The sequence below is a fragment of the Phoenix dactylifera genome, chromosome 2 (genome assembly GCF_051530095.1).
Source record: "Phoenix dactylifera cultivar Ajwa chromosome 2, Ajwa_hap1_PhDact_Kaust_v1.1, whole genome shotgun sequence".
Lineage (NCBI taxonomy): Eukaryota > Viridiplantae > Streptophyta > Magnoliopsida > Arecales > Arecaceae > Phoenix > Phoenix dactylifera.
The window spans coordinates 10,103,823-10,164,770 of NC_143191.1; the positions used below are offsets into that span (position 1 = coordinate 10,103,823).

General features: G+C 39.2%; 3 protein-coding genes across 9 annotated transcripts; all 3 read right to left on the bottom strand.

Annotated features, from left to right (window-relative positions):
* Positions 1-14,615: 14,615 nt before the first annotated feature.
* LOC120104818 (putative long-chain-alcohol O-fatty-acyltransferase 5) lies at positions 14,616-19,583 on the bottom strand. The gene is made up of 5 exons (XM_089929333.1): positions 19,578-19,583; positions 17,496-18,825; positions 16,063-16,124; positions 15,699-15,784; positions 14,616-15,587 (listed from the first exon to the last, which is right to left on the bottom strand). The coding sequence occupies exons 1-2, from the start codon at positions 19,581-19,583 to the stop codon at positions 17,713-17,715; spliced, it is 1,119 nt and encodes a 372-aa protein (XP_089785459.1). The 3' UTR covers positions 14,616-15,587; positions 15,699-15,784; positions 16,063-16,124; positions 17,496-17,712.
* On the bottom strand, positions 14,719-15,495 carry LOC149768200 (UPF0481 protein At3g47200-like). The gene has a single exon (XM_089929332.1). The coding sequence runs from the start codon at positions 15,493-15,495 to the stop codon at positions 14,719-14,721; it is 777 nt and encodes a 258-aa protein (XP_089785458.1).
* A 7,797-nt stretch (positions 19,584-27,380) lies between the features above and the next one.
* LOC103713279 (uncharacterized) lies at positions 27,381-57,820 on the bottom strand. 7 transcript variants are annotated; one of them, XM_089928723.1, is made up of 10 exons: positions 57,556-57,784; positions 54,050-54,092; positions 53,722-53,877; positions 50,656-50,839; positions 39,932-40,111; positions 37,575-37,655; positions 37,323-37,486; positions 33,649-33,785; positions 28,038-28,153; positions 27,381-27,941 (listed from the first exon to the last, which is right to left on the bottom strand). In XM_089928723.1, exons 1-10 carry the CDS (start codon positions 57,566-57,568, stop codon positions 27,693-27,695), a joined length of 1,323 nt encoding a protein of 440 aa, XP_089784849.1. In that variant the 5' UTR covers positions 57,569-57,784; the 3' UTR covers positions 27,381-27,692. The 7 variants fall into 7 exon arrangements, with proteins under 7 accessions (XP_089784849.1, XP_008798372.2, XP_038975292.1 ...); XM_008800150.5 differs by lacking the exon at positions 54,050-54,092 and having other exon boundaries at positions 53,722-54,049; positions 57,686-57,820; XM_039119364.3 differs by lacking the exon at positions 54,050-54,092.
* Between the last annotated feature and the right edge of the window lie 3,128 nt (positions 57,821-60,948).

Consider the following 60,948-nt stretch of genomic DNA (forward strand, 5'->3'; position numbering starts at 1 on the left):
ACTCCAACAAACTGTGAGTTGACCTCAAAACAGTCTCAGAGGATAGGCAGAAAGCCAAAGATTTCATCACATCAACGAGTCGACCCATAAAGAACTCGAGCCAACTCTAAGTTAGCACTAGTCGACCCTAGATAAAAATGATTCGACCCTTGAATGGCTATAGAAAAAATATGGAGAGCCAAAAAAATCACTATATTGCCGAGTCAACCTAAGAAACTTAAGGGCCGACTCAAGTAAAACTAGAGTCGACCCTAGAAATAGTTAAATCAACCTCAGAATAGCCACAGCAGAAAGATAGAAAACAGAAAAAGATAGTCCATGAAGAGTCAACCTCTAAAATCAACTAGTCGACTTCTAGAAATCTCGAGTCGACCCCTGAATTGAGAGAGTCGACTCTAGAATCGCCAAAAATGAAAGACAGAGCATAGCAAAAATAAAAGTAAGCTCGAGTCAACCCTAGAAAATTGCGAGTCTACTCCTCTGTGCCTGACAACTGTAATGGCTGGTCTAAATGACTGTTTTCTCCTCTTAACAACTCTATTAATTGTCTAACGGCTAGAAAAGTGTTTCAACCTTTTCTAAAGAGTATAAATACGTAGGAACAACAAAGAAAAGAGCTGAGCTCAAGCACCACAAAAAAAAATCCTTTAAGAGCCAGAGAAAGAGAGCAAAAAGAGAGAGCTTCAAAACAAACATCATTTAAGAGCTTTCATTGCAAGCTGAAAGATCACATCCACAACTTTAGAGTGTTGGTGAAGTACCTTCAAGAGTATTCGAGTCAACCAACAGAATGTTTTGCATATTTATTTTAGAACAATACTTATTGTGCTTTAATTCTTTCTATTTTTTATTATAATAAATTTCAAGTTTTAAACTTGAGAAAAAGGTCCATCCAAACTTGTAATTGGATTGTATAGAGCCCAGGATTGTCTCAGGGTAGGTTTTTATTGATTGGCCTAAAAAATCAACTAGGTTGATTACGAACTCGAAAAACAATCGGTAAAGATTTTGGCTGATTGACCTGAAAAAATCAACTGAGTTTGGTTGTAAATTTAGAAAACAATTGGATTGTAATCTAAAATATAGATTATAGTAAAATAATTTAGAGGTCTCGGAGAGTGGATGTAGGTGCAAGGTTGGCACCGAACTGCTATAAACTTCATGTGTCTGCCTTGCTTATTTTTCTTGCTTTAGTTTGTTGAATGTTTACTTATTGTTTAGTTGTTGAAATCATCATTCATTTGCAAAGGATTCAATTATGCTGCAATATTTAAAGCTTTTCAAAAAATCCAATTCACCCCTCCTCTTGGGCTGTATAACTGAACAACAAGTGGTATTAGAGCCTAGTACTCAGACCACTAATTAACCTAACTGTTAAGAGTTAAAATTCTATGGTAGCCTTTATTGGTATCTCTCCTCGAGGGTCAGTCTATGAATAAACCTTCACTGGTTAATGGTACCAACTATATTTATTGGAAAGCATGCATTCACATTTTTATTCAAGCACTTGACTATAATATGTGGAATGCCATTGTAAATGGTCCTCACACACCCACAAAGATTATTGATGGTGTGTCTCTTCCTAAATCCAAAAAAAAATGGGATGAATTAGAAAAAAAGATGGCTCAGTTGAATGCTAAAGCCATGAATGTTTTATATTTCTCTTTAGATGTTAATGAATTTAATCGCATTTCTACTTGCTTATCTACTAAAGAAATTTGAGATAGATTGGAAAAAACTCATGAAGGCACTAACTAGGTTAAAGAGACCAAAATTAATATGCTTATTCATAATTATGAATTGTTTAAAATGGAGTCTAGTAAATCAATTTTGATATGTTTACTCAATGTATAAATATTATAAATGGCCATAAAAGTCTTGGTAAATTTTATACGATCAGTGATTTAGTGAGAAAGATTCTCAAGTCTCTACCAAGAACATAGGAAGCAAAAGTCACAACTATCCAAGAAGCAATGGATATCGATATCTTTTCTCTAGAAGATCTACTGGGATCACTAATAACTCACGAACTACCCATGGAGCAGAACCAGGAAGAGGATAAATCAAAGAAAAGAAGGACCATCACTCTCAAATCAACCGTTCAACAAAAAGAAGAGGGCAAAGAATCTGATGACACTGAGGGTGATGAAGAAATGGCTCTCATTGCAAGAAGATTCAGAAGATTCATGAGAAGAAGGCAAGGATTAAGAAGAAAATTTTTGGCAAAGGAGGAACAAGGCAAGAAAAAAGAAAAAGATCAGCCGCTAACATGCTTTGAATGTAAGATACCTGATCACTGTGACCAGACTGCCCTCTTAAGAAGCCAAGAAAGAAGGCAATGATCGCTACATGGAGTAATAGCAATGAATCCAATTTAGAGGAAGAAAATCAAGAAATAGCTAATCTATGCCTTATGACTCCTGAGGATGAGTTAAATTCTGAGCCTTCGAATGATTTCACTTCTAATGAACTTCAAGATGCTTTTTGTGATTTATTAGATAAACTTAAAAAGCTTAGTCAAAAGAATAAAGAGCTAAAACTGAAAAATCAAACCATGATAAATAAAAATGAATATATTTTTAATGCAGCAAGAAAATAAGAACTTAAGTAAAGAGGTAAAAAAAGTTAAAATATTTTATTGATAAATTTACCTTGAGCTTTAAAAAATTCAACATGATAAAGCAGGACTTGGCTACAATCCTCTATTAAAGTAGAAATCTTTAAAGAAAATGTTTATCAAATCATCAAATAATTAATCATGAAAAACAACTTTCTATAACTATAGTAAAACTAGCCACAAATTCTTTACCTACAATTACAAAGCAAATAACTTAAATGGAAAAGTTGCTTGAAAAATAATATGGGTTACAAAAAATACCATAATTGCTAATCTGCAAGGATCGAAGAGAGCTTAGGTACCTAAAATAAAAACTTAATTTTTGTGAATGCAGGTGTGTCTAACAACCCATGGAGTAAACAGAAAATGATCTTGGTCAGCCGGTGTTGTAGATGCATAATAGGAGATGAATCTTAATTCATCTCTCTTGAAAGAAAAGAAGGAGAGATAGTTACCTTTGGCGTCAACAGAAAAGGAAAGATCATTGTAGTTAGTAGAATTTATATCACTCCATCCTTGAAAATGTTCCGATTGATGGTTTAAAACATAATTTGTTAAGTATTGGGCAACCTTGTGATAAAGGCCTTAAAGTAATCTTTGAACCATTTATATGCTTTGTGTCTTATCCCAATGATGATAGCATCAAGTTCACAGGGCATAGGTATGGTAATATTTACCTAGTCAATTTTGACTATATATTCATGAAGAACATGTAATGCTTGGTAGCCATGAATAATAGATGTTCCTTGAGCAAATAAATAAAAAACATCGCTTGAAGATAAAGGCAATGATGTTCAAGAGGATCAGCCACAACGACAATCTCAAGGTAGATATAACTTACCTAGAGAATGGAAGTATGTTCATAGTCATCCTAAAGAATTAATCATTGGTGATCCTTTGCATGGGGTAAGAACTAGATCATCCATTAAAGATACAAGCAATTATCTAGCTTTTATTTCACTAATAGAACCTAATCAATTAAAGAAGCTGGATAAACTCATAATTGGTTTAAATGCTAAAAGAGCTAATCTATTTTGAAAGAAATAATGCTTATATAAGAAGTTGCAAGTGACCCAAGAGCTATCCTATATTAGGAATTAAATAGGCTTATAGAAACAAGCCTAATGGAGAGGAAAATATAATATGGAACGAAACTAGTTTGGTTGTTAAAAGATTTAACCAAAAAAAAAGCATTATTTTTGATGAAAACTTTTGCACCTATTGTAAGAACAAAAAGATATCTGATTAATACTTGCATTTGCTTGCTACATGAGATTTAAAGTGTGCCTTTGATTAACAAAAATGCATGTATGAATATTGTGAAAATTGAAAATTATAAATCTCCTAATCATGTGCTAAACAAGACTTTGTATGATTTAATGGAAGCCCATAGAGCTTAATATGAAAGATTAAGCAAATTCTTGTTAATTAATAATCTCTCAAGAGGAAATACTAATGAAACTTTGCTCATGAGAAAAGAGGATCATTATCTATGCAAATCCATGTTGATAATATTAAATGATGTGCTGCTTATGAAGTTTTATATCAAAGATTCTACTAAGCTCATACAGGGAGACTTCGAGATGAGCATAATGGGGTACTTACATTCTTTCTCTAGTAAACAAGAGATGGAATCTTTATTAGCCAAAACTAGTACACAAGAGAAATCTTGATGAGTTTTGGCTTGGAGAATGCAAAATATATCGGTATTTTTATATACCCCTCCTATAAATTAGACGAGCATGATAAAAGCATTGACTAAAAACTTTATAATGGCATGATGGAATCTTTAACTGCTAATAAACTTAAGTTCATGATTCAACATGTGCTTTTGTGCTAAATATCAATCTAATCTTAAATAATCACCCTTAAACTGTAGTTAAAAGAATACTTGGATGTGTTAAGTAAGACACAAAACATTGACTCAAGATATTCAAAACTATCTCATAAAGTGTGAAGATTGTCACAAGAAATCTTATGCAAAATAATAACTATTGAATTTGTATGATCAATTAGCTGACATCTTTACAAAACTATTAACGAAGATAATTTTTGAGAGATCAGAAATAAATAGGAGTTTGTGATCCTTTCTGGTAATCTCCTTCTGTTAATCCTCTAATTATCATCTTAACACAGTTTCTTCTCATTGAAAATCTTAAATTTCCTTTTTGTGTGAGCCAAGTTTTAATCTGAGGAGTTGACTCGATGTCTTGAGGAGCCAACCTTTCAAAATAAGAGGAAGCCTTGAGTTGACTCAAAAGTTAACTCAAAGCTCTGTTGGGTGTTGAGGAGCCGACTTGCATTAAATGACGTGTTAATTTTGAGGCAGCAGTCAACCTCCTAGGTCGACACCTGAAAGCCCTGCTCTCCTTTATCAAAGTTGACCTTTCACTTTTCCTTCTTCATCACTTTGAAATCCCTCTTCTCTACAATTTACCCAGCAAATTTGCTCCATCTTCTCTCAAATCAATCCATTCTCCTCTCTTCACCTTCACATATTGCCCCTTATCTCTTTATGACCCCAAGAAAGATGTTTCCTCAAAGAAGAAAGAGATCAGAAATAGAAAAAGAAAAGAATGACAAGGGAAAATCTTGGATCAAGCAGTAGAATCATTCTTCCATTCTCCCTATATCAGGCTCCTCTACAAGGATTCCAAGCACATACCCCTCTCCACTCGAAAGATAATGTCTAAAAGGAATATCGACATCCAGTTTCTAGAGAATGAAGGCTTCACAATTGGAGAACTTATCAAAAACCAAGGTTGGGAGTTCTTCTAGAAACTCAAGGGACCTATCTACCTAGATCTTGTTCAAGAATTCTACCAAAATCTTATGTTTGGATTAGGAAGTGCCTTCTCTATCGTCAGAAATGTCCACATTAAGCTGCATGATAATATTGTCGGGCAAATCGTTCAGATGCCCAACCAAGGTGCTCTTATAGATGAGGTTGAAGATAGGCAAACAGACCTACAATGCATTCTGGATAAAAATGATGTAGATACGAATGCCAGAATTAAAGGAAGCTTGCTTAATATAGAAATGAGATTGCTACATCATATGATCAACAAGATATTTTATCCAAAATCTAGAAGTTTCCAGATCATATCAAAACAGGAGCTATGCATCATGTTCCACATCATCAAGAGAATCCCCATTAACCTTCCAGTCCTAATAATTCAGAGCATGCATGAAGCTATCTCAAGAACAAAAGCTCCACTGCCGTACAGTCTGATGCTCACTAAGATCTTCAAAAATTTAAGTATAAACTTGGTTGGTGAAACAACCAGTGAGCTATTCTTTTCTGACACTGTTGCCCAGATAGACACCCCAAGAGGGAGGGGTGAATTGGGTTTTAAAATAATTATTGCAATTAAATGGTTTGTGAATAACTAATTAATACTTTTTGCAAGTTGATTAATTAGATGCTATGTGCAGTGAATGAAATGAAAGTAAGAGACAACAAAGCAATCACAAACACAATGATTTTATAGTGGTTCGGAGCTAACCCTTGCTCCTACGTCCACTCCCCAAGCCTCACTTGGGAATTCACTATAACCCCTCGGATTACAGCCGGTTGTTTTACAAGCTCATAACCTAACTTATTGTTTTACGAGATCACAACGAACTCGGTCGGTTTTCCCAGGCTCACCGACTAGAACCATCCGATTGTTTTCTCGGGATCACAATCAAACCCTTACACGTTGGTTTCAACCTAGGCTCACCAACAAACCTTTACACCCTTGATTCAATCCCCTGATTGAATCAAGTAAGGACCAAATGGATTGAAAAACAAACAGAAAAATACAGCTTCTAAACAAGCAGATATTCAGTGATATAAATAAGAGAGAAGTTAAGAGCCCTCAAACAAATTTATGAAGATGTAGAGGAGGTCTTCTCGAACTCTGGGTCTCCTCTTGAATGTCTTTAAGACTTGAAGGCTGAAGGAGACTTCTTTAATGCTGGGAAGAGTTGGTTGAATGGAGTTAATGGCCCTCTTCCTTCTTTTCCTTTGAAATCCTTTGGTAGATGAAGATTTCTTGTTTTCTTTGAATGGAATGTCACTTCTCTACTTTGCTACAGTTCTCTGTGGCTATTTAAGCCATTCCCCACGGAAACTAGCCGTTAGACACAATCTTCTACCCGTTCTGCACATTCTACACATCCTGATAATATTTCCGTTGGAATCGGAGTCGACTCGCGCGATCTGGAGTCGACTCGGCTGCAGCAGGAGTCGACTCATGCTTTTCTGGAGTCGGCTTGGCAACTGTTCCGGATTTGAATTAAAGTGCTCTTCTCGACTGGGAGTCGACTCGACTTAACCCGGAGTCGACTCCCCAAAGTCTGGAGCTGACCTGGCACTTTTGGAGTCGACTCATTCCAAGGAATCCATAGATGTATTCTTCAACTTTGCTCACTCGAGTCGACTCAAAAATTCTGGGAGTCGACTCGGCGCTCAGAGTCCGAACTCCCGATCTTCTGTCTTTTGACTCGTGCCGTCCTGGAGTCGACTCGAACTGTTGCGGAGTCGACTCGGCTCTCAGTATCCGAAAAACAGTCTTCTGTCCTTTTGGGGTAGCGCTGCCTTGGAGTCGACTCGAACTGTCTTAGAGTCGACTCGCCTCTCAGAGACGAAAATACTGTCTTCTGTCTTTTTGGGGTCGCGCTGTCTTGGAGTCGACTCGGACTTTGCGGGAGTCGACTCGGCTCTCAGTGTCTGAAAGTTGCTCTCTGACTTTTGCCTTGTATCACACTGGGAGTCGACTCTCGCTTCCTTTGGAGTCGACCTGCCAACCATCGGAGTCGACTCGAGTTCCTCAGGAGTCGACTTGGCTCTCAGGGTCCAAAATAACTTCTCTGTCTTTCTGTCTGTAACTCCCTGGAGTCGACTCGTACTACCCTGGAGTCGACTCGGCAGTATCGGAGTCGACTCGCGCTCTTCAGGAGTCGACTCGTTGACAGGTTTTGAGTTGGATCTTTCTGTTCGTCTGTCTGTTCTCAGTCGGAGTCGACTCGTAATGTACAGGAGTCGACTCGAACCTGTGCCAGTGCTTCTGATACACTTGGAGTCGACTCGTAATCTCCCGGAGTCGACTCGAGTCTCAGACTTTGGTTCAAATTGACTTCTTAACTTATCCAAAATGTCTTGAACCAAATCTAGAGACACTTAACCATAAATTTACAAGAATTTCACTGAAACACTAGATTGAATTCATTAGTAAATATAAGATATACTCAAATGCTTTGAGCTCATCAAAATCAAATAGGGTTATAATCAATCACTCCACAATCTCTCCCTTTTTGATGATGACAAAACATTGAGTATATGTAAAGTGAATTGCTCAACAAACAAGGAGATTTATAGTAAAATTTTAAAATGAATTCAAGTGTCTAGTTATTTTAATTTATCCAAAACTGAAAGGTGTGAAACAGTAAATTTTGAAGTTAAAGCTCCCCCCTTTCATTTGGAATTATATAAGCCTTCATGTCATGCAATCAATTGTTTGGCTTATATATATTTAATGAGTTTGCTTTCTTAAAAATTCAGATTCTCCCCCTCAACACATGCATTCAACTTTGTTTTGATTCTCTGAATTTTCTTTTAGTGTATTGAAGCTTTTGAACTTAAATTTTTGGTTTTTAGAGGAAAAATCTGCCAATTTATTCTTGAGTATGATTCAACTAATCTCCGAATATCCCTTGAATAGATTCTGGAGATTACTCCGTTAGGAGCCCCAACAGAGAGATAATGAGCCTCGAGGTATCGAATCCACTAAGAACAAATTATTGTGTGTTTTAAAAGTTTTCTTTTTATTGATTTTCATTGATTTCCTTTACATGTCTATTCAATATATTTTCTCCCCCTTTTTGTCATCATAGCAAAAAGGAAGAAAGCACATCACACAAGCAATTAAATTTGCACAGTATTGAAGAAAATTGTCTACTCATTGTATTGATGTAGATGTAGGTACAAAGAGTAAAGCAATAAATACATGTCCAAATGAAAAAGCAGGCTAGGGTTTCTTCGAGGAGGATGTGACTCCCTTGCCCAGTCTTGATTGTTCCATAAGTAGACTGACCCCATCTATGACGTTCCCTAGCTACGTGATGATCGCCGAGGTGGCCCTACTGTGGATCGAGGAGAGCTCAGTCAGACTCGCCTGGAGTGTGTCCAACTTGGCGATCAACACATTCGCCAGACGCTCGGCCCCCTGACTCTGGCTGCCCATGTCGTGTCGGATGTCATCTCGCATCTTTCGTGTGTTGCTTATGACATCGCTCATGTTTGAGAATTGGGCTTGTATAAGGCTTCTGACATTGTAGATCTCCTCCCTCAGATGAGCCGTCATCTCGGTCACGGCTGATAATGAGGGAACTAATGCAGAAGATGGGGCAGTGGCTGGACCTCGGAGCTCCCTCAGTAGGTCGTCCCGAAGATCCCGTACGATCTCCTGCCGCAACTCCCGGAGCTGCTCAGGAGAGATCCGAACCTCTATCGGCTGAGTGGGTGGTGCTGAAGAGGAGGGTCCGACTGAGGTGGATGGTGCTGAGGTGGAGGGATAGGTGGGAAAGTCAGAATCATGATCAGGACTGGGGGAGTATCAAGTGGTAGGTGTGGAAGAGGATGATTTTCTGACCCAGACTCCCTCTACCTTATCAAATCCCATCCTGTGAAGGGTTCCTTCACCCATGCGATCTGTGTATCGCAGTGCGCGAGAGGGTTCCCCCTCAAGAATGGGGATCTCGGACTCCCTAAAAATCAGGGTATACATCATCCCATATGGAAGGGTGAGCCTAGGTTTGTCTAGTGGCTCACATAGGTATTTGTAGATCAGCTTAGGGAAGTTAATTGGGGTATCTTGGAGAATGTAATACATGAGGGCTAGGTCCCTCTCGGATACAAAGTCAAAGCGGCCGGTCTTAGGAAACAGGGTCCTAGAAATAATACTCAAGAGGAGCCGCATTTCAACTGATAGTGAACTAGCGGACACCTCATCTAGTGGGGACTGGGGTGGAGTCCCTAATATGGCCGTAAGGGCCTCAGTCCTATCGGCCGGGTGAGTAGGAAATACCCCTACTTGGGGAAGATGTAGGATTTGTGCTATAAAATCCTCTGAAATGAATAAAGGGACACCCGATACGGTTTCCTGTATTCCACCATTACCCCTAGACACTATCCCATAAAACTCCCTAACTAGCCCTGGGTAAGTGGGGAGATCTAGGGAGCAAAAGAACTCTAGTCCTTGGGCCTTCAACCTATGCCCTATAGTGAAGCCTTCCCGGGAGAGATAGTCGAAGTTGACATATCTCCCGGTGGAGACCGCCTTCCCGGCGCACGGACACGAGGGAACCGGCCTCGGCGGGGAAAGAACCGGAGGTTGTGGCCTCACGGGATCATTCCGAGCCTTGGACCGTCGCTCGGCGCCGCTCGCGGATTGGGGCCTCTTCCGGCTTGGGACAACCATCTTACGAGGCATGGTTGACCTAGAGATGGGGAAAAACCCTAATGGTCCGAAGAAGCTCGACGGAAAAACCCTAATGGAGATCAGAGACGAGGTCGGAGACGGCTCTAGGGTTTGTGAACAGTGGAGGCGGTGAATAGAAGTGTTGATTAAACGCTTCGATTAGGGTTAAAACATTGGATTCCCGACCGCGAGTCGACTCCAGTAAGTCGCGAGTCGACTCGACCTAGAGTCGACTCCAAAATATGTGCGAGTCGACTCCCCCTATGCTGCCATCGACCTCGAGTCGACTCCCGTCTATGTGCGAGTCGACTCCCCCTCATGAGCCGACTCTGAAACTTATCCGAGTCGACTCGACCTCTGGCATGCACCTAAAAATCATGTTATTGTCGTGCCAAACAAGGGATAATCACTAAGTTTATGATCTGATTTGATGATCATAGATGAGAGACTCTATATTTAACACAACCTAATCATCAAAATCAATGAACTAGAGGAGAACATCACTAGGATGGATCAATCACTCCTAATCCTCTCCTAAGCACACTAAATCGCTCTTCACTCAAGGGTTTTGTGAAGATGTTAGCTAGTTGATCATCAGTGCAAATAAATTGAAGTGTAACATCACCATTCAGTACATGATCTCTTATGAAGTGATGTCTTATTTCAATGTGTTTGGTTCTTGAGTGCTGAATTGGATTCTTAGTTAAGTTAATAGCACTTGTATTGTCACAATTAATGGGAATTTTATCTTGTTTAATTCCATAATCTTCCAGTTGTTGTTTGATCCACATGATTTGAGCACAACAACTCCCGGCAGCAACATATTCAACTTCAGCAGTAGATAATGCAACCGAGTTTTGTTTCTTGCTAAACCATGAGATTAAATTTTCTCCTAAGAATTGACATGACCCGCTGGTGCTTTTTCTATCAAGTTTACAACCAGCAAAGTCTGAATCTGTGTATCCTATTAAGTTCAGGCTAGATTCTTTAGAATACCATAAACCTATATTTTTTGTTCCTATTAGATATTTAAAGATTCTCTTGACTGCAATTAGATGAGATTCCTTAGGATTAGACTGATATCTAGCACACATGCATACACTAAACATGATATCAGGTCTGCTTGCAGTGAGATATAATAAAGATCCTATCATACCTCTATACATCTTTTGATCTATAGATTTACCTGATTCATCTTGGTCTAGTTTGCATGATGAGCTCATGGGTGTGCTAATTGACTTGTTTCCCTCCATATCAAACTTCTTAAGCATCTCCTTGATGTATTTAGCTTGATTGATGAAGATCCCTTCTTCAGATTGTTTGATTTGAAGCCCGAGGAAATAGTTCAGCTCTCCCATCATGCTCATTTCAAACTCACTCTGCATCAAGTCAGCAAATTCTTTGCAGAGGCGATTGTTAGTAGCACCGAAAATAATATCATCAACATAAATCTGCACTACTAACATATCTTTGTTTTTCTTCTTTAGAAACAGTGTTGTATCTACATTTCCCCTAGAGAACTCATGATCTAGTAGAAATTTGCTAAGTCTTTCATACCATGCTCTAGGTGCTTGTTTCAAACCATAAAGTGCTTTGTTCAATTTATACACATAATTAGGGTATTGATGATTTTCAAAACCAGGAGGTTGTTCTACATACACCTCCTCATTAATATACCCATTTAAAAATGCACTTTTTACATCCATTTGAAATAATTTGAAATCCTTAGAGCATGCAAATGCTAGTAACAGTCTAATTGCCTCAAGTCTAGCTACAGGAGCAAAGGTTTCATCAAAATCTATACATTCTTCTTGATTATACCCCTTTGCTACTAGTCTAGCCTTATTCCTAATTACAATTCCATTTTCATCAAGTTTATTTTTATATATCCATTTGGTACCTATAATTGAATATTCAGAGGGTCGTTCAACTAGGTTCCATACCTTATTTCTGGTAAATTGGTTTAGTTCTTCTTGCATTGCATTTATCCAATTTACATCTTTTTCAGCTTATTCTATGTGTTTGGGTTCAAAATGTGAGACAAAAGCTAGATGATTATTTAAGTTCCTGAGAGATGCTCTAGTCCTAACAGGTTGAGATGGATCATCTAAAATTAATTCCTTAGGATGCCCATGAGCATACCTCCAAGCCTTAGTCAGCCCATGATCCACAATAGCCTCTTGGCTTGATGATGCATTTTCAATTAATTTTTGTTCATCTTCTTGTAATGTCATCTCATCAATCTTTTCTTCAAGAATTTCAGCATCATCATCAAGATCAACTCTCTTGCTAGAAGAGATATCACTAGAATCATCAAAAACAACATGTATAGATTCTTCAATAACAAGGGTTCTTTTATTAAAAACTCTATAGGCTTTACTAGTTGTTGAATACCCCAAAAATATACCCTCATCAGATTTAGAGTCAAATTTACCTAGATTATCTTTCCCATTATTATGAACAAAACACCTACATCCAAAGACATGAAAATAGTTTACTTTTGGTTTTCTATTTTTCCAAAGTTCATAAGGTGTTTTCTTTATAATGGGTCTCAATAAAACTCTATTTAATATATGACATGAGGTATTAATGGCTTCTTTCCAAAAGTACTTAGAGAGGTTACTTTCACATAGCATGGTTCTAGCCATTTCCTCTAGGGTTCTATTTTTCCTTTCTACAACTCCATTTTGTTGTGGTGTTCTAGGTGCAGAAAAATTATGAGTTATTCCCTTTTTATTGCAAAATTCATCAAATAGATGATTTTCAAATTCCGTTCCATGATCACTTATAATAGCTATGACTGAAGTATCTCTAGCATTTGTTACTTCCTTATGAAATTTCTTAAATACTGAAAATGCTTGATCTTTATGGGCTAAGAACATGACCCAAGTATATCTAGAAAAATCATCTACAATAACTAGACCATATTTATTTCCACCTAGACTTGTGGTTCTAGTTGGTCCGAATAGATCCATGTGTAGTAGTTCTAGAGGTCTAGAGGTAGAGACACAATTTATGGATTTAAATGAGTTTCTTGATTGTTTGCCATATTGACAAGCTTCACATATTTTATTCTTCTCAAACTTTAGTTTTGGCAAACCTATCACGGAATCTCTTTTAACTAGTTTTGATATTGTGTCCATACTTGCATGACCCAACTTACGGTGCCATAACCAACTAGCATCATTATCCTTAGTTTCATTAACAACTAAACATGGGTTATGTTTGGCAAGATCCTCAAGGTCTACTACATACACATTCCCACGTCTTATCCTTTAAAAACTAAACTGTTGTCATTTGAGTTGGTTATGATGCATAAAGATGGTTTGAACAAAACATCAAAACCTCTATCACACAATTGACTAATGTTAAGTAGATTATGCTTAAGACCATCAACATATCTAACATTATCAATAAAGGTTGAAGGGGTGATTTGTACTTTACCTATACCAATGATGTGATCTTGGTTATTGTCTCCAAATGTCACAGCACCTCCCTTCTTAGGCTCAAGGGTGAAGAATTGGTCTTTGTCACCCGTCATGTGTCTTAAGCAGCCACTATCCAAGTACCAACAATTTTTGTTGACCTTGGCTGCAAGACACTCCTACACAAGCAAATCATACAATTTTAGGTACCCAAGTTTTCTTGGGTCCTTCATGGTTAGTAATGTTGGTTCCTTTTGGAACCCAAACCCTTTTAATTTTTCTCTTAGTTTTTTCTTTTCTATAATCACACACATTTGCTTTATGTCCTAATGTTCCACAGCAAAAACATGTTATTTTCTTAGTTTTGCTTTTCCCTGCTTTAACAAAGAAATTACTAAGGAGTTTTTGCTTATTTTTATGTTTATACCCTAAACCAACTCTATTGAACACAGCTCGTTGACTATTAAGTATCATTTCTAATTTTTCTGAGCTATATGTAAGTTTTTCTACAAAAAGCTTGTACTTTTCAAGTTCTAGTGCCAATTTTTGTTTTTCTGTTTTTAGTCCATTTAGATCTTTTGTGAGACTCTCTTTTAAGATTTGTTTATTGTTTTTAAGTTCTAATATTTCTTTGGTCAGCCTTTCGTTATCTTTAATTAAGGTACACTACAAGAAAATTGGGCATTAGCGACGCCTTGTTTGGCCATTAGCGACGCTTTTAAGCGTCGGTAAAAACCATCCTGACGCTATCCCAAGCGTCGGTAAAGCGTCGCCTATGCTACAGTGGATAAAACATTTTCCGACGCTTTCAAAAGCGTCGGTCATTAGCGACGCTTTTTAGCGTCGGTAAAGTCCAATTTAGCGATGCATAAAAGCGTCGCTAATTGCAATTTAGCGACGCTTTTTAGCGTCGGTAACTAGCGACGCTTTAAAGCATCGTTAAAGTCAAACCTACCGACGCTTTAAAGCGTCGGTAATAGTTAAAACACCAGGATTTTAACGACGCTTTAAAGCGTCGTTAGAGTATGATTTTTTTAAAAAAAATTTAATTTTTTTTTAAAACTCTGTTTACAAAATCAAAGACATTCACACTAAACGAGATTATACTCATAGCACAATCAAACATATTTATCAAAACATTCATATTGTCAAATTACATTCATATTGTCAAATTACATTCATACTGTCAATTTACATTTGCAATGTACTTCCACTATGCAATGTCCTGGTCATCTCCAATATGCGGTTGAATGATCCCTTCCCGGTGAAGCAACTCCACATCTCTTGAGGTGTTGATGATGGCATCCAGAAACTTGGTATATTCAGTGACATCCATCTCGTGTCTCCTGCAACTTTGCTCCAAAGCAATTAGGTTTGCAAAAAAGAAGTTCATTGACTCATCAACAAAAATGGCCGGGATTCCCAACACCCCCTGATCCTTACAGAACGTAATGTCTAGAAAGCCAGATGCTGACTTGCTCCCCTCGATTTTCACTCCAGCCTCTGCAAGTCTAGTAATGGGGGGGAGGGTTCTTGGGAATACCTCTGAACTCGAAGAATTGGTACGACGCGGCAACACCTTGGAGAGCCAATCCCCAGTCTTGTCGATTATTAGGGATAAAGCAGAATAAGTAGTCCTTGATCGTTTACTGTAGCTTGCTGTGTTGGTCACCTCTGATTTTGGGAATCGCCGGATCCATCGGTGGATCAAGTGGAGTAAATGATCCACATCGAAGCCTTCGGCGGGCAGCTCTGGCTGTGGACCTCTCCAGAACGATGGCAGAAAGTCATCGAACACATCGATGGCAGCATTCAGAAGGCGGGAGCTATCCCACTCTGGCATCCCCAGTGTTTCGAGGAGATGCTGGACAATGAAATACGGAAGTTGATTTTCTAGCAACATCAGGTCTACAAGAATATGACATTTGAGGCACACATTATCGTCGAAAAGCGATCTGAGCTCCTCCGCTTGCAGATCCTCATTAAACATTTGAAGGAGGAAACATCCATCAAGTAGAACAAACTTTGACAAGAAAACCGCATACTGTCATAACAGAACAAACTTTGACTGAAAAAAAGAAGCTGAAGGACAAGAAAAAAGAAATAAAGAAAATATGGTTATTATCTGATAAACAAAGTTAAATTTTTAATTATAAAGACGGTGATACATAATCACAAAAATTGAAAATATACCTAGGTGTTGATGAATCTTTGGGTCAAGAACTTGAGTGATGGATGCTAGAATTTGAATCAGAGAATAAGCGTGAAGAATCTTGGATCTATAAAAGAATAGTTAAAATAATTAGAGAAAGAAATTACAGGAAAATTTATTATGAGAATCACCCAATTAATTCTACCAACATGAATCACTCAACATTTCAGAAGCATTTCAAATAAGAATTGGAAGGGACCATATTCTCAAAGTTCTCACAGTGATGGATATAACTTCCTCTTAGGAATCTCATGAAGATGATAATATACAATTTACCCAACAGACTGAAGAACCTTCTCCAGTATTATTCACATATGTGGATTCAGAGGAGAGATGCCCATGTACCTTGTTCAAGCTCAGGCAAAGAAATGGAAGGCCATATATTTGGTCGACAGTATGATGGGTACCTAGATGATAGAGTCCAATTGAAGTGATCAATAAACATAAGAGAACACATGTAAACATATGATTATAGATAAAGTCATAGTACTAAGAAGCAATTTCCTTGAAAAAAAGAAGACAAGGAAAAGGCACAGTAGCATTGAATGTAATGAATCAGCTTGTAAAGCTGTTCTGCATGACAATCATGATTGCCATGTTGGAGATGATATGAAACTGATCTAGTTCTTAGATCACATGAAGAACATGTAAGCCACATTATTGGTGCAAACATAAGGATAAAAAGACACCATATGTGTAAAGCCCTGTCAACATACGAGTATGTGTTGGGCCAAAAATTTCCTACAAATCTCCATTCAATGTTCCATATCACCAGTGAGTTATCAAATCAGAGTTCAAAACATTCAGTAATGCTTTAAACAAGATAATAACGAGAGGCACAATTTCAGTGAAAAATAAGCAAAAAGAGCTCAGTCAGCTAAACAAAGAAGCAGAACAATAGATCGAGTAACACAAATGGTGGGAAGGAGGGAAATACAAGAGAACAATCTTGTTATCTATTAATCATGAGCTTGTAACGCAATTTTTCCCACCCAAAATAATTAAACCTCAAAAGCACACCAAAAGAGCAGAGGAAAGACCTTCAAGCAATAACAATACAATGGACCAATTTCGGTCAATAAAAAGCAACAAAAGAAAAGGTTAACTCCAAGAAAAAGAGAATTACATAGAATTAGATGTGAGACATCCAAGCCCATACTTTATCCTCGGATTCTAGTGATAACAGCAAGTAAATGAAGAAAATCCCAGGAATTAAGGAAGAATATAGCTATCCACCAAAAAGCATTAACACAAAATAGACAACGTACAGCTATAAATCCAAATTTTATAGATTATGAAAAAAAATTGTAATGATTTAGACGAAATATTCTGAAAGACTCTGGAGATGCAATGATAGAACAAAAACTAGTAAAAAAAAAAAGAGTCAGGTTTCACTTTCGCCCATAAAGAGTCAGGTTTCAAGACCACATGCACAGCCATCTTACATAAGAAAACATACCTCATTTGCGCCAATAAACACAAACTCAGACCACCATGGTCTTTTGGTATACAAACATTTGCTCAAGAAACTAGATGAAGACCCTTCCTATCAGAAGTATGTCCCCATAAAACAAAGCCCGAAAGCTCCTTGTCAAGTCTTGTATTGATAGATAAAGGCACACTGACACAGGATATACAACAGATAGGAATAGATGAAAGCACAAGTTGGAGTGAGGTTGTTCTACCAGCCAGAGATAAAGCCTTCCATTTCCAACTTGCAATCTCCGTTGCCACCTTATCCAATAGAAAATTAAAATTCAAAGAGGCCAGAGGCATACCTAATAGAGGAACCCCTACATATTTCCACACCCCCTGCTCTCCTGCATGGAAAAAACCTTGCATATATTAGACTTAATTGCTCTTGGGGTTCTTGGGCTGAAGATAAGATGGGATTTAGATGTATTAATAGCTTGGCCGGCTATAATTAACAAGCATCAACAAGGGATTTTAAGTAGAATTCTATCCTTTACTATCGCCCTTGCTACTTGCATGTCATCAGCAAAAAGTACATGGGATATTGGAGGGGGTTTGGAAAACTCCCATCACAGCAGAAAACTCCGCCAGCCCCACCGCGTCGGCCCCACCTCTCAGGAGGGGCGGGAAGAAGAGCCAGTACCCGGTGCCGACGATCAACCCGAGTGCAAGCGGCGCCGCCACGACGGGGTGCGGCCGCCACCAGCCGGCCTTTCGGGCCTTCCTCTCCACCACCGTGAGCAGCCCGTGGAGGACGAAGAACGCGGTAACCTCCCCGGTGGGAAGTGCCAAGGTGAGGTAGTAGAACATGAGCTCGTGCATGAGGCCGGAGACGAAGAAGGTGGCGAGGATGCCGGCGTCGAGCCCCCAACGGGCTTGAACGGGGTCGTAGACGGAGGGGCGGAGGATGGAAGAGACCATGAGGTTCCAGCGGCGGCCCCAGAAGTCCTGAAGGGAGGAGGCGCCTAAGGGGTTGTTGAACTGGGGCTCCAGCTCGAGGCCAAGGAGACCGGTGGCGATCTTGGCAATGGAGGCGAGACCGAGATCTAGGATCAGGTAGATGTGGCAGCAGTAGATGGCGAGGAGGAGGTACGGATGCATTCTATCACTATAGCGGTAGCTGGAGATGATGGTGGCCAAGAGGAGAACCCTGACGGCAGTGATGAGGCGGTGAAGGGTGGATAAAGATGAAGAGATGGGAGGTTTGGGCTTGGGTTTGGTTTGGATCTTGACAGGGAAGAAGGAGGTGAACAGGAAGGGGAGAAGGGGGAGGGAGGGGCAGAGGGGGCCGAGGCCGAAGGCGAGGAGGAGGAGCTTGAAGAGGGCGAGTAGCACGAGGATCGTGATCCAGGTGACCAACATGGCCGGCACCGCCACGGCCAGCGCCGCCCCCATGGAGAGCAGGCCGAAGACCCCTCCGTAGAGCACGGAGGCGTAGAGGGCCTTCCAGCCGGCGGCGGCGCGGGAGGAGGCGGAGGCGGCCGCCGAGTTGTACCAGGAGCGGATGGAGAGGAGGAGGTTCCAGGAGGAGGAGAGGAGGAGGGAGTAGACGACGAGGAAGAGGAAGACCCACGTCCGCCGCTTGCTCAACGCCTGCATCAGCAGCGACTCCCCCCATCGCGACGACGGAGAGCGCTCGGCGGAGGAGAATGGATGAGATCGATGAAAAGGGTTGAGAAGAGAGGGAGTCGGTCGGCGTGAGATGGGGATTTAGGGCTTTAAAGGGAGGGGGTCGATCGGGTTTTGGAGGAATGAAGTCCGACGACGCTTATAAGCGTCGTCGTGTTCTTCCGATATGCCGATGCTTATAAGCGTCGGGGATTAAATATTCCGTTCGGTAATGTACCCAGACGCCAATGCTTAAAGAAAGCTTTTTTACCGACGCTTCTCAGAAGCGTCGGCGGTTACTGTCCCCAAAAAAAAATCGCCGACGCTTTTAACTAGCGTCGGCAATACAAAGTCGGCAAAAACCTTTTCTGTTGTAGTGGTATTAGTCTTTTGAATTAAGATTTGGTTGCTTGTCTTAAGTTCTGAATTTTCTTTAATGATAACATCTTTATCCTTAACTAATGTTTCATACTTACGGAGGTGAGTTTGGTTAGTTAGTTTCAATTCTTTGTTTTTAAGGTTTATTGTCTTATACTCGTCCATTAATTCATTAAAAGCATCATATAATTCATCGAAAGTAAAGTCTAAATGTGTTCCGGATGTTACCTCATTGTCGTTAGCCATAAAACATAGGTTGGCCTTTTCTTCTTGTTCCTCATCCGATGATAATGATGATGTATCGGAGTCCGATAGGGTGGAGACGAGGACTTTCTTTTTCTTGTACTTGCTCCCCTTCTTCAGCAAAGGACACTCAGCTCTGAAATGCCCCAGCTTCTTACACTCATAACATCCGATCCCCTCATTTTCCCTTTTCTTACCTTTATCCTTGTGATAGAAACTTGAGGGGCCTCTCCTTTGATGTGAGGACTTCTTCCGGTTGATGAATCTACGGAATTTTCTTACAAGGAGAGCCTCATCATCATCTCCCTCATTGTCTTCCTCTTCACTGCTACTGCTGCAAGACAAATCTTTGTTAGTAGAAACAGATTTAAGTGCTAATACCTTTTTCTTGTGAGAGGACTCTTCTTCATTGTGTTGTTTCATCGTTAGCTCATGCGTCATGAGGGATCCAAGTAGCTCCTCTAGTGGCAGCTTGTTTAAATCCTTGGCTTCTTGGATTGCCGTCACCTTGGCTTTCCATGACCTTGGTAGACAACGAAGAATCTTTCTGACAAGCTCACTGTTAGTATAATTTTTGCCAAGGCTTTTTAGGCCATTGACAATGTCAGTAAATCTAGTGAACATGCAAGTGATTATTTCATAAGAATCCATCTTAAATAATTCATACTTATGAACTAATATATTTATTTTGGATTACTTGATTTGTGCCCTCGTGGGTCACTTCAAGTCTATCCCAAATCTCTTTTGCAGAAATGCAAGTAGAGACTCTATTGAATTCATTTCTATCTAATGCACAATAAAGCACATTCATTGCTTTGGCATTTAGTTGTGCCTTCCTTATGTCATTGTCATCCCAATTCTTTTCAAGCTTGGGTACAGTGACACCCTCTACATAAATGGATGGGATGTATGGTCCATTTAGAATGGTGGTCCACATCTCATAGTCTTGGGCTTGGATAAATATTCTCATCCTAGCCTTCCAATATGAGTAGTCGGATCCATTAAAGAATGGAGGTCTATGGGTGGACTGGCCCTCAATGTGAGAAGATCCAAATGGGGTTGTCATTTTGATCTTTTACTCTTTGGGTAATAGAGTTCCGGCTCTGATACCACTTGTTGCCCAGATAGACAACCCAAGAGGGGGGGTGAATTGGGTTTTAAAATAATTATTGTAATTAAATGGTTTATGAATAACTAATTAATACTTTTTGCAAGTTGATTAATTAGATGCTATGTGCAGTGAATGAAATGAAAGTAAGAGACAACAAAGCAATCACAAACACAATGATTTTATAGTGGTTCGGAGCTAACCCTTGCTCCTACGTCCACTCCCCAAGCCTCACTTGGGAATTCACTATAACCCCTCGGATTACAGCCGGTTGTTTTACAAGCTCACAACCTAACTTGTTGTTTTACGAGATCACAACGAACTCGGTCGGTTTTTCCAGGCTCACCGACTAGAACCACCCGATTGTTTTTCCGGGATCACAATCAAACCCTTAGACGTTGGTTTCAACCTAGGCTCACCAACAAACCTTTACACCCTTGATTCAATCCCCTGATTGAATCAAGTAAGGACCAAATGGATTGAAAAACAAACAGAAAAATACAGCTTCTAAAGCGGTAATTGTGGCCTATCGGGAGAATCGATGAAGTAGATATTCAGCGATATAAATAAGAGAGAATTTAAGAGCCCTCAAACAAATTTATGAAGATGTAGAGGAGGGCTTCTCGAACTCTGGGTCTCCTCTTGAATGTCTTTAAGACTTGAAGGCTGAAGGAGACTTCTTTAATGCTGGAAAGAGTTGGTTGAATGGAGTTAATAGCCCTCTTCCTTCTTTTCCTTTGAAATCTTTTGGTAGATGAAGATTTCTTGTTTTCTTTGAATGGAATGTTGCTTCTCTACTTTGCTACAGTTCTCTGTGGCTATTTAAGCCATTCCCCACGGAAACTAGCCGTTAGACACAATCTTCTAGCCGTTCTGCACATTCTGCACATCCTGACAATGTTTCTGTTGGGATCGGAGTCGACTCCCGCGATCTGGAGTCGACTCGGCTGCAGCAGGAGTCGACTCATGCTTTTCTGGAGTCGGCTCGGCAACTGTTCTGGATTTGAATTAAAGTGCTCTTCTCGACTGGGAGTCGACTCCCCAAAGTCTGGAGCTGACCTGGCACTTTTGGAGTCGACTCATTCCAAGGAATCCATAGATGTATTCTTCAACTTTGCTCACTCGAGTCGACTCGAAAATTCTGGGAGTCGACTCGGCGCTCAGAGTCCGAACTCCCGATCTTCTATCTTTTGACTCGTGCCGTCCTGGAGTCGACTCGAACTATTGCGGAGTCGACTCGGCTCTCAGTATCCGAAAAACAGTCTTCTGTCTTTTTGGGGTAGCGCTGCCTTGGAGTCGACTCGAACTGTCTTGGAGTCGACTCGCCTCTCAGAGACGAAAATACTGTCTTCTGTTTTTTTGGGGTTGCGCTGTCTTGGAGTCGACTCGGCTCTCAGTATCCGAAAGTTGCTCTCTGACTTTTGCCTTGTATCACACTGGGAGTCGACTCTCGCTTCCTTTGGAGTCGATCTGCCAACCATCGGAGTCGACTCGAGTTCCTCAGGAGTCGACTCGGCTCTCAGGGTCCAAAATAACTTCTCTGTCTTTCTGTCTGTAACTCCCTGGAGTCGACTCGTACTACCCTGAAGTCGACTCGGCAGTATCGGAGTCGACTCGCGCTCTTCAGGAGTCGACTCGTTGACAGGTTTTGAGTTGGATCTTTCTGTTCGTCTGTCTGTTCTCAGTCGGAGTCGACTCATAATGTACAGGAGTCGACTCGAGCCTGTGCCAGTGCTTCTGATACGCTTGGAGTCGACTCGTAATCTCCCGGAGTCGACTCGAGTCTCAGACTTTGGTTCAAATTGACTTCTTAACTTATCCAAAATGTCTTAAACCAAATCTAGAGACACTTAACCATAAATTTACAAGAATTTCACTGAAACACTAGATTGAATTCATTAGTAAACATAAGATATACTCAAATGCTTTGAGCTCATCAAAATCAAATAGGGTTATAATCAATCACTCCACAGACACCTACAACGAACACTTTCTACATCACATGGGATACAACAAGAAAGATGTTCGTTGAGTGATAACTAAAGAAGAAGCCAAACCTAAAAAAGAAGAAAATAGAGATGAAGCCATAGTTGAACCCTCCTCTGTCAGAGGAGAAGCTAAGAAGCAGCCTGCTAATGAAGAAAATGATTTTGATATTTCGTCAGCTAGCAGAAACCAATGTGTCAACATTCAGTTGTATGAAGACGAGCTGAAGATTATCTCTAATCAAGTAGCTGCAGTTCTTCTAGCAACTAGAATTTCTGAACGAGGAGATAGCTCAAGGGATCCTCAAGCCATAGCTACATCTAACTGACAGAGCAGAGTGCAAGACTGCCATTGATTCAGAACTCTGTTACCAACCTAAGTGAAAGGATGGCTTTGTTGGAAGAAAAGATTAATCATGGGAAAATGGGTCAAGATTCAAATAAAGATATTGTGCGGATTTCAAAGCTTGCTTTGGAAGCTGAAAAACTCAGAGGAAGAATTGAGTCTGGAATTCAACAATTGAGAGAAGAGATTAATGGGACTTCAACTGCTATTTCTTTCAAAGTAATGTCTCTTCTTCAGGGCAAAGGAAGACTAATTGGGCATCTTGGGAACTCATCTTCTATCCTTAGAGCCTCCACCTTTATCAGGCCTGCTGCACAATCCAATCGACCCTCCTCTTACATACCCTTTCATTTTAACACCAGTAGTGGACTCTCTAGTAGAACTAGGACTCGCCGGGCTGGTGCTTTCTCAAGCATGCCTGCCACTTCAATGACTCCTCCTCCTCAGATGAAATTTGCTGCTCAAGTGATTAAGGCCCTGTTTGGGGGAGCTGTTGGCAGTAGAGCTGTTGGAAGTAGAGCTGTTAGAAGTAGAGCTGTTGGAAGTAGAGCTTTTATAAAAAGCTGTTTGCTGTTTGGTAACTACATTTCTAAAGTGCTGTGGCACTTTAACATTTGTTTGGTAAACAAACTGAGAAAGTACTTTTGTATGACAAAATGACCATAAAGGACATTATTAGTATTATACAATAGTGCATAATAAAATATAATATATATTAATACATAAATATATGATATAGTATAATATTAATGTAATGTAACATAATATTATTATAATATAGTACTATAACATTGTATAATATAGGATAATAATTTAAAATAATATTAAATTATTTAACATAACATAATATTATATTATATTATATTTATAGTATAATACAATAATAAATGTATAAAATATTATAATTATTAGTATAAATTAATTTTTTACTCTTTTGATGACCATTTATTTCTCTAACAAATTTTCTAACTAGGTAAAAAAATTGGTTAAATAATTACTAATATTTTTATTTATTTATTTATTTATTATTTTATTTCATTGAAATATATTTATTTATTATTTTATTTATTTATTTATTCGTTCATTTATATACATATTTATTTATTTATTTATTTTTCTTTATTTTTCTTTTTTTTCCTTTTCTTTTTTTTCTTCTCTTTTTTTCTTTTCTTTTCTTCTTTTTTTTTCTTTTCTTTTTTCTTCTCTTCTTCTCCTTCCTTCCTCTCTTTCCTTCTTCTCCTTTCTTCTTCTCCCGCGAAGCCGGCGGCGCCGGAAGGGGGACCGGGCCGCGGGAGGGGGGCCGGGATGGCGGGCCGCGGCGGCCGCGGGAGGAGGGGGGCTCGGGACGGGGCCGGGACAGCGGGCCCCGACGGCCGCGGGGGGAGGGGGGCTCGGGAGGGGGCCGGGACGGCGGGCCCCGACGACCGCGGGGGGAGGGGGGCTCGGGAGGGGGCCGGGACGGCGTGCCGCGGCGACCGCGGGGGAGGGGGGGCTCGGGAGGGGGCCGGGACGGCGGGCCCCGACGACCGCGGGGGGAGGGGGCTCGGGAGAGGGCCGGGACGGCGTGCCGCGGCAACCGCGGGGGAGGAGGGGCTCGGAGGGGGCCGGGACGGCGTGCCGCGGCGACCGCGGGGGAGGGAGGGCCTCGGGAGGGGGCCGAGACGGCGGGCCGGCCGGGGAGGCAGCGGCCATGGCGGCCCCTTCCTCCCCTTCCTTTTTTTTTTCGGCTGTGTGGTGGGTCGCAGCGGTGGGGGGCTCGGGTGGGGGCTGGGGGGCGCGGCCACGGGTGGCCGGCGTGGTGGCTGCCTCCCAAAAAAAAAAAAAAAGAGGAGGGCCGACGGCATTGAGGAGAAGGAGATAGAGAGGGAGAGAGAGAGAGAGGGGGGGATGGTGAGAGAGAAAGAGGCGGTGGGATTGAGGAGGAAAAAGAAACTTTTAAATGGGGGTATTTTGGTCAAAAATACAGCTTCCCGACAAAGCTGAAAACAGCGTTTTCGGAAAGCTCCAAAATTGAGCTTCTGTCAAAAAGCTGTTTTCAGCTTCTCGCAAAAGCTGAAACAGCTTCTTGGAAATTTTACCAAACACACTTTTTTTCCTAAAAGTACTTTTGGAGGGCCAGAAAGTGCTTTTTGGCCCTCCAAAAGCTCCCCCAAATAGGGCCTAAGTTGTATTTGAACTATTTTGACTTAATGAAATTTTCTGTTAAAATGAAATCTGTTTACTATAGCATTCTTATTAATTAAAATGATCTTTGCTTATATATCTATGTGACATGCTACAAAGAAAATGTACAAGAATATCTTGAATAATACTTGTGAAGATTGAAATGATTTATTATCAGCAATAATTTTATAAATTTAATGAATATATGTTTTGTACTTCACAAGTCTGGATTTTCCAAAGCTTATCATAAGAAATACTTCCTTCTCTATGTACTCTGCTTATTTATGATGACAAAAAGGGGGGAAAGAAATAAAAGAAAGGTAAAGAAAAGGGGGAGAAAGAAAAATGAAAAGAAAGAACAATGCAAAAAGCAAAGTAAAAAGAGAATGATCAATTTAAACTTTTTGCAAATATTTTTACATTGTCCTATTATTACATCAAACAGGAGGAGAAAGAAAATGATCAATGATTGCTTAATAAGTGTAAACAAAGGGAGTAAAAGAAAATGGAGAATGAAAATCAAAAAGCAAAGCACAAAGTGAATGATTAATCTAAATTCTTTGCAATCAATTAGTCCTATTATTACACCAAAAAAGGGGAGCATTGCTATTATTATCGCCAACTTTGTGTGAAAAAGCAAATTTAAACAATCATAAAGAGTGAATGATATCGAACAGATATAAAATCTTTTTTCACTCTATTAATTTTGAAAAACTGAAATTCAAATGTTATTCATACTTATGTCTTGTATCTGAATTTTGCAAAAATATTCTGAAAAATGTTATCATTGTATACATAATTTTCTTTTGGAACTCAAGAGTTTTGCCATCATCAAAAAGAAGAAGATTGTTGAACCTAAAAGATTGATTTTGATGATGCAAAATAGTTGAGTTAAAGGTCGACTACTATATTTGCTTTAAGTTTAAATGATATATTTTAGAAAGTAAAGAAAAAAGCCTTCAGCCACTCTCAAGTAAAGATCATCCATCTGAAGCTCCACATGAAGAAGCTAAACCCCAAAAGACCATATAAATATTTCTTGGAAGCTCACAAACAAATATAGAAGATTTCATCCTAAGCTACCTCAAGAGTCGACTCCAGAACATTGTCGCTAACTCCTGAGTTCTTTATTTTTTATAGATATTGACGAAGAGGAGTTCTAGTAGATACAACTTGAACTTGACCCATATATATACATATATGCATGCATATATACATACATACATATGTACGCATACACACACACACATGCATGCATGCATGGAGAGAAGGTCCTATATTTATTATTAGCATGCAATCAATAAAATAATTTAATAATTAAAAATAGAAAATAGAAACCAATGACTACTGAATATGCTATCAATTATATTTGCATGTTGGCATCAATTGTTAGGAAGGGATGGCTGGTAGAACCCGCTCAGTACATGTTAAGAATTGGGAACAATGGGGTTACATGGTAGTTGAGAAAAGATGCCCCAGCCCTTTATTTTTCTATTTGTATAATTATAGTTTTACACTAAATATACTTGAAGACAACCTCTAATCAAGTAAGATTTTGAAAAAGAAAATGATACTGAAATAAACTATAGTGAGCGTTTAAGACTTGATTAAATCAAACGACTTGGATTGAGTTTCTAATAATTTTGTGAGTTAAGTTGAGTTAAGATTAATCCAAGACTAATCAAAGATTTAAGTTTTACATAAACCAGCTACCAAGTTAAGTCAAAAACTTGTCAAGTTGACATGGCCGAGTTCCAAGTTGATAACTTCCAATTACGATTTTGAAAGAAGGTTGTTTTGATATTTTCCACATCTAGTGCATAAATAAAAGGGCCCGATATGATTCAAGAAGAATGCCCACGCTGCAAACATAATTTAAGGAAGGCAAACTTAAAAGAAAGAAAAAAAAAACAAAAGAAAAGCTAGGAGGAATTTGAGGTTCATAAATATCAAAGAGAACAAAATATTTAAATCAGCTCCATCGAGCCGTGTTTGGACAAAGTGGTTAACCAAAGGATTTAATACAATTGGCTATTTACAACCACCTCTAATCAGCTAACCAATGATTAAAGTTACCTGACATTCCCGAGTTAGCAGGATATAACTATGAAAAAAAATTTCACAAGTGTAACTTTGTTCGACTCTCAGGCATGAAATAAAGTGACTTAGATTAAATGGCTTTTTTATTTATCTGGGACTAAATAACTTTATTCACCACTTTTTTTCTGGTATCTGGCTAGTTAAAATGATAACCTCCTCTTATACACTATTTTTACAGATATAGCCAAATCAACTTTAAACTGTTTATTGAGTTAGTATATTTCCAAATTAACGTTTCCTCTATGACGAAAAAGAGGTCTTTTCTGGAAAATAATGTGAATCTCTTGATCATTGAGATCTGATCATTCAGCTAAAAGTATAGTAAAAAATCAAAAAAATTATAACATGACTTGGAGCACCTGAGCTTCACCAACTGCAGCATGGTCTTTGGTTTGGTATGAGGATTGACAAGAACGACATTCTTTAGTTGAACCTATACTATACAAATCATATTACAAAGAGATGCCCTGCCACAGGAATGACGGCAAATTCTTTATTGAGAATTTACAAATATCAGCTTACCAACAGTCTTTTTAAATGGACAAATCTTTCTGCAGGAATTTATTTTGCCTCACATCTTGGAGGCATTGGCAGTAATTCTGGTCAGAGCAATTGCAGTCTTGGAGCCAGACTGACGCTGCAAATGCTTGCAGATGAAATCTCCAGCAGCCATAAGTTTGCCAAGATCAACATTCGTCTCAATACCTAGTCCATGGAGCATATAAACAACATCCTCAGTTGCAACATTTCCAGAAGCACCCTTTGCATAGGGGCACCCTCCCAAGCCGGCAATGGATGAGTCGACTATACTGATGCCCATCTGTGAAAAAAAAGGACCAAATTGTTCGGATTGAGAGTTAATTGAATTGATTTTTCCGGTTTTCCCTCTTTGTGGAGCTCTCAGAAACTAGCTTACTTGAAGTGATACGAGAATATTTGGAAGAGATTGGCCATATGTGTCATGAAAATGGACAGCAAGCTTCTGTACAGGAACAACAGACATAACAGCTTCAAGCATTGGAAGGACTGTGCCTGCGTCATAAATAAAAGAAGAATGCAAAGTATTAAACTTGAAAGACAATGTATATAAATAATTAATATAATTTAGCTAAAATTTACAGGCTACTGCAGTTGTCTATATAAGGGGCATTCATTCAGCACAACTGAAGAAGATAACGCAATTCTTTTGTTGGTGATATGTTTTGTAAATGGTAACTAGGATTTAAAATTGCAAAGAATTTTGACAAAAAAATTTCTTCACTGGTTTTCTTGATGGTAGCAAGTCTTGACCAATGCTTAAGGTCCTGAAATCAAGTAGCCATCTTCCGTCTACTCTCTTGGTTAAACTCTTAACAATTATAAGATCCTACGTTTGGGAAAAAAGTTGGAGCACCTCTCCTTTATCTCACATAGGCTAGTGCAAGGAAATATGGTTTTGACAGATGAAAGTGGCATGGCACAAATCCTGAGGGTCCGAAATATGAGCGAAGATAGTGTGCAAGCAGTTAAAAATAGGTCCCCAAGTTTGAAACACAGAAAAGTTAGGTTTCAATCGCCTTTGGGTAGAGAGTAGCCACGGTCAAGCTATACTGTTGAAATGGCAGCAGGATCTATGACGCATCTCTAACCTGGATAGGAATTTTGGGTTTACTAACAAAGCAAAAGAATAAGAGTGCCGTCTAGTGAAGTTGGTAAAATCTTTGGGGCTTACTACCAGGAACCTGGGTTTAAGTTCCAACCACTCTCAGTTCTCAGCTCAGATTTCTCCTGTCCTGGTTTTCAAAGAAAATAAAAAAAGAATAATAAAATAATAGTTTTCCGACTTGGATGCAACATAAGAAAACACCCATTCTAGGATAACCAATCATGATCTCAATGACTTAATGTCTTGAGCAATCAAACGCTCAAATCTTATGTCCTTAATCTCTCTAATGTCTCAAGCCACCCTCGGTCCTCCATAATCATCCAGTGCCCGTTAGGGCCTTACGATTTACAATATCTAATATGGGGTTTGAGGCCCTTCAGCATCAGACAACGACTACCACTTAGTCCCAAGCACAAGAAACAGTTGTCACCTCTATCATATTCATTTGGTTTTCTTTTTAATAAATATTGTTATTTCATGTTGTCACTGTACATGTTATATACTGGTTTATTTTGTTTTCTTCTTTATTCCTAAAGTAGTTGTTGAATAGACGTTTTGCTCAAAATCAATTTTTTTTAATTATTTCTGGATCGATCAACCAAGAATCTAACTAAAACAACTAATTCTTGAATTCTGGTGGTTCAATTTTGGTTCTAAAATTGCAAACACTAACCCTTTATCACTAATGCTTATGATGCCATGCTTTCTTCTAAGGTAAAAGAAGACAAATGTTTCGTCTTAAGATAATCTACTCCCACATTTTTGCATGGTGAAAAGGAGCCAAATTATTTAACCTAAGATAATCTAGTCCATGTTCCATATTAGATCCTGAATCAACTTGATTTTCAGAAATCAGCTCCTGATCCCACTATTCCAAATCCAGGAAAGGGCTGATGAACAAACCAATGTATTTCAGTGTCAAGTGAGCTCCTTCTCTATCTCCTATCCCACAATTTTGATCAGCTACAATACTGTCTAGACAAGATGGGATGCCTACTACTGAAAAATTTGATGGAAGGCTATTAAGTTTGAAAAGGGAACTCCCATTGCTGTAAAGAAAATTGATTCTCAGAAAAGCTCTAGTTACTGGTCTTCCCATCTAATGGCTCACATACTTCTCATCCCCCCAGCGGTTACAGATAGAAGAGACAAGATGGGATGCCTACTATTGAAAAATTTGATAAAAGGCTATTAAGTTGGAAAAGAGAACTCCCGTTGCTGTGAAGAAAATTGATTCTCAGAAAAGCTCTAGATACTGGTCTTCCCATCTAGTGTCTCACATAGTTATCGTCCTCCCAGTGGTTACAGATTGAATCAGATCAATAAAAGCAACATTCTTTGAAGGACCTAAATATATCTTAGTGTATACAGCTTGTCAGTTAGAGAATGATCTTAAAAAAAATGACGGACAACTAGAAGTGTTGGATATTCTCAAATTGAAAACATCAGTAAGTCAACTGTGGTGGAGAATCTTTTCATGTGTGTGGGAAAAATGCTTGAGAGCATGTTCTTGGAACTTCTAGACAAGGGTCCCATTTCTAGTAGTTAAGGTCAAAGGTATCTTCTTATCTTGCAACAGGTTCAAGTTTGGAAATGAAGAGATCAGAATTTGGAAACATAGATGTGCTGGAGAACTTACTTTACATAGATATATGGCCTAGAGAACTTAGTCTCAACAAACTGTTTCCCAGTCTCTACCACATTATGTAAATCCTGTTGTTCTTGTGCCAAATTGCTGGATTGGGGAATTATAGAAGGTAAGTTTTAGGTCTTCAATGAATAAAAGCTTATCTGGATATCATGGTCATGTACAATACCATTCACTACTATCAGGTAATAAGGGCGGGGAATAGATGGAGATGCAATCTCAACTTTTTACCAAATACTCAATGGTGGTGGTAGGAGAAATGCTGCCTTACAATCTGGAAGTCTAGAAAAGACCACAAAGTAAAAGCTTCTAACCAGTTCCAATGCAGAGAAAACGTACTCAATACAGATAAACTTATCAAGAGGCATGTCTTCATAAATCCCACTTGCATCTTCAATGGGGTACAGCAGAAATGGCAAAACACCTGTTTTTCCAATGCTAGATTGTATGGCTGTTGTGGAGACTGGAGATAGATTATCAAGCATTTGAAATCAACTGTTGATTCCCAAATCTAACTTGCTCTAAACCACATAAATGGAAGGCTGAATATAGTTAAGAATGTTAATCTTTGGATAACAGACATTCACTTGATTTTGGAGAATTTTACATGAAAAAAAAAATACCAGTGTCCGAAGATAAGATCAGAATGACAAAAATGTTTGGAGTTCGACTGGGTTTCAACTTTCTTCATGCGTTCCAACTTTCTCATCTTGAAGGAAAAGGTGAAGGAAAAAATTATTTCAACCCTAGAATTAACATTGTTGGCAGAACTGTTTGTTCCTTTTCCCTTTTCTATAATTTCTTTAGGCGAAGACTCCATTTCTTCCTCTTTCGAAATGTAAATATTTCTGAGAATATAGAGTGTGAATTAAACCCATGTTTGAATTGAAGGCAAGATATTCTTTCCTCCTGAATAAGATAGACTGAACACCATGGTACGCCATATCGGTCCGAACTGCGCAGTACAAGGCATACCGTACTGGTTCGGTTTCGGTACTTGGTATGGGTGGTGTACCGACACTCAATTCACCAAAAAAAATTTTACCGTATCAAACCGATACTGTGCTAATATAGCACCCGTATGGAGTCCCATACCGAAACGACGAACCTTGGTGAACACCCTCTTAGGTGCCTTTGGTGGTGCTATTTTGCCTGATGTTCCATCCTTATGCTTTTTGCTGCATCCTCTTCATTTAGTTAATGAATTGGTGATGGTTCTCTCATCTTTACAACAAAAAACTGGGAAAGTATTTTTGACACAATGGCATGCTGTAGAGGTCATACCAGTTTGTTGAGAATTGGCAGTGGAAGCATGGGCAATTTGGTTCCTACTATTTATTCAAGAGGTTGCTCCTTAATATTACCACGTCGAGAATCCTACATTTAAACTCACTCATGAAAGGCAATCAAATCATGCAATACACAGATTCAGCTTGGGCGTCAAGTTAAAAAAAAATGAAGAAGAAAATGTAAAAGAGAGGAAGCATGAGTAATTTGTGTAATCCTGGCTTTGACACATTGGCTTAATGAAGACATCATCCCTGTGTGTTGAGAACTGATAGTGGAAGCATGGATAATTTGGTTTTGACTATTTATTCAAGTTGCTCCGTAAGATTACCATGTTGAGAACCCTACATTTGAACTGGCTCATGAAAGAAAATCAGATCATGCAAATATGTAGATTCAAGTCGTATTTAATAGAGTCATATCTAGCTTGGAATTGAATTTAAACAAAAGAAGAAAATGAAAATGAGAGAAAAGAGCAAAGAGGACGAGGGAAAGGAGAAAAGCATTGGACCGGAAAAGGAGAAGAAAAGAGGAAGAAAAGTGAGGAAGAAGAGGAAAGAATGAGATTATAGAAGGAAGATGAACAAGAAGAATGAAGTGGCTTACTTAGGGACAAAATTTGGCAGGTGGCTAGCAGGATGGTCATCTGCGATATATGACAGGTGGGCAACTCTTTGTTTTGCTCCTCTAATAAATGAGGGAACCGACATGGGCTCTTTGCTCATACATGAACTAAGGAGTTTACAAAAGTCATATATTATTTGTATGGTGAAACAGAACATATAGACGAACAAATCGAAGAGCTACGTATAATATTAAGTTAATATTCTATAATACAATAACTGAGTGATATGCAATCAAGGTCGGAGGAACCGGTACCGAGCAGCGTTGCTCTGTACCGGTTCCCCAGCGAAATGGCTCGATACGGGCCTTGTCGGGCCTGTACCGAAAGAGAGACCGTGCAAAGAGGAAAAGAGAAAAGGAGAGCAAACGGGAGAAGAAGGGCCGGCGGAGGCCGGCCTCAACTGCAGAAAGCAAGGCCGTGGATACTGCCCCTGTTTCGAACGAAACAAAGTCCGGCTGTGGCCTTAAAAAATTTCGCATTTTTAAGTGAAGTCGGTTCACTTAAAAAACGCAAAATTTTTTAAGGCTGCAGCCAGCCCTTGTTTCGTTCGAAACAGGTGCAGCGGCCACGGACTCACTTCCCGCCGCCAAGGCCAGCCTCCACCAGCACTCCGCCGGTGTCCCGCCCTCTCTCTCTCTCCCTCCCTTCCCGACTAGCTCTCTTTCCTTCTCCTTCTCCGGCTCCGGCAATGGGTTCCGTTTCCGTTGTCGGAACCCTATCGGTGAGACACCGATACGGCTCGAGACAGCCAGAACCACCTAGTTTGGGACAGTTCCGCCAAACCTGTATGCAATAAATTTCTAGCCATATGCATGAGCAAATTTACACCTAATACACTGATAGACATGCTTTGATTAATTTATGCCTATTGGTGTATCTAATTGGAGCAGCTGCCTATGGTTGAGGTACTGCTTGAGCAACAAGGGGGTAAGTAACCATCCAAATCTCCTGAAAGCTGGTTCAACTGTCCAGTGCCTACGTGGTCATTCCTTAGGAGAAAGACCGTGCTAAGGTGCCCAGGCAGGCTATTGTTCATGATAAATGTTGCCTTTCATATTGTTTGCTTTGATGCCACTGTTTGATTAGATCATGCAATATCTATTGCTGATGAGCATTGATTTGTACATCTGCTTGAAGACCAAAGAGGAATGCATATCCAAAAACAACACTTTCCATCAGTGAATACAATTTTCTTTTTAACCAATATTTCTTAGGCCAGTCCTTATCCAGATTCTAGACAATACTTGGAAGAATCATGAGTCATGCTAATCAAGAATGCAAATAATAGCAAATTTAAAGAGGAAAAATGGATTTAGCAATACCTGGAGTACCAACTCCAATTGTATCACCAAGTGAAATTTCAGAGCAACCCATGTCATAAAGTTGTTTTGAAACATATGCTACCTTTGATGGAGGCACCTCACCCTCTATAGGACACCCAACAACACATGATACATACCTGTAATAGTTAAATATTAACAAATGTTGTCAAGATTGGTATCATGCTGTAAATCATAGATGGTTGAGCCAGATATGATCATGAACCCATTCACAAGTCATAAGAATCTTTCCAATGTCTTTTAAACACCAAAAATAGGGTTAAAACAACATGAAAGTCATAAGGCATAATTAAATTGTGATTTGGACGAATAATGTGTAAGAAACCATCACTTAAGAACATTAGAAGTTCATTTTCTAACAACCATCAACTCTAACTATCATGTCCAAAAAGTAGGCACCATATTTAATTAATCAATATAGTTCTATTTCACCATATAAGTAAATACAATGCCTCAATTTCAGCTAAGTTAACGAAAAAAACATATACAGACAGACTTATTTAAATCAATTTCCCTTTGATGTTGGATATTGTAGAAGGAACTGCATTTTTAAAAATGATAGAGGAGACAAACTCTCGGTGTTTTCTCTAAAACAACTAAAACTATTATTCTTTACTCTTAAAGTTGAAATTTTAAAAAGACAATTAATTTGATTATTTGGAAATTTCTTGACCATCAATTGGTTATTCTAAAAGCCAAAGAAATTAATTAATCCTAAAAAGTGTATATGCTAACATTTTTAGTTCGTAAAAACATGAATCGGATCTGGATATTATGATCCAAAGAATAGCATGGTTCAACCCATAATCTAGATCCTAAGATCAAAAACTGGATCTTATGGTCCATACTGATCCTGACCCAGGACTCCAGTCTGGACCGCTGAGGACCATTTTTATCTCGATCATATGATCTGAATTTAGTAAGATCTTGACAACAATGAATGACATAATACCAGTATTGTATTAGAAAAATTAAATCTGAAAAGAGTAGGTCACTGGCCAGATGCCTGTTTATTGACTTACAATATAAAAGCAATAATTAAACAATTATCACTCTCTACTGCATTAATTACTTTGAGGCATTACATTATAGGTAAACTATATCATATGCTTTTAGGAAACAGAAATCAACTCAAACAATTACTTTACCATAGCAGCCAACATTAACCCCAATATAAGGAGAAAAGGTGATTATGTTTGTAAACCGAGACCATCTAATTGATAGACTATAAAACTATCATCGTTTATTTTGTATCCACTCTTTTAAGTAAGAAGTTGTAGAAAATCTTACAAAACCTAACAAATTATTGCTTTTTTTTTTTCTTTCTTATGTTTTTCTCCAACATTTCAAGGTTTCAAAGAGTTCAACCAGAAAAAATTGGAAGCACTAAGAAATTATAAATGGTACTTGTTGTTCAATTATTTATACATTTACCATGTGTTGTGAAATTAAACATACGGTCGATTCAAATTTTATAAGGGAAATATTCATAGTACATAACAATGTGTGAGGATGGTCAGCATGAGGATTGGTGCTTCAATGAGACAACACACTCCCCAATAAACGGATGATTTTCCCATGTTGATGTAATCCAATGACATCTAGTACATCTACCGCTACGTCTTTGAACATATCAAATTTGGTGCGGCTATTGGTAAACTTATTCTGATATTTTATAAGAATAATTAGGATTAACACGTCAGTATAGTGAACATCAATTTAGACTGCCAGCTTCATTTCCATGTTCATTAAGTATCAACAATGAAAGTTTTTAACAGCTTGGACCAGTTTCATGTAAAAAATAAATGTGGAAGCATGGTGACAGACCACTTAATCAACCACTGTGGATACACTTTATTTTAAGAAAAAAGATCAGAGGAAAGAAAGGCACGGAGAGACGGATGCAGATCTTAACGAGTCCAACACAAGCCAGTTGAGTTCCAATATCTCCCCAACTTCCCAACAATAAAATATAAACATATTAAAAAAAATTCTAAATGAATAATTAAAAATAATAGTTGTCCTTCACAACAAAATGAGGGTCTAGGAGAGAAACGAGGTTGAGGAAATGCCAAATTTAGAAAAGAATAACTAACTTATAACCCACATCACGCACGAGGTGGAGCTTTTTTTCTATTTTTCTAACTATTTTTAAAATGCATATAGAATAGATATAATGGAATAAGAAAATAAAATAGAATAAATTTGGAAAAAGAAGAAAATATTGCATCCTGCGCATCACGCGGGTTATAAGCTAGTTCATTATTTCTTTATTTGAATTCATCATTGGAATTACTAGAGATGAAAGACCATCAAAATAGGAAGTTTTAATATACTGGATAATACTCTATGGGTAATCAGTATTTAAAAAAGAGAGTTTTCCCTTTAGGGGATGGCATGGCATCTATAGCTGAAGAGAAAAGTTCAGAAAATATCAATGAAGAATTGTATCAAGACATTGGTGCCAAGAAAAGCGGTACCATCCCGAACTACTCGATTGGGGCGTACCCAAGGTAAGCCATACCTTACCGAATCGGATGGTACGGGGCGTATCGTACCGAACTGAGTGGTACGGAATGTACCATACCACATCGGTTCAGTATAGGGCATACCGACACTCGGTACATCGAACCGGACCCCATACTGGGCGTACCGACACAATAATAGATTGGCACCGATACAAGGCCCGATACCGAGATGACATACCTTGGGCGTAACAAACCGTGTTGAGGCGGAACTGGCATGGTTCTGGCCCTTGGTTCCAAAAATCCAGCGATAGAGAGGGAGAGGAAGGAGAGAGAGGGAGGGTGAAAGGCAGGGAGAGTCAACAGGCCGACTTTAGTTCAAGTAGGTAAAATAAAAAAAAAAATGAAACAGGGGAGATCCCATCGAGATGAGGGTTCTGGCCCTCAATCTCTCTCGGCCTCTCACTCTCTCCCCCTCCCTCTCCCCCCCTCTCCCACCCTTCCTCTCCAGCTCTCCCTCTCCCTCTCTCTCTTCCTCTCTTCTCCTCCCCCTCCCCCTCCAACTCCAACTTTGGCTTTGTCAGTACAGCCTAAAACAGCACGGCATGGGGGCATACCATGTCGTACTGCCAAGCAACCAATATGAGATCCGATACAGGTACATCCAACTTTGACTGGTGCTCTATGGAATTAATGAGGACACTCAGTCCAAGTATTTTGAACACTGCATGATATAGTTGCATCTCAAAAATTGATGGAATAAAAGGATAATCAAAAAGGTTTATAAAACATGTAAGCAATCCTCAGTTGAACAAAACACATACTGACATCAGAAAGTAGAAAAAAGCTTCTATGCACGAGATAAAAAGTTTTCCTTCAGAACATTCGGTTGGTTAAGAAGTAAAATGAGCTACTAACTTGCCGCAGACAACCACAAGATCATCCAACAATAAGGCATAATCTGATGACCACTCATTAGCAATGCATGCTAGACAATGATCAGAAATCTTATAGCATCCAGCTCCAGAAGGAAAAGCATAAGCCTTGGTAACTTATGCAACAAATGTTGCTGTAAAGAAAAATTAATTTAGCATAATGTATGCTTTTAAAGATTTTAATAAAAGTAAAATGATTATAGAAACTCTTAAGCACCCTTCAATAGTCAACCAGAAATAAGTAAGCAAAACATACCCCCGAACAGGCATTGCAAATCCTTTAGCAGCAACGGTTACATCACGATAACGTGCAAGGCTATCTTTAATGCTACAGTTGATGTTTGACTTGGAAAATGATTCTGAAGCTGATGCAAACACTGCAACCTCTTTTGCACCAGCTGCAACAGCAGCCTCAAATCCCTGAAAACGAAATATGTCAACTTCAAGATCTTCCCCTACAAGAAAGTAGTCCATAATTTAGATCCACGTTTAAACTAACATGACTTACTTTAAGGTTAGGTGTTAATACAGGAAATCTTGCACCCTCTAGATTTCGAAATGCTTCCATGACATCCTTTGCATCTGCTAGCTAAATGTTGGCATCAAAATGGTAATAGCCCGATCCAACGGTTAGCTTTGGTTCATAAAAATGTTTTAGAGTTGAAAAGTCACAATCACTTCTAGCAAGGTCATTAAACTGATACATAACAATTAACAACCAACAAAAATTAAGGACTGAAAAAATGTTTAACCTAGTTATCCACAATGTAATTATACCACAGTGTAATTTTTTTAAAAAAAAGCACAAAGGCAAGAAAATAATGTAAAGAAGCATGAAATTAATTAGTGGTTGAAGGAAATGTAACTTAAGGGAACTATACAAAATAACTAGTTGTAATAATAAGCACTACATTAGATTCCAATAAGTTGGTTAAATTATGTTCAAATAGCTCTCAGAAAGTGAAGCAACAGCTCACAACTTCCTGATGTTTTAAATGCTGATACAGGTTGAAGATCCAGATATTGTTCCAAGCCGCACAATATTTTTTAAATAGAGAGAAATCAACTTTAACAAAAGGCACCATGTAGCAATTAAAAGTTGTCCTGGAGGTATTCCAAGACAACCTTTATAGTTGCGGCTATTAAAGAGAATTTGTATAGAATGCCCACCTAAAAGAGCTAAAATAATTGTGTCTGCATAGAGGGGAAGGGGGAATAACAAGGGAGAGTGTGAGGAAAGAAAAGCATGGCCCATGGTTTAGATCCATTAAACCTTGTGCCCAAGGTTTGCCATCTCAAAAACCGAACCCCATACTGGTGCCAGACTAGTACAGTGATGGTACGGTACGGTATAGAATTTTTTGTCATACTAAATGTTGGTACGCCATCCATACCGGGTACCGGTATCAAACCGGTATAGTACAGTACGCCCCATACCGCCCAATTCGGGCCAGTACAGCGTACCTTGCTTGTGCCACAAAGGTGAGAGCTCACACTGGCCTTTGAGGCACACACAAGACACAACCTCATAATCATATAAACCTAGATTTTTGCTCATGCAAGATAATGTTTTATCCTAAATACAAGAAGAAGACCTTATTCAGATCCTGGAGACATGAGATACCTCTTTGGATTCATGCCTTATGTATATTGGGATAGGCTCATGGAAGATCACCGTACTTTTGAAGAGACATGAAATATTGATTAGCTTCTGCAGGCATGTGGTTGAGCACTTGTTAAACCACCTATGGTCTTCAAGAGTCATCGAATACCTTAGGCCTATGACAATTGTGTAGATCTAAAAGTTATGGAGCCTAGTTTCTACTAACTCACAAGCCATGTGTTAGCTTGGCCGCTAGTTAGTTTGCTTCAGCATTGTCTTATAAAACTGGGATGATGATTGGTTCAACACTATTTAGAGACATCTAACTCATGTCTCTGAAGTATTAAGAAAGTTTCCCATTCACTACATTGGATATTTTCAAGATTCAGAATAGATGAGCCCTAGCTAAGCCTTGCACTAAACCATTTTTACAATAAATTTAGCTCCAGTCTAAGCTTTGAGCAAGGGCTTATATCCCTGTCCAAGACCCATGTTGGTCCGGTTAGGATTAGAGCTGATCACGGGCTAGGTGGCCCGCCCAGCCCGTCCAGCCCAACCCGAAATTTGGCAAGCTTGGGCACTAATAATAGGCTCATGGGACGAGCCTAGCCAAAAAAAAAAAGGCCCGATCAAAAAATCGAGCCAAGCCTGGGAAATTTAAAAAATAACCCTACTTACATCATCCTTAAGCTGGTAGTATCAAATACAAACTCAAAGCCATCCTTTTCACCAGGTGCTGCTTAACCAAAGCAATACCAAGTTTTAAAAGCCACAACAAGAATAATATAGTACCTTGTTAACTATATGGTGAAACTTATACGCTTCATGAATATCCATTTCAGAGTTCATAATTATTTGTTGTCTTGGTCCTCCAATCAATGCCTTGCATGATGTAAAATGAAACCTAGCAATACAGGAATAATACTATAGTAGCTTGCTTCTCGTAAGTAGGGCTGTTCTATTTTGTTGATAGGCCACAAGCAAGTGGGTGCCTCCACCCATTTGGTTTTCCTTGGTTCATCACCACCAACCACCCGTGAATGAGTGGACAGCAACAATGGCACATGAAGACAGATAATGCATGCATACCACATGTGCATATCAAAAAAAAAACTTTCCTTTTAAGTATAGCCTAACTACACGTCCTTGTAGAGAAGTTAAGCATTTACATTTATTCTTCACTAAACCACTTCTAAATCAACACTTCATATGAAGAAACATATGTATGGTCCTCTTAACAATAAAAGAAAAGTGAATGTTACCTGTGGTACCCATTTTGGAGAGACGAAACTAGTGGCCTCAACAACAGGCAATCCAGAAGAGACCAGCCTCCGTATCAACTCGATTTTCACAGGTGTAGGTACAATGTTTTTCTCATTTTGTAATCCATCTCTCGGTCCAACTTCTACTACATTTACAAAACTTGGAAGGTCTCTTAGAAGCTGCAAGAACCAAAATGATATTCAGTTCATACTTCATACAATCCTTGAACAAGAAACGAGATTATGAATAGAATATGACAATCATTGGAAAGAGAGCAAGGTTTTAAATCCCATGGGACGGAGTCCCAGTTTCTCAACGGAATGGGATGCCCCGTTGTCCCGCCCCAACCTGGCGGCAGTCCCAATCATGCATCTCAGTAGATATCCCCCGTCTCTTTCCCCTTTTTCTTTCTTTTCTTTCTTTCTTTCTTTGTTTCTTTCTTTTTCTCCTACCTTTCTTTCTTTCCTTTCCTTTTTCTTTCTTGTTCTTATCCCCTCCTTTATTTCTTTTTCCCTTTTTCTTCTTTTTTCTCTTTCCTTTCTTCCTTCTTTCCTTCCTTTCTTTTTCTTTTTCCTCCTTTCTTTCTTTCTCTTTTTCTTGTTTCCTTTCACTTGTTCCTTTTCTTCATCTTTCCTTCCTTTCTTTCTTTCCTCTTTCTTATTTTTTCCCCACATAGGTGGGGTTCAGAGTCTTGACGCCGTCCCAGTCCCATGTTCTCACAAGAATAGGACGGGACAGCCGGGATGCCCCCCCAACCTGCCGGGACTAAAAACCTTGAAAGGGAGTAAGAAACGGCTAATACGAAATATTAAATATGCACGTAAAAAAGTAGAAAAATATCCTTCCCAGATATGAAAGGTAAAAATTAGAATTCTATAGTACAATCATAGGGATATATGTTTTCAAACTAGTTGGGATGACATATCATTTCCTTAGGGTACATTTATTTATATACCATTCATACAATGCTTGCAATACTCACTCATAACAATTTTCTTATTTGTATGATAATTACTATCATTGAATTTTTCCTGTCATCAACCATTCCAATACATAAATCTCATATCTTGTATGGATATGCAACACAAACAGCTAATTATTTATTAACAGAACCTTTTGGATTCATGGATTTTTTTATATCCTGATTCTTGACCAACAAGTCTTTCACTATCTATATGCGCTGGCTTCAAGGTTCAAGGTCTGGCTGTGATCCACTGAAGTTCTGAGACATCTTATGTTGGCTTTAAATCTGATGATAACTCTCTGAGTTGGCATCATGATCTTTCCATGGCAACCTCCAGCCAACCAAGGACCTAATATAAAACCTAAAAGTTTAGCAGGCAGGTTGGCAGACCTATCCATATACGATTTCAAGTTAAGTCATACAAGCTGGTCAACTCCCTAAAATTCCATTGGCATAGAAAGAAGCTTAACAAAGAGGGATGAAGATGATTCAATAATGAAATTTGATTTAACCTCTAAGGCAAATACTAGAAGCCAAATAGCAATACTGAAACATAATCCTGACTTATGGGCCCTGTATGATGTGTTGTATTTTATTAAACATATTAGTTAGATGAAGTTGAATCAAGCTAGTATTTTGATTCTTTAAGAACATGCTCAACTCTTTAGACAAACATCTCATATTAACAGTCTCGAAGAAATTTCTTCCATCAAGCAGAAAACATAAATTGCAGGATTAGATTGTAGATAGTATAGAGTATATGCTATTTGTTGTCCTCCTCAATAATCATACTCAAAACCAAAAAAAAACACAGATACAAACTCATATAACCAAGGTCTGCAATCTCGGTACCAGGTACCGTATCAGTATCTTATCGGTTCGGTATGGTACGGTACACCTGTGTGTCGAAATAGTTCTCTTATCCATTTTCTCTTTTATCTCGGTACGCCTTGGTACGGACCGATATGCACTTCGGTACGGAGCTTGTACCGACTTGAATGTGTGTTTCATACCGATTTTTCTGGTACGGTACGGTACGCCCGTACTGAGTGGTACGGCAGACCTTGCATATAACTATTCTGGCTATCTATGGTAAGGTTCGCTGTACCCGTACTGGATCCCATACCGGTGCCACACTAGCATAGTGTCGGTACGGTACGATACGAATTTTTTTTGGCGTACCAAAGGTCGGTACGCCATCCGTACCGGTACCAAACTGGTACAGTACGGTATGCCCGATACCATCTGGTACGTACGGTACGGCATACCATGATCCATGAAGATCAATTCACTTTGAGAACAAGCAAGCAAACCTTGGGCCAAAATAAGGTACACATGCCATGAAATAGTACAAACTACTGTAAGTAACAATGACACTTAACCTCCAGCGTAAGTCAACAAAGATATAGCTGTTTAATTTTTTTATTGCTTCCTTAGGCCAATTTTTAGATTGTATATGTGATACAAAAATAGAGGTATTCCCACAAAAAGATGTTGACTGATCTGCCAACTGTATTGCACTTGTGAAGCTATCCTGTTCACTAGTGTACGGCATCATATAGTGCCTAGGCATGACACCATGCACAAGCGGACGGGACGTATTTAGAAAAACGAAGTAGAAGATACATATAGAGCCTAGATAAGAATTTCCATGCAAGCATCTAAAGCATAGCACTTTCCAAACAGAAAGAACAAACCTTGTCTATCTAAGGGTGTTTCATTGGTCCTCCACCATAAGTTCTATTTAAGGTGAGCCTACTAATGGTAGGTTCCTCACATACTCACAAATTCCCAACCAATAATTATTTTAGATGCCTTGTTGTATAAAAGGGCTTGAAATTACCCCAAATCTCTAAACCTAAACTAGCTCTCTTGGCATTTAAACTTAAGAACAAGATTAGGGAACTTGCTAAATTTTACTTCACGATAAGGATTTAGAACCTTCACTAAGACGCCCTTTTTATTTAGGTTGAACCAAGAAAATACATGTGTATTCATCTTAATGCATATACATGACAAATGTTAATAGAACTGCAAAGTCAAGCATTACTTTAGAAACACATATTCATCAGTAATTAATAAATTATTTCAATTGACACCAATTTCCCATTAACCTCACTGCATTACCACATCGAATGCCTGGTGGTCTCATAAACATCCTACTTAGTTACTAGGTTCACCAAAGTAGTCTTAGTACCAAGGTATGCCGTACCGATACTTGTAGGCGTACCAGTCGCCTACCGGACCGGTATGGTTTCGGTTAGGACCGGTTTGAACCGGTACCGAATCGGCCGACGGAGCGCAGCATGCGTGCGGAAAAAAGCCCGCGGAAGCGCATAGTGCGCGCCGCATTAAATGTCACTCTGTGGAATTAAAAGCCCCACACGGGCCAGCGCGGGCGCGGTTCCCAGCGCAGGAAACCGCGCGTAAACGCGGTTCCCAACTCGCGCCCACGCAGGCGCTGCCCAACGCGCGGAACCGAGCCCGCACGGTTCCCAACTTGCACCCGCGCGGGTGCGCTGCCCTGCGCCCGTATCAATACGAACCAGTCCGGTTCACACCGATACCGGGCTTGTACCGCTCAATTCCAGCTCCAAAGGGGCCAGAGCTGTTTTCTACGCTTGAACCGGATCGGTCCGGTACGGGTTGAACCGGCTCGTACTATTATAGGGATATATAGGCATGCTTCTACTCATGATGCTGCCTCAAAAAATTTGTACCGTGGTGTACTAAAATGTATGTGACATGAACTATCTTTACAGGCACCAGCAACAAAACACTGATTGCGAGGGCTGCTATAGAGCTGCCATATGTATTGTTGACATCTGCGTAACTATATTTCCTAGCATCCAACTAAAAGTGCCATGACAAACTAAAATTTTAGGCTTTATGCATGGATGTGAAGCTTTGCACACACTCTAATCATCAGAGAGATGGAAGATCCTCTATATTTGTAAAATGAAAAGGATTTGTAAATCTAACCTACTGCAAGTGTTGATGTTTCAACACCTGACCACCTAGCCAAGCCAGCTCCCTCTATGATGGCATATGTGTCCTTGTGATGTCCCCAACCATACAAGTGTGGCTCCTGTGACCATCTGTAGCCTTGAACAGACTTACAAGAGCAAGATAAACTACCTTTTGCAGAGTGAAAAGGATCCTAGGTGTAGTAGTCTAAACCAGCCTATATGTAAATGGGCTCAGTCACCTTGACCAACCATTTGCTCAAACACCATCTCTAACAACAGTAACCTCATCATGATTGCTGTTATCCTTGTCATCATTGTTGTCATCATTGGATGATCTACACCAACTACAATTGAAGGTTCTGAAGCATCCTTGTTATTATCCCATAATGGCACATCATCGGCAACTTCTAAAGAATTAACCAAGTAGTGCCTTACCTGACCTTAGCTAGTCTGATCACCTTGAGTTCTTTGGTGCTCTAATCAACATACGCCGTACCGATATCGGTAGGCGTACCAATCGCCTACAGGACCAGTACGGTTCCAGTTTGGACCGGTTTAAACCGGTACCGAACCGGCCAGCTCTTTTCTGCAAAAGCGGGTGCGCCTAGCCGGAGCCGAAGGAAAAAAAGAGAAGGAGAGAGCGAGCAGGGAAGGGAAGGAGGAGAGGCCTCCGCCACCCGCAAAGGGCTGCGGGGGGGCGGCGGAGGCCGAGGGGGGGCGGGGGAGCCCGCGGGGGTGCGGCAGAGGCCGAGACCGCGGCCGCGTCTCCTGTTTCGAAAAAAATTTCCAAATTAAAAAACTGTGGTTGTGAAACAGGGGACGCAGTCGTGCCCTCAGCCTCTGTCGCGCCCCCACGGGCTCCTCCGCCCCCCCGCAGGCTCTGCCGCCCCCCCTCGGCCTCCGCCGGCCCCCCACGGTCCTTCACAGGCAATGGAGGCCTCTCCTTCTCCCTCCCTCCTCCGCTCGCTCTCTCCTTCTCTTCTTCTTCCCCGGCTCCAGCTGGGTTCGGCATCTACGGGCCCTGTACCAGTTTTCACTACTCCGTCATATCGGTCAAGGCCCAGACTGATACGATACATGTTGAACCGGCCGGTACAGGCCGGTTCAACATACCATGGCTCCAATCAGCCCAACTCTATTAACTAGAGTCATCACCTTAATTAGCTATGGTATTGTGACCAGCCCTATTGTACTAGTAGGCCATGTTGCCTAATTATCATTCTTGAAGCACATTGACCTATGAAGCGAAACATAATGTGCTTCCACCAATCATTTAAATCACCTTCGAGTCGATGATCATCATCATCACAATTGATCCACCCAACAGAGCCAGGCCGAGAGGGGCATCCGGGGAAACAAGGCAGCTCCTCAGGTCAAAAAGAAAGGAAAAGAAAATGGAGTTGTAGTTCTATTGAAGAGAGTCGAGGAGTCTGTTTACTTAGATTCGAAGACTAGTAAGCTCTCGGATGAATGGTTGCCCACACAATATCAGCGATGATAACAGTTCAAGCGACAATGCATTTGATGGCAAGGGAGGTAGTAACGGACATTGCATGACAATATATGACTTGCAGCCCCAAGGTCTTCGATTCATCAGTAAGTCCAAGTTACTCATGCCACACAGAACATGAACCATAGTGCATGATATGCAAGGATACCATTGTATATAGAAGACGGGAACCTCGAGATCCATCAAGACATGATGCTCTACTGCAAATGGCCTCACATATGGAGTTAGGTCCTTAGATGTATTTGGATTTGAGTCGTACACCGGATCCTATTCCGCACAGCCAACCTATGACCCATATGGATATTGTCCTTTTGAGGTGTTGTGTTCGAGTGGGTACCATCCTTCAAAACTTCAAGCAATTTACAAGTTGGATTTGCTACCAAGACCTCCTGATGACCAGTCTAGTATCAAGGTGGCTATCCTGCGAGTGCACATTATGAGAGGATGTAGTAATATGGGGTAGTCATCTTGAAATCTTGGAATGGTATCTCAGTCTCGGACTATGATCACGATCCTGACGTCTACGAGGGATATCAACACTTTACAAAATTTTAGATATCGATACATATTTTGTGGTTTAAATACATTAAATTTACTTCATATGTTATATGTATGCATATTGTACATATATTCAACTCTATTTCATGACCAAAAAGCATCAAAACAGTGTCAAAATTACAAATTAAACTATAACCAACAAAATAATAAATGGAAACAAAAAAATGTTAAGAAAAAATAAAAAATAATAAAAAATAAAGAAAAAGGCAAACCGGTCAAATGACTGGTACACCACTCTGTACCATGTGCCAATACAGTACAGAACTGTACTACTGATGGCCGATCAATACGGCACCCGGTAATGATTCAGCGATCCTTGCCTGAGATACTTCCCTAATAGCTCCGAAATGAGGGGAAGGGCATTTTCTTTTTCTTTTATTGTTAACCTTTTAATGGTGCATGGTCAGTTTTGTAGCCTAATATTATATTAGCATCTATCGGATTTGAATGAAGACTAAATGATGACATTATAAAATTTGATGCTCATAAAAAGTATAGACTATATTATTTTGATAGCCTATCATGCTTTACGAATGCTCTTTTTACATATGTAAATATTTGTATATGTATTCTTGCATGTATATACGTGTAAAATACACATATTTATTAATATATACCAGCCATATCATATCTTGTCAAGGTTTGTCAATATCGGTGTATCATATGATGTCGTATCTGTATATTGTATCCATGTATACGCTTCATAGGTTCTAGGCTTGCTTGTCTGGTTCGAACAATAACAGGTCATAGTTGCTGCACTTCTGAAACAAGAGCAGTCCCTCTTGCTCACTTGATTCCTATTTTTAAACCCTAAAATGCTCCGTGTTTGTACTGCATACATATTGAATGCTAATATTCCTTAAAATAATTCTCTAACACATGTCCAATACTTGCGTGAAATATCTTATTTACCAAAATTTTAAAAAAAAATAGTACTCCAGATACTTCTTGAATATGCTGATATACTTCCTTGGTACCTACAAAATGAGGAGAAGGGCATTTCCTTATTTTTTTCAATGTTAACTTTTTACCAGTGAATGGTCAACGTTTTAATGTTAACTTTTTGTATGATGCTAATATTAGTAGATTATATCTGTGGATTTAAATGATGACCAAAAATTGATGCTTATGGAAAGTATGAACGATTGTATTTTCACAGCCTACCATGCTTTAGGGATGCTTTTCTTACATACGACCATGTGCATGTACATAAATAAAAAATATGTACTTACTGACATATACTAGTCATATCATTCCTACATTTTCCAGGTATGTAGTATTGTTGCATCCGTATTGTGTTGTATCCATGTGTCCATGTATCATAGGTCCTAAGCTTGCTATAATTGGGTCCAGAAAAAACAGATTATAGTTACTGCAGTTTTGAAACAACAACAGCCCCTCTTGCTCCCTCTTTTCGCTGATTTGAAAGCCTAAAACTAATGCTTCTTTTCAAATCTCTAATATGTTTCTATCCTGTTTTTAGCAACATATGTTTTCTCTAAAACTACACCAATTGGTTGATCAAATGCTTGATCTAACTCTCATCGTAAACCTATTTTCTTTCTAGTCTACAGAATCTGATTTGAACCTTCAACTAAGCCCTAGATTTCCCCCATCGTTGGAAGTCTACATTGTGTTAAGCCCTGCACATGTCCATACCAAATTGATCTTAATTTATAGACGTTTAGCATCTTGATTTGCACACTTCCAGAAAAATAGGACTTCTCACAATCAAACTGCAGCAGCTTCAAGTTGAGATGAACATCAGCCCATTGCCATTGATCTTCACAGAATCCTAGAAAATCATGTAAATAATCTTGCTAGTAGTTATGTTACTTTCATGAGTTCAAATATATTAGTTTTACACATGGTTCACTACACTGATACAAAACACCTTGTACCAAGCATACTGTACAATATTGGAAGGTACCAATATGGTACCAAGGTTTAGTATCCGAACTAAGGTCCGCCGGACTGACCGTAACAACGTACCGGTGGGCACCGATACCGGTACAGTACCGGTTCGGTACCGGTCGATACATGCGCGGGGACGCGACGCGCAGACGCGAAAAAAAAATTACGCGTGGACGCACGCGGACGCACGCGGACGCATTAAATGCCAAAACCACTCTGTGGCATTAAATGGCCCACGCGAGCTACCAGCCCGTGTGGGCGCACTACCCCACGCGGGGAACCGTGCGCGGAATCGCACGTAGGAGCGATACTTTGCTGGAGAGCTGGCCGCGGGCGCGGTTCCCTGCGCGGGGAATCGCGCGTAGGCATGTTAAATGCCACAGAGTGGCATTAAATGGCCCACACGGGCTGACAACCCACGTGGGAGCGCTGCCCCGCCCGCGGGCGCGTTCCCATCCCGGGGAATCGCCTGTTGGCACGTTTCCAGTGCAAGGAATCCTGCGCGGGCGCTCTTCCCCGCGCGCAGGCGCGCGGGCGCATGAGGAAGCTATCACACCGGCTTAGTTTGCACCAATATCGGCTTGTACGGTGCGAACGGTACCGGCTTGTACTAGTGCGAACGGCTCTTCCCCACGCGCAGGCACGCGGGCGCATGAGGAAGCCAACGCACCGGCCTAGTTCGCACCAATACCGGCTTGTATCGGTGCAAATGGTACCGGCTTGTACCGGTGCATACCGAGCCGGTACGCACCAGTTCAAGTACGGAACCAATCGATTCCGACCTAAACTGGGTCGGAACCGAATTTATATGATGTACCGTGCCGGTGCCTATTGACACCGGTTCGGTACGAGCGGAACCAATCAGTTCCAGTTAGTTCAGCATACTTTGATCCGAACCAACTTGTATCAGGTGGAATTGATCAATTCTGCCCAACTTCGAGTTGTACAAACAAATACCACCCAGTGTCCTGTTGTACCGACATAATATTCAATTTCATATTGTACCAGCCAAGGTTCACCATCTTGATACTAGTTCCCAATACCATGTTGGTACAATGTCAGTACACCCAAGGGTTGGTTCGGCAAACCAAGACTTCCATAACAAGTCTCAATTTAGTATTAGTATGGTATAGTGTGCCTGGTACGAGGTGGTATGTACCGGTATGATGAACCATTATACCAACAATACCGCCTAGGTTCATGTTGTAACATGTGTCGTCCAGCTTTTTGTTGTACCGACACGTACCACACGTTTTAGACATTACCATGGCTAGGCATGAGAAAAGGATCCGTAGACCTGTGTTAGTATAGGAACTATACTATAGGTACCATATCAATTTGTTACCAATAGATACCCATTACTAGATCCCAATACCATGTTGGTACAATATCAATACGCCCAACACAAGGGTTGGTTCGGCAAACCAAGACTCGATACATCTTCCATAACAAGTCTCAGTTTAGTATTAGCATGGTACGATGTGCCTGGTACGAGGTGCTATGTACTGGTACAGCGAACCAATACTTCAAATCTTATGTCATATCTTTCAAATACCAATACTCGTCAGATACTTTTTGGATGTCTGATACTTGTGTTAAGTATCCTATTTTCAAAACAAAAAGACACTTAGGATACTTCCACATACACTTTATATTAAGGTGTGTTGTACCGGCCCAAATCAGGCGATACAAAACATATCGTACCATACCGGTTCGGTACTGATATCCGGTACGGATGGCATACCAACACTTGGTACGCCAAACAAATTTTGTACCATACCGTACCATACAGATTACAGACACTGTGCTAGTGTGGTTTGGTACGAGGTCCGGTACCAAGACGACGAACCTTGCTTTACATACTTCCCCAATACCTCCAAAATATAATCGAGGGTCAATTTTTTGACTATTAATATTTTAATATTAAAATATAAATGAACTATAGTCTATGGAATAATAACTAATAATGTGCTTATAAAAGTTAATATTACCGTATAAAGTATAATAATAGGATATTTTGCTTTATGGATGCTTTTTATATACACATTGATACATATGTATTTGTGTGTATGTATGCATGTACATATATAGATATAATACATATACTAATGCATCACATACATACACAATCTTTTCACATATCTCAGCCGTATTGTATCCTATTTTTCCAAGATTTCTCATGTTAACATATCCATATTGTATATTGTGCCATATCTGTATTCCCTATCTACATCCATGCTTCACATCTCCAGTCAAAATAAGCTAAGATATAAGTCCCAAAATTGTGTGGGCAAAATAAGAAAGATTAGCTTCTTTATGAGCATGAAATAGGACAGGAAGCAGAACATTTTTGAATATAATATACAATATATGGTTAATACACTTAAAGCACATACATGACGACAAAGAGATCACTATACCCCTAAAACATTTAAGAGATGTAATTAGTGAACAAAAAGGATGATATCAGTTAGCTTAATTGTCATCATAATGTATGGACCTTTAAACAAGGTCTAAGCTAATAAAAGCACAATAAATATGAAAATGTGATACATAATGAAAATGAAAATATAAGATTAGAAACTAACAGTTTAGAAATTCATCTTTAGTGAATACTATTTTCACTGGAAAAGGAAAAAAATCTTGTAAAGAAGAACAGATTATACCCTTAATTGAGGTCTTTTGTCCCAAAAAAAAAGAAAAGGATTTTTTCCTTTGCGTCTATAAGTTGCATACCAACATATCTAGGAAAAATGCAACAACACATAGAAACTACAAAATTTAAAGTATCCTTCAATTTTTGAGCACCTTGCTTGTTGGACCTGTTATTTCCCTGTCGCTGCGAGATGAGCTAAAGTAGCAACCTTGCAAATCTCGTGAACCATATAGACCATCATAAACCCTTTGATACCTGCCAAAGTATGAGGTTCTTAACGTAAAGGACTTTGGCCGAATCTTCTCCCAAGGTTGTCTTTCCCCTGTATATTCTTCACTATAGAAAAAACAAAAAAAACAAAGAATAACATATATGTCACCATGTAATAACATGAAAGTGATGTATGGAAAAGGAATCAGGCATTATTGAAAAAGTAACATAAAGGATGGTATTGAACGAGTCATGACTAATGAGGATTATAAAGCAGATTACACAAGAATATTTTTTTATGAGTTTACAGTTTCAACAGGAGCAGTAATCTTATTTGGAGATTGTGCAATGCCCACTATGATAAACTTCATAAGTTCATATAAAAGCTTCCTTTAAACTGAATGCATTTTAGCAATTTCAGGCATTGAAGTGGTTGTGATAAGAAGAACTGCTAAATCAATCATCATTAGACATAAGACTCTTAAGCAGATTCATAATCTACTAGTCTGCTTCAACATGCCAAGGCTCCTTGAGATTTGATTTTGCCAACAAGGTCATTTGCTCATACCCTCCAAGTCAATCAAAATCTCTTTTACCATAGAGATGATTATACGATAACAAGTTTGATCAAGAAACTGAATAAAGTTGTTGCTAATATTATTACTTAGTGTTAGATTGATTCTTTTGGACGTCTTCTGGATCACAAAAGCTTGTGCTTAAATCTCTGCTCTCAAAAAGATCGTTGCTGTGATTATACTTAAACCTATGGTAGGAAACTTCTATTTAATATATTAATGATGCTTTCAAGCCCTATGCCTAGACCTGTGCCTCCTCATCATCTGGAGCGGATGCCTCCACTGACTCCCTAGAGTGATAGGAAGGTAGCTCTACCGCTCGGCAGTCCACCTCCGCCTTTTTTTTTGGTAACCCTCTCTTTCGCTGCTCTAAAATCAATGAAGTACTTCTTCATCAGTTGTCGAACCTCCTGTGAATATTTTCGGCACATAGATATATCGGAGTAACCACCAACTAGTGCTGCTTCAACTATTCATCCTTCTTTGAACTATGTATTGCACCAATTGCACTTTCAATGGTGCCGACCCAAGAGCATTTGCCCATGATCCCAGCCAATTTCATACAAGTTCATCAAGTATGTCAGTTTATCAATTCTTTAAAAATAGTAAAATTTTGTTACGACGAAAATAATTTTTTATCTCAAAAAATACATCTGATTTATCTAACATAATACTAATTTTTTATTTTTTTTATTTATTTATATATTTCTAATAAATTTCAAATTTAAAAATAGATTTAAATTTTATAAATTCAAAAAAATATGATTTCTAGCTCAACATTTACTTCTAAATTATGTAATACGTAGTACTAATTTTTCATAAATTTTAAAATTATTTATATATTTTTTATTATTTTTCAATTTTAAAAATAATTTTTAAATATTAATATTTTAAAAAATTAATTTAAAGTCATATCCATGTAAAAGCTAACAATGGATGTTACATATATTTTTTAGGCCATGGGGCATGCAACAAAAGTTACTTATTTCTCAATTTTTTTCAAAGTTAGGCCTAGGCTACTTTGCTCTTGATCGCATCAAAACTTGAATGAATGAACACCAAATTTTTATGAAGAGTAGACTGCATGCCCCTAAATATGTTTCTCATTTGACATTTTTAATTTCTATTTATTTTAAAAAAATATTTTTTATCCAAAAAGATATTTTTTATTTTGAAAAATTATATATAATCCAAAAATTAAAAATTTTTGTCGTGTAGATCGTCCATAGATCTACAACATATAATTAAATCAAGCCCAAATCAAAAATTTTGGCATGATCTTCTCCTATTTTGCAAGTTTCGATCTATTTTTTCAAGCAAAAAAAAAAACTAAGAAAATAAGATAGGAGAAAGGAAACATACCTTATTTAGGCTTAGATCTTCCTTCTAAACTGCTAAATCGGCGAGTTTTTTTAGTAATTGAGAAAGGAAAGCGGAGAAAATCTCTCAACCACTTTTATTTGCTGTTGGGAAGGCCTTCTCGGACCTTCCCAACTTCAATTAAAGCATCAAACAAGTCCACAATGAGAGGCCCGGTTCGCAACCGAGTTGACTCGGTGCAAACCAGCCGGTTTGCACAGAGTTTGAACTGAACCAGCTGGTTCTAGGCTGGTTCACACCGGTTCCGGCCGGTCGGACCCTATTCAGCTAGTTCGAGGCCAGAACTAAAAATAATAAGCGAACCGACCCAGTTTCACGCTGGGTCGTCTCAGCACTGCCCGAACCGGACGGTTTGGCCCGATTTGGCAGACCCTGTTTAAAATAATCCTCAAAAAGAAATAAAGAAAAAAGTCAAATGATGTTGTTCCGATACTAAACTGGTATGCATTACCATACCGAGTGCTAGTATAGTATGGTTTGGTACCACCATACAAGCAGTACAAAAACAGCAAACCTTGCATGAAATATTGCAAAAATTTAATAAAAGTAGGAAGGGTAAATGTTTTCCATTCTTTAAGTTTGAGCTATTTGCTCGAATATAATAGTTAGTTTCTAATGGCTTGTTGGTTAGATTTATTTATATAATAAAACATATTTAGCTTACATTTTTCGATAACGCAAATATAGTTTAGCTTAAATGCTAAATGAAATTGCAAATGCTTATTGCTTGTTCAATTATGTCTGATGCCACTAGAAGCAACAAAATGTACAGAGATCTCCATAAAAATCACAATTGTACCCATGTTCAGTCACTTTGACACAATGTAAGACCAGATGAAGAAAACAAGCATGGAAATTCTATCAGTAATTTCATTTGGGATGCATCCTTCGGAAGCATAAAATTTGACCACCACAACAAGGACAGAACCCCAACTTCAGTTCCCAGAATGCATATCCACAAATCTAAACCATACCCACTGGTAGCAAAGTAGATGGGTGTATAAACATGCATTTATCACGCAGCATGCTTCTGCTTAAGGAAGTCACACTCACTTGCAAATATAAGAGGAGATATGATGTCTGCCTTCAATAGTGCAGTTACTCATTTCCGAGTCATCTTGTTTGGGCCTGCAAGCACTTGATGTGAATCTTTGAAGCTTTTGTGCACTCCAATTCGGCAAGTTATCAATCCCTAGTGGCTCCTCTAAACTGGACATCATCAAGCTGGCTGTGAAAAAGGGAACTTGGACAAATGCACATGTAACACAAGTAATCCGCCGCGGACATTTAGACAAAACTTTTGGCGTCAGCATCATATCAACAGCAATTCTTGATGGATTGGCACATCTCAGCAAAAAGCAACATTTAAATATTTATGTACCTAATTTGCAGTGTTGAGAATCTATATGAGAACAGGAGACTATCTGTGCATGTGGAAACATGGTTAATGTAATATTAACTAAACATCAGTGTCTTATAAATTCAAAACATAAGCAGTTTAGCACAACCAAATTAAAATGATATATATCAAACCAGAAAAGGCAGAAATCAATAGAAAAGTCCATGCTGGTGCACAAAGAGTCGATCATTTCAAGATTCTAAAACCCCGATGTAAAGCTTTCACAGATAGAGAAATAAAACCACACTGAAATATATCATCAAAGGATATTAGGAAGTTGATGTGTGATTATGCTGAATTATTAGAGTTGTATTATGATTTTATGGGTCTTACCAGCATCAAATTAAAGAGTAAAATGAAAAATCTTACTTCCACAGTAAAAAAACAATCTGATCTTTCTCAGATGAGTTTCTATGATTACTTTTTGTAGGTTACTTTGGTTCAATACAATAATCTTAAGTCCCAAGTTTGGAAACACGACAGTCAACCAAATTAAAAGCTCATGTTCTTATCTCCTACATACTATAAGATGGATGTAAAATCTCAGGTCGGTGACTGCTCATCCAATTCAAGAGATCAACAATACCTAAAGGGACCAAAACATGTGATAAATATTGTACAGAAGCCTTCTACTCTTCTCTTTATGCAATTCTCCCCTTCAGAGTTTTGAATCCATCTTCTGGCAATAGGCAGACCCTTTTTGGGCTTTATTTTTCCTGGATCCTATACTTGTTCTACTTTTATCGCCCTTAATATCACCTCATCTTTAAAAATAAAAATTAAAAAAAAAAACACTAAAGTTTGACATCTTCTGGAACTACCATGGAATAGAAAAGAAGATAATCGCTGAGGTAGGAAATGGCAATATGAAACTGGATGTTTACTCTGTTGTCAGCAAATTATGTGCCTTCTAACTGATCTCTTCTTTTAGTGCATAATGATATGTAGACACATGTGATAATATGAGTACAGGTTCTATTCACATAGATTACGCATAGATATTCTCATATTCTAATGTTGCCTTAACTGTTCGATAAGATCACCAGAAAAATTTCAAGCTAAACTCACATACCATGTAGATCAACATAGCATAATTTCTTTTTGTAAATCAAGAAAAAAATAGATCAACATTATCAAAAGGAATCATAATTGCATCATAGCTTTGATTACTTGTCCCAACCATAATATCTCACGTGAATTGGGGACATGAAGCTATTTAAGGCAGTCTTATAAATATGGTTGCAGTATGCAGGGCATACAGTGGATTGTGTAGCATTTAAGCTGAAAGCATCTGCTTGGGCAAGCACCTTGGCAAGTTGGAAAAAAACCACAAGGGAAAACAACACTGATCAAAATTTGCAAATATACAACTTAAATTAATATATTGCCAAGAGGCTGAAAATATCAAAAGAAAAAAATGGGAATATATAAGGACCTATTTTATTGTGACATGTTAACTTATAAATAATTTCCCTACAAAGTATGTAAACATATTAATAGATCATAAAAAAGAAAACATTCTCAACAAATTCAAATGAGTTAATGTAACAAGGAATTCTACAAAAAGGTGACTGATCAATGTAAATTAGAACTAAACAACCAATCGAGAACCAATGAAACTTATAAATTTTAACATTCCTCACCAATGCTAGAGATAGATTCAGCTTTTTTTCTTTGATAATAAGCTTATAACTTGTGATATCATCAATATGATATTTGGTAGCATTCTTCACCACTACTTTTCTCTATTTTCTTTCCTGAGTGGATTGTTACCAGCAAATACTCCTAGAAACTGAATGAAAAGGTCAAATGTTGTCATCAAGATGAAAGATAGGTCTAAAGAGGAAGCTAACATGATGGGATGAAAAGGTCAGATGTGCTGTCATCAAGATGAAAGATAGGTCTAAAGAAGAAGCTAACATGATGGGATGAAATCTGGAATGAAATCTAATATGATCGAGATCAAGGTTCGCCGTCTCGATACCGGACCCTGTACTGGTGCCACACTAGCACTGTGTCGGTACAGTACAGTGCAAAGTTTTTTTACATACCGAGTGTAGGTACGCCATACATACTGGGTACCGGTACAGTACGATACATTCCGTACTCTCCGGTTCGGGCTGATACGGCGAACCATGATCGAGATAATATAAGCATGTGACATGACAACCATGACAACTCTGTTTAAAAGGGGCGAAAATGCTGAATCCATGTTTTCGGGCCACAAAAGTGAAGAGGTGCACCTAAGCTAACTCGTTTGAAGATATGAGAAAGGATCTGAACTAACCTAAGATAACACCATTGGTAGTCCTCCATATGAAATTTGGAAAACAGACAAATTGGGATTCATAATATTCGTTAATAGTGGAACATGGTTCTTAAGTCTATAGTAAGAACTGTCGGACTGAGAAGTACCAAATCAACCACTTACAAATGTTAAGAGGAAGCTAACATGATGGGATGAAAAGGTCAGATGTGCTATCATCAAGATGAAAGATAGGTCTAAAGAGGAAGCTAACATGATGGGATGAAATCTGAAATGAAATCTAATATGATCGAGATCAAGATTCGCCATCTCAGTACCGGACCCCGTATCGGTGCCACACTGGCACTATGTCGGTACGGTACGGTATCGAGTTCTTGCATGCCGAGTATAGGTACACCATCTGTACTAGGTACCGGTATGGTACGATACGTTTCGTACTCTCCGATTCAGACTGGTATGGCGAACCATGATCGAGATAATATAGGCATGTGACATGACAACTATGCAAACTCTGTTTAAAAGGGGCAAAAATGCTGAATCTATGTTTTCGGGCCACAAAAGTGGAGAGGCACACCTAAGCTAACATGTTTGAAGATATGAGAAAGGATCTGAACAAACCTAAGATAATACCATTGGTAGTCCTCCATATGAAATCTGGAAAACAGACAAATTGGGATTCATAATATTCACTGATAGTGGAACATGGTTCTTATCGCTATAGCAAGAACTGTCGGACTGAGAACTACCAAATCAACCACATACAAATGTTGCAAGAGTAAAAATCAGATAAGAAATGATAAACAAGGTAGAATTCCATGCCTCTGGTGACCTCATATTCGAAGTTAAACTCTGTATTATAATTTTCTTCAGCAAAATCTCAACACTAAGACTTGCAACACTAGCAAAAACAACAAATTGAACTCTCTGATAGAGTTTGATGGTACCGACAAGTGCCAAATAATATTATTTTTTTAATCACGAGAACATCTCAAGTCTCATCCATGTCAAAAATAATCAACCGGAAAACTACCAAAGAACCACGTATGGATAGATAAATTTACACAAAAAAAATAAATAACCCTTCTTATAGTTCTCGCTGTATTAAACACTAATACAAGCCCACAAAACTAACAAATTTGAAAACTTCGCAAAATTGCAGATAAATCTCATTGGAATCCAGCAAGTAACCTAAATAAGGATCCATATAAAGAAATTCAGCAACCTCGGCATTCCATGGCCTCAAAAGAAGGCCATCAAGCACAAACCAAAACCAAGACCAAATCCCGATCTTTGCTCCACATTCAATAAACAATAGCACCTCTGGGTGCGAGCTTAAGGATGATCCGACTGACCTGTTCCGAGATGCACCCGAGAACGAATAGATCGAAATAGAATTCAAGGGCTTTCCCTCTGAATAGGGAACCGCAGTTTTGGATTTATTTTAGTAATTTTAGTAAAATTCTTATTTCAGTTAAATAAATTACCCACCGCTGGTAAATTTTGGGTCGCGAGCTGAATTTGAGGTTTGGACGATCGAAGCCTCCGGAAGGGGCGAGTCTCGGGCTCTCGGCCCGTTTTGTGTGCTTTCACGCATCTTAACGCTGTCAAGGCCCGTTTTGTGTGCTTTTAGGCCTGAGGACCTCGCTCTGATGGCAATGCGAGCATCAAATTGCGGTTGCGGTTGAGGCCACCAATGCTCAACTCCCAGCCCGCAGATGTTATTAGGTTGAATCAAGAAATTAATCGCATGCGACCATGGAAGTATCTAAGCATTGTGTGTGAAATATTATTTGTAAGTATAGCTGCGCTCATAAGAAAAACATGAAAAAAAATCCCAGGCACAAGTTTTTGCTTTCCCTGTCCCTTCCTATCCGTCCCCTACCCTTGTAGCTTCACATCCCTCGACAAATATGGGTGGCATCAAGTCAAGTCCGGTAAGGTTCGACCATATGTATGCCCAAACCCAAAACATATTTGTGATGTCTAAATCCAAACTTAAACATTAATAAAACTATAAATCTTATACCCAATAATAAATCCAAAAGGATTTGGGTCTTGGGTAACATATCCAACATGATTTGGGCATTGAATTAGGTTTCGGATAAAAATCGCGCTCAAGTAGCTTTCGGATAAAAATCGAGCTTTCAATGAACTATTTTGCTTTATTTTTGAATTATTTTTCGTGAATCATGGAAAAAAATGATATTAAAAAATGTAATGCTACAAATGCTTCTTATTTTCCGTGCAAGGATGTAAGGTGTGGCATTTATTTTCAATTGAAGTGATAAGATTTGATGACGATGACCAGAAGTAGCAGGCCTCATCTTTTTCATAAGTAACTCGAAGTTCCTATCTCATTTTAGAATATATTATTTCTTCCCCTCTCTTTTGCTTTTTCTTTCCCGTGCTATTCTTTTCCCACCCTTGGTGGGAGAGCTCTCTCGTCCTCTCTTTCTACTCTCTAGCATGAGAGCTTTTTCTTGAATAGAGATGGTGAGTCTCGTGAGACATCTATGGCTTCAAGAGCAGTGATGCAAGGAAGGAGGTGAGGTAGTCGTGATGGGCGTAAAGTGTGGTCGTGCTCCTTTTGTACACACTCCTCACCACCTAGTGTCCAAAAGTAGCTCTTGCTCATCTCAAGCTTTCTAGCCATGCTCTTATCTAGTAGAATTCGTATAAGAGGAACAACAATATTTCTTATCTGATATGGAGTAAATTCAAAGGCTCAATCAAAAAACAGTTTTACCCGATCAACCACAAGGGGGATAGGTGGATCAAATGGTAGTACCTATGGCAGAAGTATGATCAATTTTCAGGACTACACCATCGAGTTCCATAATCAAGCACTCTCACTAGGAATCTCCATTAACAATTATGCGATTTTCATGAAGTATGACAGAGGTCTCCATGATAGCATTCGAAAAGAACTAAAGCTTCTCTAAGTTGAAGACATCAATGAAGCCAACATAAAGGCTATGGGGATTGAGGAGAAGAATTGACCTAAAAAAGATAAGAAAAGCAACAAGTTCAAGAAAGACAGTGAAAAATCAAGCTAGAAGGGAGAGCAGGTCAACAAGCAAGCTAACACGACTCAAAAAAAAAATTGCCATGATAATTGTAATCTCTATGTACACACCAAAAAAAATGTTAGTAACTTCACCCCGAGTTGCAGTTGAAGAGGAAGAAGCCAAAGGATGACGGTTCTAAGAAGAAAGGAAAGATGGTTCTCAATGTTATAGAAGTTGAGAAGCTGTATGAGCTCGAGCAAGCAGACTCCAAACCAGGGTCGAAAGAACTGTTCTGAACCAGGCGGTTTCGGCCCTTCCGAGCCATACTAGTGTCTCACTAGTATGGTTTCAGCAACAAAAATGGAATCTGTTGCTGGAGGAAAGAGAGAGCTAGCGGGGGAGGGAGAGAGAGAAGACGGGATGCCGGCAGAGTGGCGGCAGAGGCTGGTGGAGGCCGGCCTCAATTGCGAGGAGCGACGCCGTGGCCGTTGACCCTGTTTCGAACGAAGTAGGATCTTGTCGTGGCCTTAAAAAAAATTGTGATTTTTAAGTGAAGTCCTCGTAGCGGAGGTCGGCCTCCGCCGGCCTCTGCCAGCGTCTGCCACCCTGCTTCGGCCCTTTCTCTCCCGCTTGCTCTCTCTTTCTCTTTTCCTCTCTACACAGTTTCCCTCTCGGTATAGGCCCAACACGGCTCATACTAAGTCATCCCGCCGGAAAATTAGTACGGTGCCCGGTACTAGTTTCCTCTGACCTTGCTTCAAACTAAGCTTGATGGCAAGAAAGCTGAGACAACAATTGAGGCAGATCTAGAGATGAGAGAAGAACTTTTTGCTTGAGGATCTAAGGGCTCGTTTGGTTCGCGGGAAGCATTTTCCTTCCTAGGAATATGATTCCTGGGAAACAAATTCCTAGGAAGAGGATGCCTAGGAAAGTACTTTTGGCATGTTTGGTTGACCATGAAAAAGTGACAAATTTCTAAGGTGCTTATGTTTGGTTGGCCATCCACTTTTCTAGGAAAGTTATATATAATTCCTATTATGCCCTTAATAAAAATTAGGTTTTTAATGCCTCTTTAATGCTTCTTTAATGCTGAAGGGACTTTTTGGGAAAAAGTAAAAATGGAGTGATTCCCGCCTCATGGGAAAGTAACTTTCCCATGTTTCTCATGGGAAAGACTTTCCCATGAAATGTGGGAATCACATTCCCATGGGAATACAACTTTCCCTTCTCTCTCCTTTGAAAACTCCAACTAAACAAGAGGCATCTCATTACTTTCCCGTTGACCACACTTTCCCCCCTTCTTTTCCCGCGAACCAAACGAGCCCTAAGTGAAGTAGAGCATCATTGGGGCTATTGTAGATCTTAAAAGCTAGAAAAAATCTGGCTCAGAAGCTAGGATTTCAAACTAAGACTCATCCACATCCTTACCCTCTCGGTTGGATCTAGAAAGATGCTGAATTGAAGATTGCCATGTAATATACCTTGAAGTTTGCCCTAATTGAGAGGTATATTAATGAGGTAACTTGTGAAGTAATTTCTTTAAAAGTTTTTTAGGTCATCCTTGGAAGCCCATACCTTTGACATCGAGATGCAGTCTTCTACAGACG

Bases quoted from the DNA above. Each gene is read 5' to 3' on its own strand.
- LOC149768200 (XM_089929332.1), bottom strand. From the start codon at position 15,495: ATGTTTAATGAGGATCTGCAAGCGGAGGAGCTCAGATCGCTTTTCGAC.
- LOC103713279 (XM_008800150.5), bottom strand. From the start codon at position 53,984: ATGATGCTGACGCCAAAAGTTTTGTCTAAATGTCCGCGGCGGATTACT. The intron at 50,840-53,721 runs GTGAGTGTGACT...TTTTTTCTATAG, and splicing joins ATCTCCTCTTATATTTGCAA to TGAAGAATATACAGGGGAAA. The intron at 40,112-50,655 runs GTGCTCAAAAAT...TGGTTCTTGCAG, and splicing joins TAACAGGTCCAACAAGCAAG to CTTCTAAGAGACCTTCCAAG.